Source organism: Alosa alosa, chromosome 24 (assembly GCF_017589495.1).
Source record: "Alosa alosa isolate M-15738 ecotype Scorff River chromosome 24, AALO_Geno_1.1, whole genome shotgun sequence".
NCBI classification, from domain to species: domain Eukaryota; kingdom Metazoa; phylum Chordata; class Actinopteri; order Clupeiformes; family Clupeidae; genus Alosa; species Alosa alosa.
The window spans coordinates 16,560,128-16,624,157 of record NC_063212.1 but is presented as its reverse complement, the minus strand read 5'-3'; the positions used below and the strand labels follow the sequence as shown (position 1 = coordinate 16,624,157).

At 40.8% G+C, this 64,030-nt stretch overlaps 1 protein-coding gene and 3 long non-coding RNA genes across 4 annotated transcripts in view; 2 read left to right on the top strand and 2 right to left on the bottom strand.

The window, feature by feature from the left end:
* LOC125289508 overlaps window positions 1–16,652 on the bottom strand; it is a 21,528-nt gene extending 4,876 nt beyond the window's left edge. Inside the window, exon 1 of the long non-coding RNA XR_007192642.1 lies at window positions 16,618–16,652. This is a non-coding gene — a long non-coding RNA (uncharacterized LOC125289508). The remainder of the gene's footprint in view (window positions 1–16,617) is intronic.
* On the bottom strand, window positions 65–10,812 carry LOC125289509. Its single transcript, XR_007192643.1, has 3 exons — window positions 10,431–10,812; window positions 10,093–10,125; window positions 65–161 (listed from the first exon to the last, which is right to left on the bottom strand). It is a non-coding gene; the product is annotated as an uncharacterized LOC125289509 (long non-coding RNA).
* Window positions 16,653–30,171: 13,519 nt separating the features above from the next.
* On the top strand, window positions 30,172–33,773 carry LOC125289680. Its single transcript, XR_007192670.1, has 3 exons — window positions 30,172–30,238; window positions 30,348–30,445; window positions 30,545–33,773. It is a non-coding gene; the product is annotated as an uncharacterized LOC125289680 (long non-coding RNA).
* Window positions 33,774–63,875: 30,102 nt separating this feature from the next.
* LOC125289102 (E3 ubiquitin-protein ligase TRIM39-like) overlaps window positions 63,876–64,030 on the top strand; it is a gene marked incomplete at its 5' end in the record, with an annotated part of 5,688 nt that continues 5,533 nt past the window's right edge. Inside the window, one exon of the mRNA XM_048235786.1 lies at window positions 63,876–64,030. This exon is cut by the window's right edge and continues 310 nt beyond it. Coding sequence (XP_048091743.1) covers window positions 63,876–64,030 — 155 coding nt within the window.

Genomic DNA, 64,030 nt, shown 5'->3' with positions numbered 1-64,030 from the left:
GCTTCAGGAAGTAGACAAATGAGTAGCCAAACAAGGACAAACAAGGCCTTATTTGCATGCTGGCTGTCTTGTAGTTTGACACCACTCTCCTTTCTGTGAGTGTTCTGTTGGAGTCATATAATGAAGTGCATCCCATACATCAGGATATCAGGAGCAAGGATCTGTGAAACATAAGTAGAGGGGAGAAAAAAAGACATAAAGATATGTCGAGAGAAAACATTGCAGGACCATCCCTAAACAACACATCAGGACACCTTTTCTTTCTTTTTTTCATTTGATCACCACTGCAATTCATAGACATATGTTGTATACAGGTGAGACAAGGGTAAAACCGATGTGGGTATTTATGCTATTATAGAATAGGCTACTAAAATATAACTCCACAACTTCAAGTGTCAACACTGTAGTTTTGGAGGAGTATTTGTAGTTCTTATGCAGGAAAATCAGTATAGGCTACTTTGAACATTAAAAGCTGCATGCACTACGTAGTACACACATGCATACAATGCATTATTTTGGAGATAGAAATGTTGTTGTACTGCTTTGTTTTTCAGAAAAACGGTAGTAGCCTATAACATTTTTTGTCACATGAATTACCCAGACCCAAAGAAACAAATAGCTTATTACGTGAAACTGACCTGCTTATAATTTAATGTCAAACACCATCTCAACTAATTGAAAAGCAGGATTGTATCACCATCACACTCATTCCGATAATTTAACCATAACGTGTCGTGAACAACGATTTATTTGGCTAATTATCATGTATTTGTACACATCTTTTACCATTATAAGACATTGAATTGAACTAAGATATTGCTAATTTCAATTACCCAGACCCAAAGAAACAAATAGCTTATTACATGAAACTGACCTCATTATAATTTAATGTCAAACACCATGTCAACTAATTGAAAAGCAGGATTGTATCACCATCGCATTCATTTCGATAATTTAACCATAACGTGTTGTGAACAATGATTTATTTAATTGTCAATCATGATTTAACAATGATGTGTCACATGACAGCAACCAGCCTATCACACTGGGGCTCTTATACGGGGCTCTTCGGCGTTTTTAAAGCGTTTACATAACTTATAAAATCTGCAGATGACACAGCAATAGTGGGGTTAAATACAGAATAGCGAGGAGACCAACTACAGGGCCTGGGTGGATCAATTTGCGAAATGGTGTAGGTCCAGCTGTCTTCTTCTAAATATACAGAAAACAAAGCAAATAATAATAGACTACAGTACAGAACTGGGAGCCAGTCCCCCCAGTGTATGGTTAAAAATGGTGAGGATGTTGTGATTGTAGTCGAGTACAAGTACTTAGGCACAATCAGAGGCGCACCTTGTCAACAGGCAAGGCAGGCAACTGTTTGGAGCCCCGAGCCACTAAGGGGCCCCCGACCTGGTCTCAGCGCGTTTGCCGGTGGGTCGAGCGAGAATTTCGTCCATAGAGATTGAATGATATATTTATTTTGCGTGCTCCTGTCCTGTTGTACAAACAGTAGGCTACATCTGTACATATGTAGGCCCTATGCTATGGCCTTATAAACAGCGGATCTGAGTTCAAAAGAGTTAAAAGAATCCGCACATATTTAGGCTACTGTGGTAGCCTAAACGTCAATCGAGGGTGCAGTGATGACGGATCAACATCGGAGTTTGGCATTTAGCCTACTCAATGAAGTTAGGCTAATGTTAATTGACAGAAAGATTGAACATGGTTTGCTACATCTATACGCCAGTAAACTTCAGCTAGCTAGTTACAGTAACAGTTACAACTAGTTAAGCAAGGAGACGGTTAACGTTATGTTTGTAATAGGGCTGTCAGCCATAACATGTTAATCACGATGCAGTAAGGACCAAGCATACGCGTTAATTTTTTAGAACCCGATTGACGCAAAGTGCTCCAAAAACACAACATTTATTCTTTGTTACATTGCTCCGGAACTGTTCATCGCAGCGAGATGAAACCTTTAATGCGTGACAGAGCAGAAGTGGGGCTTTCCAACGAGACTACGCACTTGCCTGTACGATCAAGTATGGGTATGGGGGAAAAAATCATGAAATTAAATCAAATTGCATCATATTTACATATTTCTTTGCGTTTACCTGCGCATCCATTACTCTCGTTTGAATTACTCGCGAACCCGTGATCGCATAGATATGGCAAGCATATCAGATGAAAGAGGAGACACAGGGCTATCCATTGGTACCATGTATATCCTTCTGGGTTATACAACAGACGAAGTGACAGCAAAATAATAACTTCATATAGCTGGACTTACCCCACGTTTTTGTCTGTTTTTGTGACAAAGCATGTTTATAATCCAACTTTATCGTGTGTTTCTCTATGGCAAAGCATGTTCATAATCCGGTTTTGAGATCCTAGCAAATTCTTGCGTGGCATCCAATTCAAGGCTCACATTGCATCCCAATTTGTTCAACAAAGAAACCCCGTTTTTGCCTCTACTTTGTTCATGGCAATGCAGTTAAAAAAGTTGTTGTAGAGAACCATTATGAGTGCATACAACATAGGCACACAGGCTAACACGCAAACTCGGGTCAAGTCAGGTCAGATCAGTTCGTGTCACAGATATAGAGCGCAGAGAGGTCATTTTTCATCACTAAATTTAAAAAATGCCATTTATTTCTGTAAGGCGCACACCACATATGTGTAAATTGCTCAGCCCCAGAGAATCCCTCCACCATGGCAATGATTTTGCCAGATTCAGGACAGTCTGATCTACACACGCATACTGTAAGGCAAGTCGAGCTGCCAGCTTGCAGTACATGTCAAAATATAAGAATTTTTATAATACGCTTTTGTATTTTTATTATTTAACATAATAACCTAATGGTGATATAACATAATGGTGATAACACTTGTCGGTAGGGCCCTCTTGGAATTTTTGCTTGGGGCCCCCACAGACTCTAGAATCGCCTCTGGGCACAATAATAGATAATATTTTTTTTATTTTTTTTTTTTTTTTATTTGCAAAACATCATTGACATTACAGAAAATGCAACACTACGACATGCACATGAATACTACATAACGACAAACAGACGACATTACATAAACACATACTGTAACTTAACAAGACATCACATTGACTTGGCTTCCACAAACATAACACAACATAACATTAATAACAGAAAGGCTAAGGATGATTTGCGTCCAGGATGATTACAGATATGATTATCAGGGATGAAATTGATGACCGGAATGAAAAGAAGGGGGGATGGGGGTGCGGATGGTAGCTCTAAGAGTGTGAATGAGGTGGTGTTGGGATGGGGGGGGGGGGAGGGGGGGTGAGGGGTAGTGAGTATGTGAGTGTGTGTGTGTGTGTGTGTGTGTGTGTGTGTGTGCGCATATGTATAAGGCTGGTTTGCTGTTGGGCCAGGAGGAGAGAAGCTGGAACATAGAGAGGGAGAGAGGGAGGGTTTCAGGAGAGGAGTTGTAATTATTCTATTAATGATAAGTATAATAATAGGAATAACTGATTGCCTGGTTGATTGCCTGACTGATTGCCAACCTGGGCACCCATTAATGGCCACAGTTCCACCCAGCCCCTGCAGTTATACTGCGACGAGCTGACAGAGGGGAGGACCTGCGTGCCACCCATCGCCTCAGGCCCCCAGCATATGCACACATCCCCCACTACCACGACCAACCACACCTCGCCCCCAGACCTTCACCCAACACGCCACTCTTGACCTAAATATGTACAGTATGTGAATGGCTAGGTTGAGGGGTCTATCTAGAATGTAGCATTAAAGAAGTGGGCATGCATGGTGAATATCTGTCAGGATTTCCCCATGCACACCACACTTACCCTGTGTAAGATGTATGCCTCAACAATGTGTGCATTAAAATAAGTGAGGCATGCAGATAGACACCTGATGAGGCATCTACCTGCACTCCACTCTTACCCTAGCCTGTTTTGTAGTTTTTGTTTATGTATGTCACCTAACATGTAGTGCGATTAAAAGAGAGTAAAGCGTGCTGTGTGCTTCCAGGACAAGGCGGTGCATGAGCTGCATGAGGAGGGTGCACACCGGGGCCCAGGGCCAATAGATAACCCACAGGACCCAACCAATGCCAAAACCACACAGCGACCCGCCAGGGACCGAGTCTCCCAAGCCATCCAATGGGGCCCCGCAGAATAACGATGGGAGAGGCAGAGAGAAAGAGTGAAATTAGTAAAGTTATCAGAGAATGTAAATAAAAGGGGGAGGGAAAGAAGGGGATGCTATTTATATTACTACTACTACTACTAATAATAATAATAATAATAATAATAATAATAATAACAATAATAGTTCCAGCTACCCTCCCCTGCCTAGTGTTCGATGATATGTGTATCTGTTGATGAAGTGTGTTATGATCGTGTGGAGATGGAACTCAGGCAAAGAGGGTCAGGACTGTAAGTAGGTGATAAAGGGGTACCAAGGAGAGGTTGTATCCTGAGTATTGATTAAGTTTGTAGTTGATAGGTTTTCTAATGATATATAGTCTGTTAACAAGTTTTTCCAATGAGTGATGTGAGCTTTTTTCTTAGATTTCCAGTTCATGAGGATTGTTTTCTTGGCGATAGTCAGCGCTACCAGTAGTGTTTTATTGCCGGAGTTGCTTAAATTGACTGTGGATGTATCACCAAGTATGCATAAGGAAGGGGATGCTGGGATGTGACAGCCAAAGATGGAAGAGAGAGATTTTGTGACACTCACCCAGAAGTGGTTGATTGGAGTGCAATGCCAAACCGCATGAATGTATGTATCTGGGTTATTTTGTGTGCAGTGAGTGCAAAGATCCGAGCCAAACCCCATTTTTGCCAATTTATGTGCAGTGAAGTGGAATCTGTGAAGAACCTTGTATTGTATTAGTTGTAGATTACTATTCTTTGTCATGAGGTAGATGTTTTTGCACATTTTGGTCCAGAAGTCGGCACCGGGAGTAATTGATAAGTCTGATTCCCATTTGTGATATGGCAGGCCAATTGTTTTTTCTGAACAAGATATAATTTTGTAAATTTGGGAGAGTATTTTTTTGGGAGAGGGAATATTAAGCAGCTCTGAGATTGGTGGGGGAATGTCAAGGTTAGCTGTCTGGATGTTAATTTTTCCTAGGATAGATGATTTAATTTGCAGGTATTGTAAGAAGTGTTTACTCTCGATGCCGTGCTTCTGGACCAAACAGGAAAATGAGGCCAGATTATTGTCTTGAAGAATGTGTTGAAGGTGAGTGATGCCCTTTCCCATCCATGTGTGAAAGTTAAGTGTTTTTTTTATTGACGGTGAAATCTGGGTTATTCCAAATCGGGGTGTGAATTGATGGTGCTATAGGTGAATCAGTGATGTGGTAGAATCTCCACCAGGCTGTCAGAGTAGCTGAAATTGTTGGGGCTTTGAAGGATGGATGTTTTTTGACCGACTGACTGCAGAAAGGGAGATCTGAGATTTTAATTTCTTTACAGATTGTTTGTTCTAGGTCTAACCAGGTGTTGTCTGAGGGGGTGGGGTGTAGCCATTTGTGGATGAAGTGGAGCTGGTTGGCCAGGGCATAGTGCTGGAAGTGTGGGGCCTCTAGTCCTCCCATTGCTTTTGGTTTTTGGAGAGTGGCGAGTTTGATCCTTGGGGTCTTATCTTTCCAGTAGAATTTAGTGATTAATGAATCGAGAGACTTAAACCAGAGGGTGGTGGGCTGGGTTGGAATCATAGAGAATAGATAGTTTATTTTGGGCAGTATTGTCATTTTGATTACTGAGATTCTGCCCATGATGGATAATGGGAGGTTCTTCCAGCGTTGAAGGTCATCATCTATTGAAGTGAGTAGAGGGGAATAATTTAGGCTAAATAAGTCTGACAGCCTGGGGAGACTTTTATCCCTAAGTAAGTGATATAGTTAGTGCAGAGTGGGATAGGTGAAGAGTTGGCTGTCACATCCCAGCTGTTGGGATGTAATGGGAGAACTGCAGATTTATTCCAATTGATTGAGTATTCAGAAATTTTAGAGAATGTGTCAATGAGTTTGATGGTTTCTTCTACTGATGTTGTGGGGTCTTGAAGAAAGAGAAGAATGTCGCCAGCATAAAGGCTGATTTTGTGATGCATATATGGAGTCTGGACACCTTTGATGAGGGGGTTCTGACGGATGGCAGCTGCTAGGGGTTCAATGAAGATTGTAAATAGTGAGGGGAGAGTGGGCACCCCTGTCTAGTTCCCCGTGAAGAGTGAAACTTTGTGATGTTAGTCCATTGGTGATTACTGTGGCTGAAGGAGAGGTATATAGAAGTTTAATCCAGTTAATGAACGACTCCTCGAAGCCAAACCTCCCTAATGTGGAAAACAGGAAATTCCAGTTCACCCTATCAAAAGCTTTTTCTGCGCCCAGAGTTGCTATGATGGTATTATCTTGAAAATTTGTAGAGTGATACATTATATTTAACAGTCTATGGTGTTGGTGGATGAAATTCTACCTTTAATGAAGCCTGTTTGGTCTGGGTGGATAATGGATGGGGTGACCTCTGCTAATCTGTGTGCTAGCATTTTTGCGATTATCTTATTGTCCACATTGAGGAGAGAAATTGGTCGGTAGCTGGATGGCAATGTTGGGTCCTTATTGGGCTTGAGGAGCAGTGAAATTGAGGCTGTGGTGGAACTAGTTGGAAGACCTCCTTTCTGTTTTGATTCATTAATCATTCTGATGAAAAGTGGAGCTAAGATGGTCCAAAATTGTTTGTAGAACTCAGCAGGAAAGCCATCCGGACCTGGTGCTTTATTATCGGGCATCTGTTTCAGAGCATCAAACAGTTCTTGTTGAGTTATAGGTGATTCTAGGTTTTTTTATTTCGGTCTCATTGAGTTGTGGTAATTCGATGCTGTTTAGGAAAGAGTCTATGAATTCCTGGTTGGGGTTTATTTCTGAAGAATATAGTTTATTGTAAAACTGGTAAAAAACATGATTTATTTCTTCAGGTGAGCTGGTTAGCTTCCCTGCTGAGTTCTTTATGACCGGGATTGTTGATTTTTCTTTGTTACGTTGGATTTGATTTGCTAAGTATTTACCTGATTTATTGCTATGGTGGAAGTTTTCCTGCCTTAGACGGTGAATCATAAATTGAGTGTGTTTATTGAGTATTTCATTGAGTTTGAATTTATGTTTCCTAAGTTTTGCCTGTGTTTCTTCAGTTGGGTTGCTTGCATTGGTTTCTTCTAACTGTTTAATTCTATTGTTGAGTTCTACTTCCTGTTGTTTTTTTCCTTTTTTTTTGTATACTGAATATGAGATGATTCTTCCTCTGAGTACTGCTTTTCCTGTTTCCCACAGAAGGGAAGGAGATGATTCAGGGAGCCGTTCATTTCTAGAAAGAATGCCCACTCTCTCCCAACAAAACTGATGAAATTTGGGTCTTGTAAGAGGGATGTATTAAAACGCCATTTGCTAATTGGTCGCTGTTGGTTCGTTATGTTCCATTTAATTGTAACTGGGGCATGATCGCTAATGACTATGGGATGAATAGTTGAATCAGAGATATTTTTCATTATAGAGTTGCTGGTTAGAAAATAATCAATACGGGAATAGGAGTGGTGGACCGAGAGAAAAAAAGAGTAGCATTTGGAGTCTGGGTGCTGAAGCCGCCAACAATCGCCAAGGCCAGAATCGCCATGAACTGTTTTATTGTTTTTGTGGATTGCCAGATTCGTTTGCTTTTAGAGTGATCAGATCTGTCAAATGTGGGGTCTAACACTGTATTAAAGTCGCCTGCAATTATGATGGGACAGCCCGATAGAGTTGAGATGGAGGTGAAGAGGTTCTGAAAGAAAACTGGGTTGTCTGTATTAGGGCCATAAACATTAACAATTGTTACAGGGTATTGTGAATTGAGATGTTTATGATGACAAAACGCCCTTCTGGGTCTGTGATGGTGGTATTATGGATGAATGAGATTCTTTTGTTAATCAGAATGCAAACTCCCCTTTGTTTTGTATTGTAATGAGATGAGAAAATGTGATTGAATTGTCTTGATTTGATGCGGTGTAGTCTAATTCTGAGAGATGAGTTTCTTGTAGGAGACATATGTCAGCTTTTAAACTATCCAAATGATTTAAGATTTTCAGCCTCTTTGCCTGAGATCCAATCCCACGGATGTTCCAGGTCAGGAATGTAAGTGTTACCATGTTGTGATTGTACAGTTATGAAAATGTTTGATAAGGTGGGTATTGTGTGTGTGAGAGTGTGTTCAGGTGTCAGTTAGATAGGAGAGGGGAAGGGGGTGGAGGAATAGGTGTGTAATGTGGTGTGCGAATGAGATGTAAAGGGTAGGGGCTGAGAATAATATAGAGCATAAAGAGGTAGGAATTTGGTTCTGGAGTGGTGACAGCATGAACATTTCCTGTTTAGCATTGAAAACATACAGATCATAATTTGACTTTAGCCTATAGACATAATAAACAAAACAGACAGGACACACAAGCAAACATGTATAGACAAAACACCATGAATAACATTAAACATTGAGAGAGCAAAAAAGAGAATGGGTGGGTAGGGGAGCAAAAGGAATGAAACATAAGAAGAGAGAAGAGAGAGGTGATCCAAGCATCAGTAGGCAGTGGGTTAGAGAGAGTTGAGGGTGACAATGTTATAATCAAGATGTATGTTGGCATGATGTATATGATGTGCTATAGCCAGGTGGTGATATTGGGGTTGCGATACAGAGTTCCATTGACATACAGTTTATCGACTGACAGTGCTGTGCGCTCGTTTGCCCTCTTGCCTGAGTTGTTTCATTATGGGCAAGAGGGCTCTTCTTCTTTCCTGTATTACTTGTGGGAATTGGTCGTTTAGTCTGAATGAAGTGCCTTTCAGTTCTTTTCCTTTGCTTTTGATGAGTTCTTTGTGTTTGAAGTGTTCGAACTTGGCGATAATTGGAGGAGGTTTTTTATTGTCTTTGGAAGTGAGACGGTGTACACGGTGGAAGGTAATCTTGTCAACTGTTTCTGGCGGTAGTTTGAGAGATGACTGCAAGAATTCTTTAACTGCTTTCTCTGGGTCGCCGGGTGTATCTTTAGAAGTTGGCAGGGGAATTCGAAAAAATGAGGTTATCAGCATGCTGCGGCACTGGAGGTCTAGGATTGTTTCTTTCATGATCCGATTTTCGCTGGTGAGTTGATTAACATGGTCGGATAAGTTTGTGATATTTCCTTTGAGTTCACGGTTTTCTAATGCGAGTGTGTCGATCTGTGATTGGGAAAATTCGAGGCTGGCTTTTAAGTCCTTAATATCTGCGTGCAGATGTTCCAGTATTGCAAGTTTGTTGTTTATGGATTGTAGTAAACTGACCTCGATGGATGTAGAAGTAGCGCAAGCGGTAGGTGATTCTGGTTCAGTCTCTGTTGAGTAGTCACGAGTGCGTTTCTTGCTGGGTTCAGATGACATAACGTCCAGAATGAAGAGGTTGCCGTTGGAAAAGGTGGAGAATATAATCCGGTTTTGATGAGAGTTGTAGAGAGGTAGTGGTTGTTTTTAGTAGAAGAAAAATAAAGTTTTGTATTTCTGTTTACAAGCGTCAGTGTTCAGTGCGCTGCCATTTTGGATCTCACCCAAAGTCTCGCGATGTTCAGTCTGATCTGCACTTCTGCACACATCCCATACACCAGGCATATGAGGTGTTGCCATCAGGGAGGTTCAGGCTACCTTCTTTCCAAACAAATTGAGCCAGTAGGTAATTCATTCCAACTAGCATTACATTGATGAAAAAGACGTTACCTGCAGGACTATGCACTTTCTTTCCAGCTGGACTATCACAGTATGCACAACTGCACTTTATCATTCTATAAATGTGTAGTGGGGTCTGTGCCTTCTGCCCTGATGTTGTGTATGTGTGGGAGTGTGGTAGGGTGGGGGCGATTGGGGTGAGGGAAATTCTGGTCTATATTCCATCTTGTCTAACTGTCTACTGTATGGCGCAGAACAATTTTCCGAAAGGACAAATAATAAATCTATCTATCTATCTATCTATCTATTATCTTTTACCTTTCTACGAAAATCAATCTTGGGATAAAGTAATTATACACTACTCACCCTGGGGCTCATATAGGGTTTTTCCTCTAGACCCTGCAAGTGGCAATAAAGACAATTTAGACCACCATGGCGTAAGTATGCATGCTTAAAATGCAACAAGTACAAAAAATCATATACAGACACAAACACAATCATACACAATCATATTTTTATGTCTGTTGGACAATTCAATCATCCACACTCATCCCTCTCCTCCCAAGGGACATATGCATCTCTTTGCATTCAACGTAGTTTTCAACAACAACAATAACAAACAGCAATAAAGCTTTTCTACATATGGGTGTAGAATTTTTGATAACATATGGCTCCTTTTATCCTAAAGAATGTCAAATACATACCGACTGGCTCATCAAAACAGGAAAGGCTATCCAGACCGAGTCCATGTAGATCCTTCACAGTTGAAAATGAAGAGGCCTTATCTGAAAAAGATCAATAGAAACCTTACTCTAAATCCCCATCCAAGAACAATTACTATGTGTTCTCCTTTTCTTCAGTAGCAAATACACTGCCCGTGAATCAGAAATATATTGGTGTCCCAATATAATGTTTACTCATAACAGCTGGCAATAGTGATTGCATGCAGATAAGTAACCGTGCAGCAAGATTGTGTCAGCTTAATGTTACAGTTTGTGTTAGGAAACAGTAGGTGAGTGGCGTGGGTCAGCATAGGAGACGGTAGACGAGTGGTGCTGGACAGTAGGCAAGAGGCAAAAGATAGTAGGCAAGTGGCGCAGGACAGTAAAGGAGACAGTAGGAGAGTGGCATGGAACAATAGGAAACGTAAGTTACGCATGTAACTATTGATCTGTGAGACCGAGGGATGACCGTCGCTACGGTCTAAAAAAGGAATGATCACCTTCGTTCTGCCTATCACCGAGACCATATGTCAACAAAGTCATGCCCATGACCTCCGGAAGCAGAACGACTCGAGCTTGTAAATAGCGGAGATTGTTCCCGGTTCAGTCTCCTACCTTGCGCCTCAGGATGGTCCGGCGAGCGACAGGATAGTGACGTCATCCCTCGGTCTCACAGATCCATAGTTACATGCGTAACTTACGATCTGTTTCGACCTCACTCTGACCGTCACTCACGGTCTAAAAAGGGATGACACATACCAAAAAGTTGCGAGGAGCTCTAAGCTAACCATTAAAACCTCGCCGGGTCACGGACATGAGGGCAGCGCCGCTAACCGGAGCTGGGCGAAAGTGACGCCCACCCTATAAAAACCTGGTAAAAGTGCAAGGCGTGCCCATGAAGCCGCTGCACAGATATCGCTTGCTGGTACCCCCTTAAGGGCAGCCCAAGACGTAGCCATACTCCTGGTGGAGTGAGCCCTTGTACCGAAGGGGACGGCATTCCCAGAGCCTGGTAGGCATGGGAAATAACCTCAACCAGCCAACGCGACAGCCGCTGTTTGGAAAGCGGTAGTCCCTGCTTTGCCGCCCCATAACAGACAAAAAGTTGAGTGTGTTCCCTCCTCAACGACTGCGTACGGGCCAGATAAGCTCTCAAAGCCCTGACTGGGCACAGAGTGAGCAACTTGTCGCGCTCTGCCTGTGAGGCAGCAGACGGCTGGAATTGGGTCAGCTCCAGAACCTGGTTGATAGACTGCTGACTTAGAACCTTAGGCAGGAAGGCTGGATTAGGCCAAAGTGACACGCCAGTGCCCCCTGCCTGCCACCTCAGGCAGTCTTCGCTGACGGAGAGGGCGCACAGCTCCCCGACGCGCCTGGCCGAACAAAGAGCCAGGAGAAAGCTAGTTTTCAGAGACAAAGATCGCAGATCTGCATCTAAAATGGGCTCATACGGGCCTTCAGTAAGAGACATTAAAACGGTGGGCAAATCCCAGTTTGGTGACCGCAGTGCTTAACTGGACGCAAACCCGGCGGGCCCCTTTTAAAAACTGACCAATCAGTGGATGCCTACCCAAGGGCCTGTTATCCGCACCCTGGTGAAAGGCTGAAATGGCCGAGGCATAAACCTTCACAGTACTGACCGCCTTGCCTTGATCCAAATAGGACTGCAAGAAGCGCAAAACTTGTGGCACAGGGCAAACCGCTGGCTCAAGACCCAAGCTGGCACACCAATCCGAAAAGATCCTCCACCTGAGTGCATAGCAAGCTCTAGTAGAAGGAGCCCTGGCGTTGTTCAGAGTCTCCTGCACAGACTCAGCTAGCTGTTCAATGACTGACTCTGCAGGGGCCAAACCCACAGGCGAGAGAGAGCACCTGGGTTTGATGCCAGATCTGCCCGCCTGCTTGTGACAGAAGATCCGCCCGGCAGGGTAACTGCCATGGCTGACCCCGCGGGAGCCGGAGAAGGTCTGGAAACCAAGGCCCGCCGCCACCGTGGAGCAACCAGCAGAACTGTGTGTTGGCCCTCCCTGATCCTCCGCAGGACCTGAGGTACAAGAGGGGATGCAGGCCCACACAGGTTGCAGTGACTGTGTGTGTGTGTGTGTAGTGTGTGTGTGGGTAGGTGGGGGCAGTGTGCTGTAAGTATGTAGAGGATGTGTGTTGGAGAAGATCCTGAAAACAATGTGCTGTGTGTGGGGGGGGCAGTGTGCAGCAAGTATGTAGAGGAGGCTTACTGTAGCAAGCAGTGTGCTGTATGTATGTGCAGTGATGACAGTGATGATGTAAGTGTGTGTGTTGGGGGGGGTAGATGGAGGAGAAATCAAAAATAATAAATGAGTCATGAGTGCTGAGGAGTGAATGAGTGCAAAGTCAGTATAGTGTGAGTTCAGAGTTCGGATGGCCTGGGGATAAAAACTTCTCCTGAGTCTCTCAGTTCTGGCTTTGTGACTACATAGGTGTCTTCTTGATTTCAGTGTAGGAATAATCCATTGTTAGGATGAGAAGAGTCCTTCAGAATCTTTTGGGCTCTTAGGAGTACTCTTCTGGAATAGATATCTTGTAGAGCAGGGAGTTGAGTTCTTATAGTACGTTCAGCTGAGCGCACTACTCTCTGCAGAGTACTACAATCTCTAACTGTGGAGTTCCCATACCAGGTGATGATGCTACCAGTTAGAACACTCTCAACCGCTGAAGTGTAGAAGGCCTTCATGATGGAAGATGGCCCCTTTCAGAAGCAACTCCTGGACCTCCTTGACAAGCACGGAATTTAAAAGGGGGTCTTTCACAGACGTCATCTTGACCCCTGAAAACGTAGGGGGCCGCCGTCGAAACTGTAGGCGGTAACCGTGAGTCACCCCCTGGGAGTCTGGATGGAACACATGCCCAGGCACCACGGGGAGACCTAACAGGTCTGTCCTGATGGCATCAGGGAGAGAGGTTTGGGCAAGCCACACCTGTCACGCACAGCACCGCAGAGGCCATAGCACTCCCCACATCACGCCAGCTGGGAGTGGGCTGACAGTGGCATCCACCAGGCCCTTGCATCATGGTCCTCCCGGCTCATCGCTGCAGAGCCGCCAGAGTGATGGCCAGGGCGCTGCCCATCTGGGCTGCCCGTGCTGATGCATCAAAGCAGTGACTGATGAGACGGCCCGTCTTGGCACACTCCTTACACGGGCAGCGTGGATTGGGAGATGCATTGGCAGGCCCCAGGGAAGTCCAGGCGGGCGATGGACTGCTCGACGGGTGGCATATCCCCTAGCCCTGAGTCGGCCGGATAGGCAGCCTTTGCCAGCTGGCGGCAACCTGGATTGAATTGGGGGCTGTAGCGACTTACCCCATGCCGCCTGCAGCACCTTGTAATCCACTGCCACGGGTATACAGGGTGGTGGGCTGCTGTGCGAGACGCCTTCCCAGACGCCCCCAAGGGAAGCCATGTCTGGCATAGGGCCTGAAGACCCAAGATCTTGGAGGCACTCAACACCCGTGACATCAAGGAGCCGACGGGGACCTCCCTGGCACCGTGGATTCATCAGTTGGCTGCACCATGTCTGAATGTAGCTCATCCAGGAGGCCGCCACCGCTACGTCATCGATCGTAGAACGAGGGGCATGGAGCGACAGCACATCCACATCACCCAGATCAACATCCGCACCATGGCTCTCAGGCCTGGATGGGGAGAGACCTTCCTGGCCAGGGGGCAGAGAAGGTGATGACGTGCCCTGGAGACCCTCCAGCCTGTCCATCCTCCTAGCCAGAGCCTGGAGAGCTGAGAGAATCTGGCGACTCACGTGCCATTACCCTCGGTCACGGCAGCTGGAGCCGAAGGCCAGCAGGTCCAGGGACCTCCACCTGATCATGCCTGGAAGGGGACTCATGTTGCCGTTACGCCAGCGTATGCTTACGGCCATACCTATGAGAGTGGGATGGTCGGTCGGGTGAGCGCCGCCTGTCCCGGTCCACGACGCGGGCCACATGCCTGGTCAGCCCGGCGGAGCCGTTCCTCCCTAGGAAGGTCACAGGCTGCGCTGCAGGGGCTGTCGACATCCTCCAGGTGGTGGGCGGCCCCAAGGCAAGCGGGACACTCTCTATGCCCGTCTTTGGGGGCCATCGTGGCCCTACAGACTCTGCAGTAGTGTGCCGCCATTGCCTACCACAGAAAAACACAATGCAATACAACACAATACAATACAATAAGGCACTTACCTTGGCCATACAACGTACTGGGTCTGCAAGCAGCAGCCCGTAAAGAGATACAGCAGTGGTGTAATACAGTACACGGTGGCCTGAAGCAGCGCGGCGGACACGCTTTAGCAGGCTCACACTGGCCCAGCTAGCCGCGGACAGCAGCGACGGGTACACAACAGATACACAAAGAAGGCGGCCACCAGTGCTGAACGCGCGCGCCGACATCGCACACCAGTGGACAACTGGAGAAAAGACACACAGCAGCCCGCACCTCGTGCAAGACTGCACCTAGCAGACACAAACAGCTAAACTTACCTTTTGCAAGTAGCCTAGCACACAACAACAAAGCTAACAAGAAGCACACAGTAACATTAGCGCCTAAGCGGCCGAGCACATACAGTACGCGCTGATCAGGCCCACACAGGTTCCGGCTGCCAGAGCAGTAAACAGAAATAATAACGGTGGCCCATGCCGGTCATAAACGCACCCAGCAGGCTCACACCAAGCCCAACTAGCGCTGAACAGCCAGATAAGGTACACAGTAGTTAACAAACAACAACCCGAAACCTGGCACACACAAAAGGAAAATAACACTGAAACGGCAGCCCGCAGCAGTGCGCGAACGCAGGCAGCAGGCTCACACTAGCCCCTCCGCCGTGCGGTATGGGGTGAACTCAGGAAAGGCGTCAACAAGTTAAACAAAGTTAAACAAAGTTAAACGAAGTTTCCTGAAAAAACACAGGTTACTGCCACATGCAGACTAACAAACACAGTCAAAGCAAGAAAGCAGTGAAAGTGCGTGACTCACGATCACAGGTCTCAGATGAGGCGATCAAGGTGAGAGACTGAACCGGGAGCAATCTCCGCTATTTACAAGCTCGAAAGTCGTTCTGCTTCCGGAGGTCATGGGCATGACTTTGTTGACATATGGTCTCGGTGATAGGCAGAACGAAGGTGATCATTCCTTTTTTAGACCGTAGTGACGGTCAGAGTGAGGTCGAAACAGATCAGACACGTCACCAACAACAGTGCGAGTGGCCTACTGTAATTACTGCTATAATTATCATTATTATGTATTATTATCAATTTGTTTTGTTATAGGCTAGACACACATTCCATATTCACTGTATAGGCTATTTCTGTCACTGTACACATGTCATCTGGAAAACTTGCCTATTTATCTAACTGTTGTACATAATTAAAGGGGTGGTTCAGGATTTTGGACATAGGACCTCATTTCCAAGTAAGCAAGTGTGATATTTATCAGTGGAGACCGTTTTCAACACGTTTCATCCAGTCGTTCTAATTGCAGAGTTCGCAGGTGCTAGGCTAGCGCAAGTCAACGGTATGTGCTAGCCTGCCACTAAAAACAGTCTTACCTACTCCAAAGGACACTCGAGGCAAATTCCAGACAATCGATGTAAATGTCTGTGTTGATAGAATAGTGTTAGAAATACAACTACCCTCGCATCGCGTTGCAATAGTTATACTTTGTTCCCTGAAGTTGGTAGTAGTCATTTTGCATCTCAGCGGCGGACTGATATTACCAAGGCTACTACTAGGTATCCCCAGAGCCATAGAGAGAATGATAGATATTCTCATAGATATTCTCTCTATGGCTCTGGGTATCCCCATTAGAGTGCGCTTTACTGTTTACTTTTTGGCGCAGTACTACTAACTGGAGCAAGTATAATTCCGCCGCTGCTAAGACACTAGTCCCTAAAAATGTAATGCGATCGTTGAAATGCAAGGATAGAATAATGTTAGAAATAAAACTATCAATACAGACATTTACATCGATACTCTGGCGTTATAATTTATTTGCCTTGGGTGTACTTTGGAGTGGGTAAGACTGTTTTAGTGGCAGGCTAGCGCATACCGTTGACTTGCGCTAGCCTAGCACCTGCGAACTCTGCAATTAGAAGGACTGGATGAAACATGTTGAAAACGGTCTCCACTGATAAATATCACACTTGCTTACTTGGAAATGAGGTCCTATGTCCAAAATCCTGAACCAACCCTTTAATCTTGATCGTCTACATAACTGCTTCTTTGCACTTCTGGTTGGATGTCAACTGCATTTCATTGGCTCTGTACCTGTAGCCTACTCTTTTAAATTACAATAAAGTTGAATCTAATCTAAATCTAGCCTAATCTAATCTCTAATATTATGGGCTACACACATTGCAATTCTCTATTGAATTAAACCCCTCTCTTAATCAGGTTAAAGAAATACAAAATTATATTATAATATAAGTGAATATCTAACATCTGAGAACTGCTGTATCAGAATACAATTGTTTTATAGCTGATATGTGGCCTAAAACAATGCGCGTTTTCGCAACGAAATCTATTCACGTTCATCATGATTATCGATTATACATGCCTGGTTGATAGGCTACCTCCCAGCTGTTAGCTGTAGCCCACACTAACAATATTAGGCTACAATGTTAATTTACATAGACAACAGCTGTTTTACAGATTAATGTAACATGACATCATGCACGTTAGCTAAATTATAAGTTGTGCAAGCCTACTCTGAATTCGCAGTATTGGCCATGCATAGGCTACTATTTCATGTTAAATCAACTTTAAAATGTTTTGCTCAATTGCTAGCAAAATGATCATGCTAGCGGCAGTAGCAAGGCTCACCTCATTTCCCATTTGGATTCTTCTTTTTTCTCCGTCCCTGCTCGGTTCTTGTTCCTGGATTCTGGGGTTCAGCCTTCTAAAACTGCTAGCTAGAAGGTGGCTCCTTCTAACCCAGAACTCAAAGCAGGCTTAAGAGTATGAAACTGCACGTCAAAAGCATCAAATAACATTCTCGCCATTTTGGGTCGGGCTTTTTTGACAGATGACGTGGTTCTGTTTGCTCATTGAATGCGAAATACAACGTGATAGTAACACGATAATTACGTCCTGCTCAACACGTTTTTTAACAAGGAAACGTGTTACACAACACGTCCCAATAGATTAATTAACGTGACAGTGACACGTTCAGACGTGAGACTGGGTTGCAAAAAATATGACTACCCTAGAAACCATAATAACTATAGCGCGGGAATGATGCCAAAAACCTCCCTTCCTACCATCCGGTGGATCCATCAAACGTCATGTCAAAGGCCTACCAGCACGTTCATTGCTTTATCATGCAACAACAAATGTGTAGCTACCTCTCCGGAGGTTTTGTTTTTGGTGCATTTTGTCTGTTTGTCTAAAATCTAAGACAGTAGAAAATTATGTTTAAAGACTTAATTAAATTAAAAACATAATTTTCTACTGTCTTAGATTTTAGTTTCACATGGCAAGTAACGCTTAACATGACCAATAGGGCAACAAATTGTGGTTAACTAGTGTCGAAGTTGTCGACAGCATATTCTTGAGTAGGCCTAGTTGTGAACTTTAATCGTAGCCTATAGCCAAATTGAAGTAAATGCGAATTTATGATAAGCCTGTCAGTTCGACTGGCGACCCACAGTTGGATAAGCAGGTCCCCCGAACAGTCTGCATTGCTACACTGAGGGCTTCTCTGTCTGCTGATGTTTTGCTCAAAGGTCCAGGCGGTCCACATATAACCTTCATGCCATTTCAGCTGAAAACACTTTTCATTTGTTAGCCTATTATAAACGTATTTATTAGTGTCAACATTACAGTATTTAGGCTATGTTAATCTCAAGCCACTCTAAGAAATGGCCGTAGGTCTACTTTTAGAGTAAAGCACAGCAAAATCTATTCAAATTGCAGTCCGAGGGATGTTGTCCATAAAACGTTGTTAAACTTAGCCTATAGGCTAGGATACATAATCACATATTTGGAGATTTGAAGTGGCTCATATGCTTCCATAACGTATTGATGTAAGAAAGAGAAAATGTGGTAAGGCCAGCCTATGGCATTTCTCATATCTCGCAGATAATTGGTTGTCCTGTTTTGCCGATGGTTATAACGCATAATAGTTTGAGTAACAATAGCAATAGCTTGTCACTAATAACGACACAAATAGACGAATGAATGTTCATTTAATGAAGTTTCAACATTGTGCAGTGTTCCTACATGTATTCATGTTCCAACACAAGCCTACATGTATCCATCATGTTCCAACAGAATAAGTACATGTTGCAACAATTCTGGGCACATGTTGGATACGTGTAAGTTCATGTAGGCTGCTTATAAAAAGGAAATTATTCTGATACATGTAAGTAAGGCGGGTGGTATGACGTTGGTCGATCCGTTGGTTGATCAGATGGACGGTCGGAAGGTTTTAGGCACGATTCCCGCGCCATAAGTAACCACTATGAATCGTCGTGAATGAAGGCGAGGAGAGTAGCCGACTCTCCTCTAACAAGTCGATTACGAATGCAACGCAAACCACAGTCAATGAACGTGAAAGGAGTATAGCTGACTCTGAGAAAACATGGCTTGTGTGCGTGTGTATGTGTGTTTATGTTTGTTTGTGTTCGTTAATGTGTCTGTGCATCTCTCTCACTCTCTCTCCCTCGCTCCACAGAGTTGTTATGTTATGTCATGACAAGAAACATATCTTGACCATAATGTTTGCTTACTTGTCCCTATATTATCCTTCATCTTAATGATAAAGGAGTCAATATTTCCATATTGGGTTGCTGTGTAAAGTTGCCCTTTGCAGGAGAACAAGCATAAATACAGTATTGACATAAAGTATGCAAAAGCATTTCACCCTGAAGAGTAGGAGCGACATGTACAATCAGACCAGGGACAGTGGCCTATTTGCACATTGTCTCTGAAGCAGAAGCATTCACGTCAGGTATGTTTTCATCTTGCTGTACTAAATTCTTTACATATTTCCTTGAAAGTCTCCTTTGTTGAAGTGGGAAATTAATTGAAATCATTCAACAATAAGGTTTCATGTTCTGCCTCTTATTTTAAACAGATGAAAAGGGCAAAGAAAACATGATTACCACCATTAATGTTTTAGAGTGTTTTTTTTTTTTATTTAGTATCTAAGAGATTGTAGATAACATGGTACAAATATAAGATGCTGAAAGTGAAAAGGAAGAATTTAACTTCAGGCTGCCGTGAATGAGAAAGACAGAGAGAGAGAGAGAGAGAGAGAGGTGGGGGTGGGTATACTATTAACCTGTACAGTATCACTTTTGGTACAGTTTGAACTGAGTGTAATTTAAATCTTGTAGCCATGAAGTGGTGCATCATTTGTCTGCTGCCTCTGGGTGAGTTCACACACATCTCATGTGTGTTTATCTCTATGAGTTTGTGTGTATGCGTATGCTTATGCATGGAGTGTGTTTGTGTGCCTGTCTGTTTTATGTGTGTGTTTAACTTGAAGAACTGATTGATGAATTTCCTCGATGATTTGTCCCTTTATCAGAAATTTAAATCTAACATTTGCATTATCTTCATACAATCTCCTACATTTTATTGTAATTGCATGTTTAAGAATCACGTTCATATCACTGATATTGTCTGGGTTACTGATTACATGTTTTTAATGAAAAGCATGTTAATGTTAGCCTGGCCACGCCCAACTAGATCTCCTTTCAGGGATATACTATAGTTCACTAGTGTTTCAGTATAGTTCACTAGTGTTTCGCAATTGTGAGTGTCCTGACTCTATTTTCAAAGTGATTGAGTTTGGGTTTGACCAGGCTATGTTATTGTATCCCCCGTAGCTCCTGTTCTAAGGATCCCTCTCTTTCCTATCCTGCAGCTTTAGCACTGGCCTCTCGTGAGTACCACTATATCGCTGACCCCAAGACATGGACCGAAGCCCAGACCTACTGCAGAGAGAAGTACACTGACCTGGCCACCATCAGGGACAAAGAAGAGATGCAGATCTTAAATGAGCTCAGCCTTTTCAGTGGAGGTGCCTGGATAGGCCTGTTCAACAAACTGCAGAACTGGCCGAGTAAATTCACCGCCGATAAGGACAAAAACAGCTGTTTGTACTTCTGGATACACGGGGGTATTTGGACACCATGCCCTTGCAATTTGACGGTTGCCTTCGTCTGTCATGATGGTAAGAACTGTTTCACATATCACCTTGATATGTTGTAATGCAGGTGCAGCTATTTCACAAAATGCAAGGGAATTAGCACAGCATTTGACAAACCACACCAGTCATCGGACTGTCATCCAAGTGCCACAGAGTGCTCTGATCAAAGTCAAAGTCAGCTTTAATGTCAATTTCTCCACATGACAATAAGGCTGACGTTGACTTTGACTCAAGGTCTGATGAACGACCGAAACTGATAAACTGGACGCCATTTGTCAAGTGTACAGTGATGCACTATTTTTTCCCTTTTGCATACCTGATGGTGGAAACTGATTGCATAAATGCCTGAAACCCCAAATTACACAACTATTGTTGTCTTGGTAGGATACAAAAATGTAGACCACTACACATGTAACATGTGTATTGTATGTAATTGCAGACAATTGTGTACTCTAATTGTAATGAGGGTTTATCACTTCACTACATTTCTGACTGGGGCACTGTGGGGCATTGGCAAGAAAGCCCAGATTGTATTCAAAGAATGTATTATTCCAGAATTGACTCTTAATAGGGGGGGGGTGTGGTTCTACAAATAAAAACAGAAATAACCACTTCTTAGCATAAAGGCACAATGACATTAACGTTATGAAGTATACTGAAAGTCCTAGTGCTACAGTACCAATACTAGCATAATGATAACAGGATTTAGCTAATACTGCTAAACAGCCAAGGCACATGTAGCATTAGTAAATTACATGTAGCATTACTAAATTACATTACAACCTAAATTACATTACAACCTAAATTACATTACAAATTGCTAAATTAAATTACATTACTAAATTACATTACAACCTAAATCTTTACATATAAATATACTCTGAAAACTAAAAAATTATAATGTATACATCATACAAGTTTACTTACTTATTTATGAATGCTCACAGAATAGGATTAAGGATGGATGCCAACTTATTATACATATATAAAGCGGATGCAATCCTCATCCATCCTCCACTATGAACTACATCAAAGATGGCTACCATACCATTATGTGTCACACTAACATCTAACACAGGGGGCGCTAATAGGCCACATTTCACAACCTACTAAATTGCTCATATTAATCTACTATAACCCCAACCCCAAGTCCTTCATCACAGTAATGTTGAAACCTATTGATAAAAAACTTCCCATTGGTGAAAAACTGCCCATTTTAATGGGCACTAAAACTATAGCCGCAAGCAGCAAAGCCTGGCCCGAGCACCTGTGTTCTGCAACCCATGACATTTCAGAATCCAACAATGGACTAACATGTAGTCCATGCATTAAATGCACATATCTGATTTACTCACTTCCTCTTGGATGTGACGATTTACACTGATGATATTCACTAGGTGGCGCTACACCACAAATACACCTATAATAATATAAACACTCTTGTGTGTGTGGGTCCGTTTTTAAATCAAGTAACACAGTTACAATTACTGAAATTTAAATGAGTTTGTTACTAGCGTTGTTTACCCTGTTTATCTTGTGTGAAAAATGATGACGGATACATATTTGCTGCTTCCTCTAACGTCGCCCGACCTTATCAGTGTTTCCCGCGATTGTGTTTTGTGCTTCCATTGCTGATACATTTTACAGTTAATAGCAGTCTCCTCACATTTCTACTTATTTCATATGTAAAACACTAAAGAGTCCTTTAAATGGACATCTTAAACACCTTTCCCTTTCGTTTCGTAAACTCCAAGAGGTGGCCTGAATAATAACAGGTTGAACACCGCAACATTCTGCATGTGTGCAACAATATCCTCAAATTCTCGGATGCGCATTAGAACTTATTTTGGTAGGTTAGTCACTTATGCAGCGCAGGGTTTTCCAAACTCCGCAACACAACCATGTTCAAAGCAGGATGAGGACAACCTGAGGTGTGTGTGTGTATGTGTGTACAAAATTGAGCAGACAACTTTGATAATAGGCTATTTAACATTGTTTCACATAACATTGAACTCATTCCAAGTAGCCTACCGAAGGATGGCAATAAAAATGATAATAATAACATATTACTACAGTATATTGCAGAATTGTGGGGAAACTGAAGAGGAGTCAGTGTACCACTACGCTTAATATTAGACCTAGTGGTACTGTACTAGCCTACTACTAGTAGTAGGCTGGTAGTAGGCAATACATATTTATCAAACCACCACCTAGATATGGTGAAGGTGGCTTAAAACGAGGTCAGACAGGGCTTCATATAGAATGTTTTGAGGTTGGAAAAGTTTGAGAATTCATGTAAGGCTGTTGGATTTAATGGGTTGAGACTACAATAAATAGGTCTAAATCTTCATTGTGTGTGTGACTGTTCCGTACTGTTCACATTGACATTTTAAAAGCACTAGACGTAACTCAAAAGTTACTTTCTCTAGTAACTAATTACTTTTGATATACAGTAATTGGTAAAGTAATTCAATTACTTTTGAAAGAAGTAACTAGTAACGATAACTAATTACTAATTTCCAGTAACTTTCCCAACACTGGTGTGGATGAAACTATTTGATGACCACAAGACTCAATGACATAAGGGGACGCTATGAAGTCCCTGGGCCACACTTGGGGCCAAGTCTCTATCCCAGAGTAGAGACTTTGAGAGATGATATGGTTGCCATGATTTGTCACCCATGGGAACCACTGATTTCAGCCCATTTTGTTTGTGTGTTTTTGTTATTACAAAAAAAATATGGGGACCACACAGGCTGGTCAGGGATGTTCTGGTGAAAGCTTGTGTGATCCCCTGTCACTGATCAATTGTGTAGTATGAACCCAAATGACTATGATGACAGTCATGTCATTTAAACTAGCTGTAAAGTTATGGGTTCTTAAATAAAACGACTTTTGTGCTTTCTCAGTTGGTGTCTTTATTTACCTCCTTGCATGCTCATCACATTACACTTGTTCTGCTGTTCCAAGGTAAAGCTTCATCTAATCTAGTAACCAAACATCGCCAACTAGTGGTCATAATTTAAATATCATTACACTAGCCTTAAGATGGTATTTTTCAACCTAAGGTCTTTATTTTGAGAATAATGAGTCATAATGTTTGTTGGAGACGGAAATTAGTCTATTTTAATTAAACTACATTATACCATAACATTTATTAGTGTTTTCGCTATGTCAAAGTAAATTGCTTTTTTATGTCAGTAACATTGAATTGTAAGTTATTTTTGCCCCAAAGGCTATGCTATTACACAAAACTGCTCCGAATCACGTTGTTTTGGTCCCAAAGAAAATCAAAAATATAGCCTGGCCCTGCCTGCCTGCTCACTTTTTGACTTCAATCAGTTACCAGAAACAATGATGGTAGATTAGAAATCATAAGTGGCAGTATTCCATGGTAGTAGCAAACATGAAAGAATGAGGTTTATGCTGACAGTGATTCAGCGATCACCAAATTGATAATACTGTTAACCTGCTTTTTAAATTCAGTGTTATTGTCTGTATTGTCTGATATCCCTCGACAAGCAGATGTGATTAGATCTGTTTTCTAGTGTAGCCTTCTGACACTGAGCATAAACCTCATTACAGCAGGAGGAATGTGTAAATGTATACAACATAAGTCTATGCCCATTGATCTCCCAAAGAGTGCCCATACCTTTCATGAAGTGAATGGTCTGCTGATACCATGCTGCTCTATAGACTCTAGGTTGAAAAAGGGGGATGCATATCTGTTTATCATCACTATGGGTTCCTCCTAAACTTTCTGATAGATTTAACATCATTAATATTTGTATTTGGCAGTGAATCAATATGCCCCCCATGGCTTCAACCTGACTTTGGATAAAAAAAATTGGACAGAAGCTCAGAGGGAGTGCCGACAGAAACACACCCGCCTGGCCACTCTCAGGAATCAAGAAGAGAAAGATTACCTGAAGAGCATCATACCATCTGGTCACTATGGCGTGCATATGGACCCATATGGGGATGGCTGGACATGGTCTGATGACAGCACGCCCTTCTTTGTCAACTGGTTGGACCCAGCGCAGAAGCACTTGAACTCCAGCAAGAGGTGTGTTGCGTCCCTGCAGACTCCTGGCAGTCAGGGTAGATGGGAGACACAGAGCTGCACTGAGAGACTCCCTTTCATCTGCTATGGATCAGAGAGCCTGACTACCACCAGCACCCCAAAGCCTCAAGGTAAAAACTGTGGAAACTGCACAAAGCATTTTAGTGCTAAATGTAGTACATAAGTCTGGGACAGGTAAATGCACATGCAGAATCACTTGCAGCAGATCTAAATCGAGAGGGAATGTGCATTGTAAATGGATGTCAATTTAAATCAGGTTTCTCAGCAAAGTATACTTGAGCATACAAGGAATTTGCTCTCTTCATTTACCCTATCCGTGAATTAGTGAACACACTGTGAGGTGAAGCACACACTAAGCCGGACCAGTGAGCTGCCTTGCTACAGTGGCGCTCGGGGAGCAGTGAGGCGTACATAGTCAAGTCAATGAAATGTGCAAATGTGTCTTTATACAGTCACCCACACACCCTTACACCTACATCACCCCACACACACAAAAGAGTACAAATCAAGTATTTATGGTATATGGATTTGATGAGGTATAGTTTGTGTAGTTTTGTTAATCTGAATTATCTCCTCCATTTTCAGTTCCTCAATATTTATTTAATCCAAAATGTCTCCTACATTCTGCAATCTAAATGCATATATCTGTATTGGTGTGATCATCAAACATTCTGTGTTCCTGAATAACCTCCGCCCCTCCCTCCCATCAGAGGAAACTTCTACGTAGTTAAAAAGTTTTAGTGTGATAAAAAGGCTTTGTGACTACAGGCCCTGGTACACAAAGCGAAGAGAGACAGAGAGATGGTGTGCATTTGTCTGATGTGCCTATGCCAGTTTACAGGTCTACAGTCAGTACTCTTAAATGTTTTAGTGCCAGTGAAGAGAACACAGATCGTGAGAGTGGAGCTCCAAGTTAACTCCTCCCTGAACTTGAACATCCCTGAGGTTCAGGAAGTCCTCCTACATCAGGTGAGTCTCCTCCCCCACAAATTTCAGCCACTGCACACAATAGACACACGGATAACCATGACCTTCTAATTCATGAAAAAACACATAATTTTATGAAGATTTTATGAATACTTCAAAACTCTGATTTCATTATGTGAAAGCAGAGGGCTTTGGTGGTGGCGGGAAATATGGTTGTGCTCCTCTCCTCAGATCAAAGTGAAACTGCAGGAGAACGGGCTGCCAGCAGATGTCAAACTCAGCTGGATCGAGCAGGCAGATGGACAGATTTTCCACAAGAAGAAGGATGAAAAGAGAAAGAAAGAAGAGGAGAAGGGCAAAGATGAGTTTTGAATTTCAGTAAACAAACTGTAAAGGGCAGGAGAGTGGGAGAGAGGAGAGAAAAACATATACTGTGTAATGTTGCATTTTGCATGACCTTCATCTGATTTATTTAGTTGTGTATGGATCAGCATATGATTTACTGTAGAAGAGTTTTTTTAATGACCATAAGGTAGAGAGGCAAGCTTGGCTAACACCAGATCAATTCTCAATGGATAACTGGTCTAGACACCAGTGGTTCATTTTCGATTTCCAAAGGCTGTAACCAGCGGTGTAGTTAAACTTTTTGGAAGGAACACATCTCTATAAGTCAACAACGTTTTTAAATGCTGTTGTTTACTGATTATTAGAGAAAATACTCATACTGTATGTGCCATGAAATACTGATGATGGAGTGTTCAGATGGATCTGGCTGGGCAAATGGCTGTCTGTGCTGTCAGATTAGTCAGTATACCAGGCTGAGGAGATCACATTGGAAACTAGATGTACCGCATAGCGGTACAAAATATGACCGCCGCTCAATCCTGTACATCCGTTCCGCGAAAATAAATCACACTTCAATTTGTCTCCATCTTTTACTCCATCCCCCACTCTTGAAACTTTTGTTTATGCTTGTTTGGCATGCCAGAGTGTGTGTGTGCGGCTGCACAGAAAGTAGCCTACTGGTGCTGAAAAGGTGAGTAGATTGTAGAATAGCCAAAGAAGATGTAGCATTGTTATAAAACCTTTAAAATCTCTAAACAATCACAAGTAGGGCAGTTCATCACAGTTCATCCATTGCTACTGGATTCATGAAAGGTCACTTATACCTGTAGGCTACATTGTATTTGGAAAATGCAAAAGGTATCAGCATAATGGTATTTATTTATTTATTTATTTATTTATTTATTTATCAACAAAAACATCTCTGTCAGTTCCATGCCGTTTTCAACAGCTATCAAAAACAAAGGTCATTTTTGGATGGATGGATTTTTTGTGAATGTTTCTTCTTCTACATAAGATTTGTCATCTTTAGTTCATGTGATACTTTATTGTCAATGCACAAATTAAGTAACAGTAGTCTGAAACGTTATTGTTAATGCACAAATTAAGTAACAGTAGTCTGAAACTAAAATGCTGTTTTACATCTAACCAGTGGTGCAAATAACTGACATGTCCAAATGGGCCTTGATGAAATGCGTCGCTAGACTGTTCATACACATTTTAACGGGCCAAAGTTGAAGAGCTGTTGTCCGTTATTGTTCGTGCAAATATAGGCTGATTCATGTTCCCTTGCATTGTGTAACTGAGGTCCATGGCTAGTCTGGCTTTCACCAGACCAAGCTCAATCTTTTAAGAAATCAAAAAATAAATAGCGGGCAGATCAGGCTGGGTTCACCCAGCCTAGTCCATAGGCACCCGATATTGTTTAATTTTCCGATTGAGATATCCACGCTCTGGGCCCACTTCCCCGAAAGCATCTTTAGCCTAAGAGCGTCGTAAAGTCCCTCTTACGAACGTCTTAAGATTTGCCGACTGTTTCCCGAAACCATCGTATCTTAAGAGCGTCCGTGAAAACACTCCCAGATCTACGAGTGCTCCAGAGTACTCGTTACCGGCTAAGAGCGTCTTAACAGTACTTCTCACTGAGGTCACCAACAGGACATACAGAGGAATTACAACTTAGAATACATAATCCATTTTACGTTCCCATTCTTTATTGTGTTTACCTGTGGTGAATCAGATTTTAGCGTGCAAAATAGCCTACATTTAATGGGCATAATAATGCGATGAAAAGCGGACAAAAATGCAATCAAGTTATGAAACGAGACGTTGCCAGAATAGTTTGACATTATCTTTGCTACGTGAATATTTTATTAGGCCTATGAGGTAAAAAGCAGAGAAAGCAACATGTGGTTTAGTCTGTAGCCTACTGCATCAAAATCTAAGCCTACACATTTCCTCTCTTTCTTACTCGACTTCTTTCTTATCGTCAAACGTGTTCTTAAGTGGCACCGCGAAAAATTATTGCATGGTGCAACAATCTAATCTTAAAATAATTACAATTATTTATGTCTCTGTGTGGTATATAACCTACTTGGGATGCTTACATGCAGATGTCAAAGTGTTTCTATTTTCGTATTGATGTGAATTAATGTGTAGATCCGAAGTTTAAATGGTAGGCCTATAGCTGTGACGTGCAGTCACCTGACATCACCGTCAAATCAGAGGATATTTCAGAACTATTAACGTGGACAGCTCCCCTTAAGAGCATCTTAAGAGCAGTGCATGCGCGTTCACGATACGAGCATGTTCGGGAAACAGTCGGAAAAACAAAACGAACGATCGAAAGATGAATCGTAGAAAACCCTCTTAAGAGCGTGTCTCCGTCGTTATCGGGGAAGTGGGCCCTGGCTATTCTAAATGCAAAAATGCATCAGGGAGTTATGACAAAACTGTAACTAACAAACTAGATCCTAATAGAAAGCTGTTAGCTTCCCTAAGCTACAGGTAGGCTTATAAGGTAGGCCTATTTACAACATAAATTGTCAATAGGCTATGCTGGCGACACAAATAAAATCTCCTTTGGAAACCAATGGCTTACGCCTTGCAGTATCAAGCGGACTTAAACTGCCATATCGTGGCGAAAAGTTGTAATAAAATTCACGCAGCTCCATGAGTCAAGGAAAGCACGAATGAAGTAGCCACTTCTTAATGGGACCCACTACACAGTATCTTAAGGTGTGTTGCTAAAGCAGCCATAATGAAATGAAGGTGTCATTGTTTGGATACTTCACACACACATGCTTTTTAATTTCACAGACTACAACTACCAAGCTGGAATCAAAGCAAATCGATTCCCCTCTCACACCCTGCACGCACTTAAAACAAATAAACAGGCGTCTCAGTTTCACACATGTATAGGCAAAACTGTATCAGACCCGTGGAATGTTGGTAAATCTTCCATTGCACAGAATGATTTTTGTAGCACGTGCAACAAATGACAGTCGAAAGATACAATTAGCCTACAGTGCTGCTATCAATTTGCTTGGTACACTGTACAAAATAAAACTACATCTTACTGCAGTAACACAAGTATACTTTACTTACTATAGGCTGACCTAGTGTTCTTCCTAGAGTAACATTAGTAATGTGCCGAACTTGCAACAATGGGGGTCTAAAACTTGAGATACACTAGAGTAAGCTTCACAACTCAGACCTGAGTAAACTGGACTCACGCAGTGCACACGCCCCACAGTTAGCAGAGGGAGCATTCTGGATTCCACAGCCAACGGTCGGCAGTGTTACGTGTGGCTGACTTTGGGATGGGAGTGTAATGCAGCTTCACCAGTGACTTGCTCTGTCCGGTAAGTTTACAGTATGTATTAATGTGTCAAATGTTTACAGTATAGGTTGAACTAACAGCATTTGTGCAAAACTGTACATTCGGGTTTCATTAACAACTGGGGTAATGTTAAGTTCAACTTGCTAAGTGGTCGATATATGCGCTAGCTGCTAACAGTTTGCAGCTAACTGATAGCAGCTATGCGAGTTAACACCAAAGATCTTTGTTAACACTGCCTCAGACCATGCAGAGCAGAAAACAAATATTCTAGGTATTCAAGCCCTTTGATATTTTTTGTTATCGAAGTCATGAGGAAGTGGTGGCGCCTGGGGTCTAGAACTAGGCTGTATAAATTTGCCAATAGCAGTTGTCTTCATGAGCTCTCTTAAACATTTCAGTCCTGTTTTCAAAACGGTGCATAACCAACATACAAAACACTCACTATTGTAGCAAAAGAGGGGGAATCTCTCGGTGCAGTCCTGTGACTCCCACTCACCCGGGCTGCCAGGGTCCTGCTGAGACACGCGGCGCACGTCATAGACGTCACTGCATGAAAAGTGTGATTTCCGTCAGTATGCGGCACTGTAGATTGTCGTGGAAGTTCAGTTTAATGGCTGTTCAGAGCAGTTCGCAGGCAACGCCGAAAAACTGCCATGAATTGTCAGAAATTGACGGGCCTTGCTTGGCAGTCGCCCGCCCCATGATCCCCCCCCTCCTAATTCTAGGGAGGAGCTTTTAACATGTAAATGAAAACGCTGTGAGCTATACAAATGCAAATCAGGGTAGCAGGGAGAGTGAACTGTGCATGCTGGCATGACTGTGGCCTTTGGTCTTGCTTAAACAACTCCCAGTAATACGCTCAACAGGCAGAAATGATGCTGGATATGACATGTCTGCAGACGCTACGAACCGGAGCGAGGGTAAGATTAAAAGAATATGCTTTCATTCTGCGGTAGGCTATAAGGAAATGGATACGTATAGAGACCATAGGATAGATCCCGATCATAACTGTACATTTTGTTTTCACAGACTAATCTCGCCTCATAATGAGGCGGTGACCTCTTATTTGCTCGGAGCAATATCTGGAAGTCCAGATTTACACGATGTTGATAAAGACGACATTGTGTGTAAGTGACTTGTTTTTACTGTTTCTCCTTCCTTGTTTAATGTTACTGTGACTTGCGTTTGATTTTTATTCATACCACTCTCATTTAATTGTTTTCCAGCCACCTGTAAGACATATTACGAGACGGTACGCAGGAGCTTTAGATATACCCAGCCAGAAAACTCATTGCGGGCGGAAGCTGCGAAGAGTTCAGCTCGGGAGTCGAGCGAGAAGAAAGAGGGTACCCAGCTAACACACGACCAAATGGCAACGTTGCCTATAAGTTGCCATTTGGTCATGGCGACATTACTTTCTGGCAACGTTGTGGCAACATTGCCACAACGTTGCCTGCAGGAAGTTTCCATTAAGTAAACAAATTACGTTGCCACGACGTAGTGGTTTGGTAATTTTGATAACGTTGCCTCTTGGTAGTGTAAGTGACATTGCCACAACGTTGCCTACAGGAAGTTGCCATTAAGTAAACAAATTACGTTGCCGCAACGTAGTGGTTTGGTAATTTTGATAACGTTGCCTCTTGGTAGTGTAAGTGACGTTGCCACAACGTTGCCTACAGGAAGTTGCCAATTAAGTAAAGAAATTACGTTGCCACAACGTAGTGGCTTGGTAATTTTGCTAACTTTGCCACTTGGTAACGCAAGTAATGTTGTGGCGACGTAGTGTTGTGGTCATTTACTTACCGTGAGACAGAATTACACCATACGAATATTAAAGGTTGTTTCCATGTCCAGCACAAAGATTAGGTTTGAATGCTATGCTGGATATGTATGACAATTTCTAGTTTAGAATTTGTATTTCCATTTTATAGTGACAATAAAGGGCTCACCTTCAGACAGCAAAGCAAAACCCATAGGCTAACATGCTATAAAATAACAGATTTTTTTCTAAATCAAACTATCTTCGAGCCGGAAAAATTAACCACTGGTTTGTATTGTTTATTCACTACCTAGGGATGACTCAATTCCCACAGAAACTATTTGTGCTCAACTAGGATTAATCCAGAACTACATAACAATTCTCAGTTCCACAAACTCTGACCCAGTTGAAAAAATAGCAATGACATATATTCAGATACTGAATTGATGAAGCATTTATTTTAAATGCATATACAGGGACCACATAAATAAATCACAACGACAATTATTTCTATTAAAACAACATTTGAAGTCAAATTCATGCGTTTCACAGATTGAAGTGATGTACTAACAAACCACATTGCAGGGTAGGCATTAGTCAACCAGTACAGAGCATGAAGGCCTTGGAGCGGCTGAGGTGGAGAGTAGCTAAAACAGTGACTGCTAATCAGAATCCAATTCTAATGTTAATGCTGTCTAGTGCAATTTTGACCAAGATCTCCCTCTTGTTATCCAATTACTGGCCACAATAACAGTCTTTTCTCCCAAAAACTCCACAATACTCATTTTGTAATCAAACACAGAGAAATTACAGTAAACAATATTGTGTCTGTATGAAAAATTGCAATGATAATACTCTTATGAGAGCACAAATGACAACATACTGCAATGTCATGAAGAATGGCCATTAAGATTATTTTTCCCTAACAGGAATCTTGATTGTACTTTGTTTCAGTCACCTCAAAACAGTCATTGATCTTGAATTTTAGTACTCCGACTAATGTACTAATGTTATATAGCCATGGGTATATCATTTACTAATCACACTCTCACGCAGGACATTTTGCCCAATTAACAGAACTATATAAGATGCTATTTCAAAATACTATCGGAAACAACAAACAAAGACTGTGGTCGGCATCTCCGATTTAAAACAGTGATTCACAAGGCATATAAGGGACAGGGAAACACTAGACCCCAAAGGTAACTGCCCCCCAGTTTTCTATCAAGCTGATGTTGTCCTTAAGCCGCAGAGGGGCTGGTTCTGCTGTTGCAGCTGAGGGTTGTCAAGATGTCCTTTTACCTCAAGTCGTCTTAAAAATGGTGGATCCCAGCATCTTCAGTTCGGTTCCTGGAAAAGGAAAAAAAAAGGTAAGAATGTCTTACTTTCTGTTCACATGCATACATTATGCTGAGAAACAGTTGAATAAAATATCCAGCGAAATGAAAAGTGTGCGAGGGCAGCTATAAAAGAACAATTGTGTCTAACTAGCTGGGTTTGACAAATTGGTCTTGTTTTTATGCCTGTAGCTCACAGATAAGTGTGACCAAGTAATCTCCATGCTTGGTCACAACTGAATGGTTCAAAATAGAATAATAAACAGACTAAATTAACATACAAATTAATATATAGTAATAAATATATAAGACATTTCTTAATAAATACACTTGTTACCAAAAGCCTTCAACTTTAATAATTTATATGATCACCACTTTTAAATTAATGTTACTACCCCTTTAAGACGCCTTCCTAGCCACGAGCTAGTATGAGTTAGACGCGAGCAAGTTCACCAAAGATCCTTGATTAACCCTCTCTGAGTTCACCTAACGGAAAAAACGAAAAGACGCAAAATCATTCATCATGGGACAACATACAGCACCGAACTATATAGGAATTAGAACACGTCTTTTCTATCACCAAACCGAGTCTGTTCTATCACATCTAAACGACAATTTCGTGGTGCTTTCAATAGTATGACTGTTTTGGTGAGTTTCACTCTATTTCCTAAAGTGTAGGCTATATCCATCACCATCCACCATCCGCATCTCCAGTCCACAGCTCCGTTATTCCCGCGACTTGGTAGCCTACCGTCGGCGCCGGCATCCTGACACATCTAGGCTACAAGTGCAAGGGCGAAGGAATGACCCAGCAGCAGCAAAAAAGTCTAGCGTAACCAGCTATCAGCATATCCTATTTTAGTTTTGACTGAATGTAAAATTAATATAAATGCACTCACCTGTTCTCTTTTATTTGTTCTTCACAGGGTCGGATGGAACAGGAGGTGGAAGACCATCCGCAAAATTGAATTTCCACATTATTTTAAATAAAATATAATCCACGCTCTGTTGCTGTTGTGGGTTAAGCTGAGTTTGTTTAATCTCTGCATCTCTTCTTTGTCCCTGATGGTGGCCAGATCAGTGTACTTCTCTCTGCAGTTGGTCTGGGCTTCGGTCCATGTCTTGGGGTCAATGATATAGTGGTACTCACGAGAGGCCAACACTAAAGCTCCAAAGTGGGAAAGAAAGGGATCTTTAGAACAAAAGCTGTAGTCGTTTTGATTGATGAAGTTTATCGACCTAATGAGTTAGATGACCTTGAGTACCTAATCAGTGCATCTAGGCTTTGTAGTGATTGTTGTGTATTGGATCTCTATACTCCATAACCTTAATTCTGGCCCTGCCGGGCCACCGTTGTGAGGCGACCCTACTGTATTAGGCATGTTGCTCTATGTGCTTTGTCTATGAGTTAATCTTTTAAACAGAGTTGTCTGCATACTGCCACCGGTCAATTCATTCTTTAATGGTTAGATTGTTATTCAACACATAACAGTGACAAACTACGCAAGATAAGATTAGTCAAGCCACTTGGGAGATATCGCACACTATACAGTAACTCTATATTACAGTTTTTCTTGATTGCTTTGATGCAGCAGTCAACTCAAACTCATTTTCAAAACAGTTAACACACAAGCCGAAACAGTGGCACTCATGGTCAAAATGATACATTTTGCCTGCAAAAGGCTCTAACACTCTCAAAACATTTAAAACACAGCAAAAGCAGATTTTGTCATCAAACAACTTGTAGTCAAATCACTTTCAATCAATCATTACACACTGCCCAACAAAATGCAAAGCCTTCATTTTTGCTATGTCTGTGGCATTTCTTCTAATTTTTCTGGTATCAGAAAAACTATGGAAAGACAAAATGTATTGAACAAAAATAAATGTTATTCATTCCTCCCAAGATGTAACTACTATTGACATGTAGGACCTACAGTAAGCACCTGGACAAGACACATTTCATACACTGAACTACAACTTGTCATTTGTCATTGAAATAGACCTACAGGAAACACCTGGACCTATCAGCTTTTGGCCATACAGTTCCTTAGATTCATACTTGTAAATAGCAACACAGAACAGACATTGTATCTCTTATGGATAATGAATGATTGCTGATTTGAAGTTTGCAAGCAATATCTATTAGCTGTGTATAAATGTTTTCTATTTGTTACAGACAATTAATCCAATGGAGTTTAGAGTCTTTGTATGAGAACTGTGTTACTGTAAATGTTTTGAAAAAGGATGTGAAACATGAGTTAAACCAATGAAAATGTGTTAAATAATTTGCTGTGCTAAGAAGGTCAAGTGGATCCCAGTCTCATTACGTGCATCAAAGCAATCGAGAAAAACTGTATGTAGGACCCCGTGTGACCGTGACCCCAAATAATAACATCAAGTTGCCTATGTATTACCCTAGCTGTACTGTACTGCTATTTTCCCACCAGTTTGCTGTACATGCTTTTGAATAAATGTAAATACCAGTAGTAATGCATATTATACTACTTCTGTCCTTTCTTCTTGATCCATGAGTTGAAGTGGCTTTAGACAGACCAGCACGAAAGTCTATGGGGTTTGCCATTCTGAGTAGGCTACAGTTTCGGTCATACAGTCTTGTTTCGGTGGTGAGCGACGCAGACACAGGCGACACCGAGCGTTATGGTGGTGAAATGCACCGCGATGCAAAGCAAGCCGACGCAGAACCATAAAAGGGTCACAACGCCGTAGGAGTGCCGGCGTAGCTACGCCATGGAGTTGACGCAGAAGCATGTTGAACCCTTAACCACTGACCTTGTTGCCTTGAACTGGAACTGTCACGGATGCCTGGCATTACATCGATTATAAGTCTCAGGATTTGTCAAGGAGCCACCAAACAAAAGCATGATGCTTCTCCCCCAAATTAAATTAAAAATGGCTGGTGTATAGTACTTCAACTTCAATAGTACTTCACTTTGGTGAACTGGTAAAAATAGCTGATTTACGTTTCCCCAGACCATGGGGGAAAACATAGCACTCTCACTCTTATGTTCTATATCTCTCTCTCTCTCACACACACACACACCCACCCTTCCTTCTCTAAACTATTTATTGAGCAATGTTTGGACAGAAAACCGAATTGAACACCACTTGCAATGACAGAAAACTATAACAACTATATGCAATATAATATATCAACTATATGCATATGCACCATTCCTGAACTATTTGTGACAACAGCAAGGGTATCAGTTTGATGCCTTCGGAGGACATAGTGAAAAAGGAGCCTATATTTGGCTTTGAATTAAACGGTTCGCTTACTGGTTCCATGTAAACATCAGCACATACATACATACAGAGTGAGACCAAGACCAAGGACAGGCAGTAAGTCCACTTCCGCATGGCCACAGTATCCCCTAAAACAGTGAAAATAAGGATGTATGACATGTCACAGCTAACACCAGATCAATCTCTCTCTCTCTCTCTTTCGATAGGTGCAAATAGATTAAGCATCTGCATAACACAACCAAACAAACAGTTGTACTCTTTTTCAATTTCATTTTTATAATCATCTGAGCTTTGTACTGCAGTAAAACCTACAGTGTATAGTGTCTAACATAAACTTAGCAAACTCTAAAGACTTAAAAATGTATCACTGCATTTCCAAAATCAACACAAACAAACCTGTAAGTTATTATTGAGTAAAAAGTCTCTGCCAAATGAATAAACATGAATCATAACATGGACACATACCTGTGCACGAAAGTGTTCACTGTGTGGGAAAGGTCTCTGTGACTAGACAGTAATATCCCCTCACTACTGCTTTCATCGTTTGCATTATTATTTGCATAATTCATAAAACATGAAGCATACCTCATGCTTTTCCCAGAGAGACTGCCCAATATTGATGTTCATGGAAAGAGACATGACTAGTGTTTTAAATACATTTTCGTTAGCTCCCACACCATAAGTGTATCTAAATGAGCTATGTACCAAAAATTAAATTTTACCGTGACTCAAAGAGCTGTAAACAATGTTAAATCCGCTTGGAGCTCCAGTGGAATTTTGATTTGTAAAAAGTATTCTCTGTCTAACCATTGATGTGCCGTGTGAAAGGACGGAAATAGGCACCCACTAGCCCAGTACTAAACTCTGAGCGTGGTAACAAAATCGGATATTTCAGGCAGTAAAATCTACACACCTATGGCTACTGAAAAATGTAAGGTTAATTTATCAAATGTTATTTTGAAGTATTTAAAAACGTTGTTGTTTTAGAATTTTCGAACGAAAGGGTAATTGGTGCTTTTATGATAAAACTTTTACGGATAAAAACAGTGCTTGTAGTGGCACTGAAACCATTCAAGTAGAAAACGGACTGTGATAAGCAAATTCATACTGAAGCCTTTCATGCCTTTCACTGTATGTATATTACAACTCCTCATGACAACAGATGACTGGGGCTGATCACTGGTGCTGAGCCTAAGCCCCATGACCTAGTTCTTAATGGGAACAAGCCAAAAGAAAGGAAGTGTAAAATGCAAACTGTTACTGCTACTTTCCATATTCCACTGTAGCCTCTCTAGTTCCTGAAAAATATCCATCAATCATACAACATAGCTATAAACCAGGACCAAACAGTGAGGCTGTGCCAAATAAAAGAAATTGAAAGATATTGTGGCTACTTTATGGCAAATGACACTATAACACCAACCATTAAACTCTATTACAGGCCTATAACAGAGCTGTGTTCATTCAGCTCTGAAATAGTTGCAGTTTGCAGGATGATGATGTAACGGGTGCGGTGTCGGCCAATTCAGCGTATATGCCTATAGGGTGGATGTAATTCAAAGTGGGGCATGTCAGGACAGGGAACAGTAGGTGGTCTGCCTAGGAGATGGTTCTGGAAAGGGGAACAGCATGGAGTGTGTCTCAAAGTGTGTCTCAAAAGTGTGACAGAGAGAGACCATAAAAGCTGAAACAGGAAGGCTTGTGTAACACACTTTTTTAAAACATTCATCATTTTAAAGACTTTTAAAAGTGTTGTCCTGTGTCAACACTAGATGAGTGTTTTCAACTGATGTTGAGGGTGTCAAAGTTGCCAGATATGGTGTATGGATACATAAAAAAATGTTTAACTAATTCAGAATCACAACATGTTCCATACAATGGCCAAACAAGTTAGGCACTGTAAAAAAGTGTTTCTAGTTCCTTTAGGCAAACCATTCTAAATCAAACAAATGATTCAGAAATAATGGGAGCAAACAGGAAGTGAGGTCATTTACAGTAAACAGAAAGACTGATAAAATCTTTCAGTAGCTCTTTCACTAACAAAATTATGTCACTGGGTCATTACCATGAAGTCAGCTCACAGGGTGGGCAGCCGTGGTTGCCGGTTCGACTCCTGAAGTAGGAAAAATGCGGGCATTCAGGGGAAGTTGTTGAGCACTGTTCTCCCATGCCCAAATCCACAGCTAATGGCCTTAAGCAAGGTAAATGAGTAAAATGGAATAAGGGCTCTCCACTTAATAAAATATAATAAAATAAAATATAATAAAATTATAATAAAATAAAATCAGCAGCCTATTTTGATACTTCAGAAACAAGTAACCATGATTTAATCATGATTTGCAGGTTAATGAAAACGTTGTCATTGAATGATTTCAATTAAATTCCCACTTCAAGAATTCAAAATTTAAGAAAATATGTAAAAATTAAGTACAACAAGATGAAAACATACCTGACATGGATGCTTCTGTTTGAGTGACAATGTGTAAATAGATACTGGCCCTGGTCTGACTGATATTGCTCCAATGCTTTAGGGTGATAAGCTTTTGCATATGTTATGTTGATATTTACACTTGTTTTGCTGGAGAGGATGGCTACACAGCAATCCAATATGGAAAAAATTGACTCCATTACCATTAAGATGAAGGATGATATAAGAACAATAAGCAAACACTATTGTCAAGATATGTTTCTTAGAATGACAACTCTGTACTCATTATAGGCCTATTTGCTCTGTATTCATAATAAATGTTATCACTCTGTCTGTTCTTGCTTTTCAATTTTATATTGTTCCAGTTTCATATTTTTGTCATTGTTGTATTTTTCAATGTTGTCATTTTGTAATAGATAGATAGATACAGCGGGAAAAATAAGTATTGAACACGTCAACATTATTTTCAGTAAACATACTTCCAGTGAGGCTATTTGCATGAAATTTTCACCGGAAATTTTAATCCACACATATATAAATTTTAATCCACACATATATAAAAATCCAAATATTAATGTCTAAAAGTAGAGTTATTAAGTTAGTAAAAAAGTGAAATGGCACAGGGAAAAAGTATTGAACATGCTAAGAAAAAGGAGTACACAAAGGCAAGGAATGGCAAGGAACAAACTGGAATATATAAGTAGTTAGAAAAATTATCCCTCCTATCTGTGCAAATTGATATAAGCTGGGTTAATATATACTGATAGGCTATAAAAAGGTTTTTTGTTACCAAGGTGTCACACAAGAAACATTTCATGATGAGTAAAAGCAAAGAGCTCTCCCAAGACCTTTGCAACCTTATTATTGCAAAACATATCAATGGGACTGGTTACAGATGTACATCAAAACTTCAGAATCATCCAGCAAGCAGTATTGTAGCCATTATCTGCAAGTGGAAGGAACATCACTGCATCATCAACTGGCCATGCACAGGATCTCCTTGCAAGATTTCGCACCAGGAAGTCAGAAGGATAGTCAAAAGAGTAGCCCAAGAGGCAAGGACCACTCAGAGAAAGCTCCAGAAAGACTTGGAGGCAACAGGTACAATTGTTAAAGAGAAAATCATAGGTAATGCACTCCACCGCCATGTCCTCTATGCACGCTCATCCCGCATGACTCTATTGCTGAAGAAAAAAAAACAAGTCAAAGCTCGTTGAAAGTTTGCTACACAACATTTGGACAATCCTATGAAATACTGAGAGAATGTATTCTGGTCAGGCAAGAGCAAAATTGAACTTTTCGGATGTCATACTACACACCATATTTGGAGGAGAAATGACACTGTACATCATCCTAAAAATACCGGTTTGGAGGTGGTGGCATCATGGTGTGGGCTGTTTTTCCTCTCATGATACTGGCAGACTTCATACAGTTGAAGGAATGATGAATGGAGTCATTTTGTTCCAGGAGAATCTTTACATCCACCAGGATGATGAGGATGAGACATGGCTAGACCTTCCAGCAGGACAATGATCCAAACCATTCAGCAAAGGAAGCTCTTAATTGGTTTCAGAGAAAGGAAATCAAGGCCCTGACTTCAATCCAATTGAACAGTTTTGGAAGTTAACTAAAGATCAGGATTCACAAGATGGACCCCTGGGCCCACTTCCCCGAAAGCATCTTAAGCCTAAGAGCGTCGTAAAGTCCCTCTTACGAACGTCTTAAGATTTGCCGACTGTTTCCCGAAACCATCGTAGCTTAAGAGCATTGTGAAAACACTCATAGATCTACGAGTGCTCCAGAGTACTCATTACCGGCTAAGAGCGTTTTAACAGTACTTCTCACTGAGGTCACCAACAGGACATAGCCTACAGAGGAATTACAACTTAGAATACATAATCCAATTTACGTTCCCATTCTTTATTGTGTTTACCTGTGATGAATCAGATTTTAGCGTGCAAAACATACATTTAATGGTCATAATAATGTGATGAAAAGCGGACAAAAATGCAAGTTATGAAACGAGACGTTGCCAGAATAGTTTGACATTATCTTTGCTAAGTGAATATTTTAATAGGCCTATGAGGTAAAAAGCAGAGAAAGCAACATGTGGTTTAGTCTGTAGCCTACTGCATCAAAATCTAAGCCTACACATTTCCTCTCTTTCTTACTCGACTTCTTTCTTATCTTCAAACGTGTTCTTAAGTGGCACCGCGAAAAATTATTGCATGGTGCAACAATCTAATCTTAAAATAATTACAATTACTTATGTCTCTGTGTGGTATATAACCTACTTGGGATGCTTACATGCAGATGTCAAAGTGTTTCTATTTTCGTATTGATGTGAATTAATGTGTAGATCCGAAGTTTAAATGGTAGGCCTATAGCTGTGACGTGCAGTCACCTGACATCACCGTCAAATCAGAGGATATTTCAGAACTATTAACGTGGACAGCTCCCCTTAAGAGCATCTTAAGAGCAGTGCATGCGCGTTCACGCTACGAGCATGTTCGGGAAACAGTCGGAAAAACCAAACGAACGATCGTAAGATGAATCGTAGAAAACCCTCTTAAGAGCGTGTCTCCGTCGTTATCGGGGAAGTGGGCCCTGGAATCTTCAATATTAAAGGACTATCTGTTTAGATGAATGGGCCAAACTCACACTAGAATACAGTGATTGATTCGTTTCGTCATACAGGAAATGCCTTGAAGCTGTCATTACAAATAAAGGCTTTTCCACAAAGTATTTAAGACATTTCAACAGGTGTGTTCAATACTTTTTTCCTGTGTCATTCCACTTTATTAAACATAACTCTACCCATGTACTTTAATGTTTGGATTTCTTTATATGGGTGGATTATCTGAGTTAATTCTAATGTCTGGTGAACATTTCATGGAAATAGCCTCATTGGAAGTATACTTACTGAAAAAAATTTTGACGTGTTCAATACTTATTTTTCCCGCTGTATCTATCTATCTATTACAAAATGACAACATTGAAAAATACAACAATGACAAAAATATGAAACTGGAACAATATAAAATTGAAAAGCAAGAACAGACAGAGTGATAACATTTATTATGAATACAGAGCAATAGTAGATATATGGATAGATAGTAAGTATTCCCTAGTTAAATAAGGGAAAACAAACCAATACATCTTTATCATTATTGAGAGATAGAGAGATGCATAGACACATTAACAATTACACAAATAATCATGAACACATACAGTATACACACACACACACTCAGGCACACGCACACACACACACACACACACACACACACACACACACACACACACACTAATAGATTATTCACTGAAGCCTTGTCACTGAACCATTGGATACAGATACAAATGTGTGCCTTAAACCCTGTGCCTTGCATTTGTAATCTGAAGCAACCTGCTCCGATTCAAGATGTATTTGTTTGCTGCACTTCTGATAAGACTTGCCAATTTGGTTAGAATTTAATGCACAAATTTAGGTTTAATTTCACCGCTTATTATGCCCCTGGAAGTCATAAAATGGGATCCTTTCCAGACGGACCTGTAGAGAAAATTGAGATTTTCCAACAGGCTCCTCCAGGTTCATCGAGGCTACGTTTGACAAGCAGTCATACAAGATAATGTATCAAACAAGTAAAACAGCATGAAAGTATATCTGCTTGTGCGGATAAGACCATAAGTGTGGAACGGTTTCAGGTCTGACTGATTAATATGAAACTGGTGTTGTGTGAGGTGATAATGTTTTGCACATTTTCTTATAGTGTATAATTTATGCTCTTTTTTCACTGGAAAGGGTAGCGTGGCACAATGGCATGCTAAGTATACACTAAATGGGTCCTTCCAACATCCAACTGATTTTGAGAGTCTCAAATAATTTGCAGATACAGTACATTTTGAGGACAAGGGGTGACCCCTTGTGGTCATTTCGGGTGGGGGGCACACAGCTGAAAATGACCTACACTCATGAAGCAATGCACATATTTTGTATTGCTTTATTTTTGTAACCTCTTTGATCATGAGGTTACTTCAAGATAAACACACTTAGAATGTTCCTTTCAACCTTCCTTTGCCTCTTTCAACACAATTAAGATGGTTCAACATTCAACAATTCATTAGTCACATGGATCTTGAACAGCTGTGAAACAGTGTTGCAACAACTTCTGACTGTGCAAATAATAACTAGATGTACCGCATAGCGGTACAAAATATGACCGCCGCTCAGTCCTGTACATCTGTTCCGCGAAAATAAATCACACTTCAATTTGTCTCCATCTTTTACTCCATCCCCCACTCTTGAAACTTTTGTGTATGCTTGTTTGGCATGCCTGTGTGTGTGAGCGGCTGCACAGAAAGTAGCCTACTGGTGCTGAAAAGGTGAATAGATTGTAGAAACTAGAAAGCCAAAGAAGATGTAGCATTGTTATGAAACCTTTAAAATCTCTAAACAATCACAAGTAGGGCAGTTCATCACAGTTCATCCATTGCAACTGGATTGATGAAAGGTCACTTACACCTGTAGGCTACAGTACATTGTATTTGGGAAAAACAAAAGGTATCAGCATAATGTTATTTATTTATTTATTTATAAACAAAAACATCTCTTTCAGTTCCATGCTGTTTTCAACAGCTATCAAAAACAAAGGTCATTTTTGGATGGATGGATTTTTTGTGAATGTTTCTTCGATCTTATACATAAGATTTTAGTCATCTTTAGTTCATGTGACTTTTTTTTGTCAATGCACAAATTAAGTAACAGTAGTCTGAAACGTTATTGTTAATGCACAAATTAAGTAACAGTAGCCTAGTCTGAAACGAAATGCTGTTTTACATCTAACCAGTGGTGCAAATGGACGGACATGTCCAAATGGGCCTTGATGAAATGCGTCCCTAGACTGTTGGAATGTGTAGACACATTTTAACGGGCCAAAGTTGAAGAGCTGTTGTCCGTTATTGTTCGTGCAAATATAGGCTGATTCATGTTCCCTTGCATTGTGTAACTGAGGTCCATGGCTAGTCTGGCTTTCACCAGACCAAACTCAATCTTTTAAGAAATCAAAAAATAACTAGAAAAGCATTTCCTGAAGGAAATACAGTGCATGAAAATGCAAAAATATGATTTAAAATATCATACAGAGTAAAAACAAACTATATTGGTTGCTAAGTAGATGAGGTTTAATATAGTTGGAATGACTGAACAGTTAAATAGGTGGATACTTTAAATGGTTAAATTATTTAGGTAGATAGTTGACGATAATTGACAGTTGGAATGGCTCTAATGTTTGCAAATATGTTTACAAAGATAATAATGCTAACCAAGTTACTATGCTAACTAACATGTTAACAATGTTAAAATGTTAACTATGCTAACCATGTGACTTAGCTAACCTAGCTAATCATTTTTAGTAGTTATGTTAACTATTCTAACTAGCATGCTAACTATGCTAACCATGTGACTTAGCTATCTTAGCTAATCATTTTTAGCAGTTATGTTAACTATGCTAACTAGCATGCTAACAATGCTAACATGCTAACTATGCTAACCATGTGACTTAGCTAACGTAGGTAATCATTTTTAGCAGTTATGCTAACTAGCATGCTAACAATGCTAACATGTTAACTATGCTAACCATGTGACTTAGCTAACCTAGCTAATCATTTTTAGCAGTTATGCTAACTATGCTAACTAGTTCCATGTTCCATATGTGTTGTGCATGCATTACTTGAAAAGAACTAGCTCCAGTTATGTAACAGTGAAGGTAACGATTTCTTGTGAAAAACGTGAACTTGAAGAAGTGAAAATTGAACAATATGAACTATGAATATTGAACAACTTGAAGCTAAAGTGTGAACATGCTTAACAAAATATGGGAACAAAACATGGGAACTAAACGTGCATTACGAATATAATCAGTGTGAGCCCTGCTTGTTTCCCTGCAACAAGAAGCTTCCATCTGGGGGTGATGGAAGACAGTGACACCCTCAGTGTGTTTGAAATGTCCAGTCGATTGCGCAATTTAGTAAGTAACGCTCAAACTCATTTGAAAGCGCAACAAGGTGATCGCGCACCAGCTGCGAGAGAAAGGGCCCTGCCTCAGTCTCTCCCAAAACCCCCACTACTGTTTGGAACATATCAAATACACCCCGGTCCACTCGTCGTCCCCACAAATCAAGCTTGCTTTAAATGCAGCGACTTTATCTGCCAATTTAAAGACAGTCGTCATTCTCCCCTGGAGTGACAGGTTGAGGTCATTAAGCAACCCGAATATGTCACACAGGTAAGCAAGTTTTGACACCCAGTCCTCATCACTAAAATGTGCAGATAACGGTGACTTTTTTTCTGTAAGAAATCTCTGCAGCGGCTCTCAATATAACAGAAAAACGGCCGTTGGCTGGAACATGGAAAATCATTCCATTTGCCATTAAAAGGCATCCAGGTATTGCCACAGTTCTCCTCTCGATTCCCATAATTATTTGGCTCATTATCTTTCCAATATCTGTATGATGAGTTATTTCCATCTGACCACTTCCAGACATCTCTGAACAGGCCAATCCATGCATCGGTTCCTGAAGGTACCAAGTTCTGAACCCTTTGGTTCTCACGAAGGTTCCTCACACTGGCCAGGTCTGTGTGGTGCTCTCTGCAGTAATGTTGAGCGTTACTCCAAGTTGTTTCATTGCTGATAAACTTAAAATCAGCTCTCCCTGTTAAAACAGCATTTAGTAAGTCAGTGTCAGGTCACATGTTAAAATACAGTACAGGCACTCTTTTAACAGTGCTCTAAGCGATGCCATATTTTTTAGGCTAAAATATTTTATGTCACTTACTGCAAACATTACCTAACCAACCACTAGCTGTCGGTGTCCTGAATATCACTGTAAAAACGCAATCTCTGTGGACAGCCCAGGCTCCAAAAACGGCAACAAACACAACCTGGGCAAATCTAGCCAATAAAAACATAACAAACTGTTCCAGCATATCACAGAAGAGATGCGCGTTTAGGAGAGTTTCAATTGCACAGGAGCAGCATGGGAGGGAGGGGGAGGAAGTAACAAGCTAGCTCTCTGTTTTGTTTGAAAGTCAACAGAAGTAACGTTACCCAGCATCGCTTAGAGCCATGTCAAAATAACATTATTGACTGTTCCATCTCGAACTATATACTGCATGGTTGCCAGTTGCTTCATGATGTTTTTAGATCATAATTTTGTATCCGTACAGATTACTGTGATTCAAATTTAGGGTAACACCTTACGGTAAGGGTGCATGAATTATCATGAATTCATGCATGAATGAATGAATTAATGATTTATGCATTACTTCATTCTATTATATTTTATGAATCACCAGGAATTGAGTTCATAGGCTCTCATTCCTGACATGCATTAACAACACATCAACTAAGGCATTAAGTATGATGGGTACATCATTATGATATATGATTTCTTAAGCATGTCATAATGATTACATGAATTTAAGGTTAATTGCTCATAAGTTCATCATGTCTCGTGCATGAACGCGTTCATTGAATGATAGTTCATGAACTCGTTCATATTTTGGGCGAACGTGAACTGAATGTAGGCTACCTACTGTATAACTACCTGATAAACGTTGCAGTGAACTTGTTCATTAATCTGGTGTCTGTGAACTTCGTTCAATACGGTGCCAGATTTCTATAGAGCCTTCCAGGTGAAAACCTTGGCTTAAGTACCGGTCAGGGCTGTATTAAGGTCGAGCACCACTACAAGTTGAAACAACATATTGCTCGATGTCGGCAGTAGGCCTAGTTCTAAATACATGTAGGCTACACAGAACGTTACCAATTAACATTACAGAATCAAATTTGATGCTTAATATGCTGATACAGCTTCATGTTTTCCCCCATTATACATGGCATATTTCCAGACATTACCTTATCCATGAGACTACATTATTAAATAGTGAAAACCCCGTTATAATCACCCACTCTGGATATTGAAGCTTACCAAGTGTGCATCTTCAATTTTAACTTGACATGAAGTCATAATCGCCTACTTTGTTCGAATCTATCCATTTCTTTCCAATTTGACCAAAGTCATCCGTACATTTGCACAGACGTCTGGACTATAGGCAGAGTTTATATTCACCTGTCTCTTGATTTGTTTGTAATAGAGACTGGTATTGTTATCCCAGTCTCTCTACTGTAGGCCTATTCGAAACTGCAGGACTACTTTGTTAGCATAGATAAATTGATATTATGAGAAGCAGCTGCCATTGAAACTTTCTTTCTCAACAGTGAGTTTTTAAATTATGGATCTACACACCTCAAGCATGTCTCGACTCTTTATAAACAAACCTCAAAGCAAAAGTGAAATGTCGTGAAGTCAATTTTTTGTTAGGCTATGTGATGACACACCAATGCCATTTTCGCTATTCAGTTCACCATGCTTATGTTTTCAAAATCAAAGACTGGTTTGTGTTAGCCTGGGTGTTCCCATGCTGCCTTGCGCGCGATTTGATTCACGCTGCTAAGGCAGCCTGGAGACCATGGAGCAAATGTTCGCCTGAGATAGGGAACCAATCACAGAACAGGGGGGAAAGCAAGACGATGATGAGCTATGCACAGACGCATTTGATAGACATCCGTGGCATCCAATAAACAGATCTGGGCATTGAAATGAACGTTTGGTTCTCAGACCACGTCTCATTGAGAAGTGGTGGCGCTAGCCAGGCTAGGTTTGTGTTCTTTCTGGATTTATTTCCACGTTTTCATATCAACCTTAATTAAGAAAGTGGTGGATCAGTCTAGTTCTATTTTAAACAAATCACTCTTTCTATATATATATTAAGTATACTCTTTTGATCCCGTGAGGGAAATTTGGTCTCTGCATTTATCCCAATACGTAAATTAGTGAAACACACTGCACACAGTGAACACACAGTGAGGTGAAGCACACACTAATCCCGGCGCAGTGAGCTGCCTGCAACAACAGCGGCGCTCGGGGAGCAGTGAGGGGTTAGGTGCCTTGCTCAAGGGCACTTCAGCCATGGCCTACTGGTCGGGGTTGAACCGGCAACCCTCCGGTTACAAGTCCGAAGCGCTGTCACGAATGACAGACTAGAAATTCATGTCAATTCCTGATGATTCATGAGACATTAAGGAATGAAGTAATACATAAATCATGAATTAATTCATACATGAATTCATGATAATTCATGTACCCTTGATTGAAAAAATATAATGTCCGCAACACTGCTTTTGACTCCAAATTATTTAATGCAACGTTTCGACCCTGCTGGGTCTTCTTCAGGTAAATGGTGACCATTTAACAGAATCATTTCGGACATTATATTTTTTCAATTGAGTATAGTTTTCTTTTGTACTGCACCTGCCAGAAGGTGGGATGTGCACACTATAACGCAAACATGTTATTTCAATTAAATTAAATGACACTCAACCCTATTATTATAATTAGTGATGTAATTGTCATATTTTTTCATAGGTTTAATTTACATGTACTTACTCTGATCATAGCAGATAAAGGCCCTCAAAAGTCCACAGTTAATGTCGTCCCATAGCCCAATGCTGTTTATTTTAGCACAAGTCTGTTTGCCCTGATAATTATTTGGTTGCCCACTATCCCACATGTTAAACATTAGTTCTCCCTGATCATGTGAATCAGTGTCCCTCATAGATACATAGTCCTATCCAGGCCTCTTTATTGTAACTATTATTTTCTGCAATGCTAATGATCTGGTTAATTTCCTCCATGTTTGTAACAGTGGCCAGGTCTTTATAGTTGCCCCTACAGTACTTCTGTGCATCCTCCCAGGTCTTGAGTTAATTCACAAAGTGATACTGGTGCAAAAGGGCAGACGATAATGTCCACAGTTCTACAAACACAAGCAATAAAAAAAGAAAGGGAGAGAGAAAAATTGTTGAAAAATATTATGGTATAAAAAACAGAATTTTATCACAGTGCCTTATTACTGTAGTTCATTGTTTGAATGTACAGATCACCGAACAGACACTGACCTGCTAGTATGATAAGGTGATTTCCAACTGAAGCCATGATAGAGAATAGTAACTTCAGTTAAGAGTCCTCTACCAACCCTCTACAAGAGTGTGTGGCCCAGGTAGCCTATTGGTTTGCTGTGAGAAAGTGTTATGACAGGCCGAAAAGCATCGGCAAACATCTCATAAGCAATTGGATGTCTGACACACAAACATGAATAAAAAAAAGAAGCGTTGGCGGCATTGGATCCTTATACCATATAATTATCCAAAACATACAGCCAAACAAGGCAAGAAATGGTTAACAGAGAATATTCAACATTTTAGAGTGGCCAGATTGCTGCTAAAAAGGTGCTGTCATTGTGGAAACATCAACATGGCAAGACTGTGAATACAAATAAAGATGTTTATTTAAAAAGGGTATGAATAATTTTGGGCATGCCATTCGTCATAAAAATGTAAAAAATTACATGTTTTACATGTAAATTATTACATGTTTCTACCACATTGTCTTACAACCTTTAGCCATGGCAGTGTCATTTTCAATGAGAATAAACATATTGGTCAATAGAAAATCAAAATTAAATCAATATTTGCCAGGGGTATGAATAATTTATAACACCACATTTTGAAAAGTTCAAAGCATAATTTCCTTAAGAACAACCACACTTCATATATTCCTTCTAGCAGACACCACTTCCAAAATGATCACCCTTGCATAGCAGCAGTGGTCATAATAAGTAGCACAACTTGAAATTTACTGTAAAAACAATGGCTCCTACTTCTTACACAGTTGAAAAGGTTTAATTTCATCAATTTAAATGCATTACCCAATTATATACATATACATATATCAAGCCATCCAATAACAACAAACCTCTGGTGAGGACTTCTGCCTGTGTTGCTAAACTCAAATAGACGTTTCTAGTCTGACTAACATACCTCCAGTCCCTCCAGTACTGTCAAGATAGCATGCAAAACCTGCTGCTTTCAATTTTCCTTTGGAAACAGCCTCCCCCAGTGAGATGGGGGTGTGATGTAATTTACAGTAAATAAGAAGGCTATTCAACTTGAACTATTTCCCTGATGGAATAATGACAATTCGTTATCAACATGGTTATGCCTGATAGGGATTGACTGTCTTGAATTATCACTGGTTTCGACTGGTCACATTGTAGATGACACACCAACTCCATATGAGCATAGAATTTAAACTGGGCCTTAGGCAGGGATCACACTGAGCTGTGGCAGTGTTAAAGGTGCGATTTGTAGTATTGTTACAGAACGTTCTGCAGGCCAAAATCAAAACACTGGTGAATGTTCTTAAGACTACCAGAAGCGAGTCTCTTCTGGGTTGCCAGATGTAATGAAGACTTAGCTAACCGATTCTAGAATTAATCGTTCAAAACATAAACAAAAATTCCAAGAGATTCCGCCCCGTAACTTATTTTTTTCATGGGTTTTACGGGGTTTTACGGGTTAGAGTAATGTTGTCAAATAAGCCATTACTTCAATTCATTGTGTTTCCTTACTCTCTGACAACATATGGTGATCATTTTTGGAATGGTTACAGTTTATTTTCCATTATTTCCTACATACTGGACCTTTAAGATAGCGTCAAACAATCATAGTATGCATAGAACGTTCATGTAACTTAGGAACGAGATAACTTATTTTTAAATAATACTCGCCTGAACGTTGTGTTACGCTTTAATGCCACCGTTTCATTATTATGACCGCCGCTAGCGAAGCGGTCATATAATATTACATATTTTCCCTTCCCCCCCACTCATTTGTGATTTGCACCCCCCCGGTAAAAAATGAAAATGGAATATTATTCTGCTTTAATCGCCCCTATCTTCAGTTAAGATGTTCAGAACTGCACCAAATTGTATGTGTATGATTGACCTGGCATTCTCTGGGGGTAGCCTATGCCAAGTTTCGTAGAATTTCATCCATGGGGGGGTCTAAAAAAAATTAGGTTATGTGTACATTTAGTGACTGTACACTCATTGGCTTGTAGATGGCGGTGCACACATATACACGCACACACACACAGGCACCCACATACTATCGGTATTAGAACGGCCGATACATAATTACAAATTCAGTAGGATTGAAAGAAAGCCAAATATCGGGCATGCTTGTTTTTTACTGCAGGTACGTTAATCTTATAATATCAATAAGGACCTAGGTAATGTTACCGTTAGCGTTGGTTGAGTGATGGAGGCCAATTTGATTGATTGCATTTGTAGAAAACTATAAATGCGGTTATACACTGTAAAAAATAATAAGTAATGGTTACTTGAAAAAAGGGTGGAAACTCGTTGCCTTAAATAAGTTAAGTAAACAAAACTTTTCTCTTCCAAGTTATGTTTACTTGATGTCTACAAGTAATGCTTACTTAGAAGAAGTTATCCTTACTTAAGACTTTAAAGTTCTGGTTACTTACTTCCAACTAGTAAAGTTTACTTCATGCCCTCAAGTAAAGCTTACTTGAAACAAAGTTGTATTTACTACTGTTAAATGAGTTACCGTTACTTTGAGTTGTAAAGGGTACTTTATGTTGGATAGTAAAGTTTACTTGCAGAATATACACAAATAGTTGGCACTATTAGATTAGATAACTTTATTGTCATTTTGCAGAGTACAAGTACAAAGACAACAAAATGCAGTTTGCATCTAACTAGAAGTGCAAAAAAAGCAGAAAAATGCAATGTGATACACAAAGACAGGTGGTGCATATACAGGATAAGAAATATGCGGTGTAAACAGTAGTATACAGTTGGTTTACAGAAGGTGGTTTAGAGTAATATAAATTAGGTATAAATATGTGCAGTGTATTAGCAGAATAAATATGGATATTCGGTATGAACCATATAGACATATATGTACAGTATACAGCTATGTGCAGTGTGGTAACAGTACTGTAGTGCAGAAACAGTAACATAACAGTAGTAAGAATATGTGTATGTGCAGGATGAATAGTATGAAGAGCAGTAGAAAATGCCATGTAAAAGGGTAATTACAGTATGTACATTTGTAAATAAATAGAACACTATTGGTGGGATAGGATAGTGCAATTGTCCACGGGGGGTGGGTGTCCCCCGTCAAGGTTTCCATGGTCATGGTGGACACCTCAACAGGCACAGGCAAGGAGGCATCGGGCGGGGCTTAGTTGGTTGGTTGTCACGGGATGCACAGCTAGAGTTCAGTAGGGTGACAGCCGCGGGGAAGAAGCTTCCTCTGAACCTGCTGGTTTGGGTGCAGAGAGACCTGTAACGCCTCCCAGAGGGGTGGGGGTGAACAGTCTGTGGTTGAGGGAGAACAGTCTTTGATGATGCTGCGCTGCGCCACGCATAGCATCACTTGCCCTGGATGGCCTTGATGAAGGGGAGTGAGGAACCCGGTGATCGTTGGCCAGTTTTCACCACCCTCTGCAGTTTTTTTTCGGTCGTATTCTGGTGTAACCTCCATGTTTCAATCAGTAGTGTTTGAGCAACTGACCTCTGACTTCACATCCAAACAAGCACAACTTACATGTCCAGTTCATTGCTCTGCATTTTCAGTTTTCCAACTGCAAAAAGAAAAAGAGGGCAAAATTATTATCAATATGCATCTATTGGCCATGTTTTAAAACAGCTGATTAAGTTTATTACATTAAATGTTAATTTAAATTATTTCTCCAGAGACCTAATTAATACTGTTAAGCTAAAAATATTATGATTTGGCAACTTAATTTTTCTCTATTGCTTCAGGCCTAGTACATTTATCACAATAGAATTTAAAATGTCAATCATATCGTTGGAATTATATGCGCCATTTTGCACCTCAATAACGGCACATTCCTTCAAATTCCACACACTGCAACCTAAGTCCTCTTGCTAAATCACAACGAAAGATTTTAGATAAAAGACCATGGCTTTCTCAGTCAGTAAGGTTATGAGTCCAATTATCCTAATTGTTTTATCAATACAGTAGGAATATCGACGTAAACCATACACAGTTTAATCTTTACACGTTTTGAATCAACTTAGCATGCTAGCAAGCGTTTCTCATGTGAAATGGCTAACGTTAGAACTAAACTTCATTAAGCTGAATTTTTTTTTTTCCCAGGTTTTAGTAAAATTTCTAGCACATTTTCAGCTTTTTTGACAGATTAATGACGTGTGTGTGTGCGTGTATGTGTGTGTGCGTGTGTGTGTGTGTGTGTGTGTGTGTGTGTGTGCTTGCGTGTGTGTGTGTGTGTGTGTGTGTGTGTGTTTGTGTGTGTGTGTGTGTGCACGCTCGTGTTGTCTCTTAGTGACAGTGAAGAGGCTGATGGTGAGGGTGGAGATTCAGATGGACTCTTCACTGGACCCGAGTGATACAAAGTTCCAGACGATATTCCTCAATCAGGTGACGCTCATCATCAACTGGATCACACAAAACACTCAAGGACAGAGACAACTTCAATGTGCAAAACTCATTACAACACAAAATACAACACACACACACACACACACACACACACACACACACACACACACACACACACACACACACAGTACATACATGCATTGCCTACATTCCTACACAGGCCCGGCGTGGGTAACCATGGAGAATCAGGAGAGATCCAGGTGTGCTGCTTCACTTTCACTAAAAAAACATTGACATTGGTCATGTTAGTAATAGCTATCTTCTCTTAAAGTAGGCTACGAACATTCCGCATTGACACCACAACCTCTGCATGGGTACATACATATACATATATATACATACATACAAAGATGGACGTGTCCACACAAACCAAACATACATACATACATACAAACATACAAACATGCATACATGCATTACAATGTTCAGCCTTTTATATCACACAGACACTGCAAAAAACACTAAAAAAAACAACTTGATATATGACTTCTGAGTAGCAGAGTAGTTGTCATATTGGTTTGTTAATGCAGACTTTAGAATTATGTGAGGTTTGAATTTCAATTTACATTTACATTCATTCATTCAGCAGACACATTTCATCCTAAGTGACTTACATATGTCCATTCTATTAAGGTACTACATTGTCCTCAGAGCAAATTGGGGTTAAGACTGCCTTGCTCAAGGGCACAACGGTGGAAGCCGGGAATTGAACCCACAACTTTTCAGGATACTGCATGTTAGCCCAGCTCCTTAACCACTATTCTTCCATTATTGTCCTCTACTCAGATCAGAGAGAAACTGCCGGCACACACCAAACTGACCTGGATCAAGCTGCCTGACGGACAGATTTTCCACAAGAAGAATGAGAAGGGAGGAAATCAGATGAAGAGGAAAAGATGAGTTTTGAACAGCGCAGGAAATGAGTGAGTGCTAGGGGGAGAGAGAGAGAGGAGAAATCACACTTAGCTGGTGTCTCTCTTTAAGCTGTACATTATCTTTATATGGCATTCGATTAGATTGATTTTGGTTTGTGTGTGGACACGTCCATCTTTGCTGGTTATTTTATTTATTTATTCTATTTATCCTTTATTTTACCAGGAGAGTCCCACTGAGATCTTAATCTCTTTTTCAAGGGAGCCCTGGGAGTGTCAAAGGTGCTTTGAATAGACGTTTTTGCACAAAAGGCACTATATGTATAATTTCTGTATGTTGATTGATTGATTGATTGATTGATTGATTGATTGATTGAATGCATTGGTCTTAATTGGGTTACAATGGTAAGTGTCAGCAGATGTTAGGGAGAGATCAAGAGAAAAGCAGATAAAGAGTATTGAGACCTACCTTTTTTTGTTGAATGTGTTCAGAGTGTTAGCTGTACTGATACTGATACCTGTTGTTGGCACTTTGAATAGATGTTTTTGCACAAAAGGCACTATATGTATAATTTCTGTATGTTGATTGATTGATTGTAGGGTTGCAAAGGGGCGGAAAAATTCCGGTAAATTTCCGGAAACTTACCGGAAACTTTCCATGGGAAGTTAAGCTGGGGAATTTTGGAAATATTCCAAATTAGAAACTTTCATGGAATTAAAGGAAATTATGGGAATTAATGGGAATTTACGGGAATTAACTGGGAATTTTTGGCAACTCCTACTGTTTCATATACAGACATTAACATTTTGTTTCGTAATAAGCAATATGATTTATTTGTTCATATTTTCGCTTAGCATACAAAGATAGCTAACATGCTAGCGGGAATCCCATTCTCTGCCTATGGTTTACTAGCGTGCTAAGCTAGCAACACTGAAACCATTGAACTGCCCAAGATACACCACGCCACTCAACAACAAAATCCAATTGGTTGGAACATTGACTGACAATCAGTTTGTTCAGTTAGAATCCCAGAAAATGATAAAACAAATAAAAATATAATGACAACATACCACCCCAACCAAACCTTATAGATTATGTAAATTATATATAAATTGTCAAGCTTAATCAGACAGATTAATCAGATTACAGTTTATGCAAAATTACGTACACCCATTTGAATGAAGACTCTGTTTGCAAACTTCCACTAGTTATTCCCACATGAGATGACATTTTCACTGGGAATTTATTTTCCCCATGCACATGAACGCATCATAGGTTTCCTTTATGTCTAGTAGCCTATGCTGATTGCTGTGTGCATGGGATTGTATATGTGCAGGGTAGAAATTTGACTGAAATTGCATTAAATCAGGTTGTTTTAACTAATATTATGCTGCAAGATGGGGTTTTGTCCACTACATTTAAGTTCCCTGTTATAGACTAACTTGCCATTTTAAAAATTCCCAGTTTATTCCCATTAATTCCCGTTTATTCCTGTTAATTTCCGTATATTCCCGTTAATTGCCATGGAAAGTTTCCAACTTTGAAAATTCCCGAAATTTTGCAACCCTAATTGATTGATTGATTGATTGATTGAATTTAAATAATAAAAAAGATAATATAAGGGACGTATTGAATAGAAAGCACGAAGATTGTGTTTAGATTGAAGGGCTTTGACATGCAATGAATTAACCACAGTATACCTATATATGTTCTTTTCACGAAGGTGTGAATAAAACAACTGAAATTATTGATATTTGCTTATTTATTTTTTAGATATGAATACGGCAATAATCTATTTTCAATTTCACCAAGCACTTCATAGACACTTTTCCAACGCTGATAGCCAACTCATAAATTGCATCAGACATTATTGTACTGTAGGTTATAATAATGGTATGGTACTCCACTGTGAAAATTAAGACTTGATGAAGACCTCTTCATCGAAACATGATGATTTTTTATGGAGTAGCCAGTTACAATAAAGGCTTTTTAAATGTATCCATATCGCTTCCTCGCTGTCACCGTATTTGGATTGCCTGGATTAATATCTTTCTTATATAATAATGGTTTTGTTGGATAGTATGATGGACTATAGGCCACACAGAAGAAAAAAAAACAGACATGTCAAAAGTAAAGTAAACCCAGCCCAGGAGGGCATAGACTGCATCACATGTCATACAATGTAGGCCTATGTTAATAAATTTCTTCTCCACAAGAGTTTGTCCCATTCTTTCAGAGTCCTTATGCTTATGACAATATGGTGCTGAGGTGCCAAAAGATTAAGTATTTATTTTTTTGTGAAGCCTATATGAAAGTATAACTTTACTAATCACTAGGTGTCCCACCTCCTTCATTTTAACACAGGAATCCCTTCCAACAAATGGCATAAAAGCCTGTATCTTAAGATGACTTTTGTCATGTATTATGACTTAATTCTCATAACATTTAGACTTTTTTTTTCTCTTAAAGGTTTAACTTATTATCTCATAACAGCATGACTTTATTCCCTAAATCCCTGAATTTATTTTCTTGAGTGTGGCCCTCACCACCAGAAATTGTAATCTTCGATCATGTAGGCAAATCGTGTATGATATTCCCTGAACGCGAACTGTCTTTGGTGAAAGTGCCTTTTCTGTTTTTGCACCCTCATCCTGGTTTAAATTGCAGAATCATTTTAAATTAGACTGCCTAATGACACAGTTTAAAACTAGGATAAAGGACTATTTGAGTACTAAATGCACATGTGCTGTTACTGAGCGCTGGTGCTCACGTTGAGATGCTGTTAAATTGCATACTGTATTTGTCTGTTTTATGTTGTCTGTTTTACACTGTATATTTTAATAAGGAACTATTATGCTGATGTCTTGGCCAGGACTCCCTTCAATGGGATTATTCCTGGTAAAATAAAGGTTAAATAATAAAAAATAAAAAAATAGGATAATACTGTCTCTTAAGTAAAATTAAATGTATACACCAAACAATGTTCTGACACAATTGGCCTGGCATTTTTTATTGTTTTGCATCTTGCAACTTCCATCTAATTCTCTGTTCAGTCAATGCAATTTAAATTGAATTGTATAATTTAAACAGATGAGACATGAAAGACTCACAGAAACAGGAAAACCATTTAGCAAAACTGTTTTTTATACCAGGCTGTAAACATACTTATTTCTGCTCTAAAGTTGGACACACTGTTAAGAAAAAATATCTGTTAAAGAAAGGAATGTATACTGGCAGAAACTTACCAGAACAAAATCCTTGACCACCATGGACAAATTCTGTCAAACATATATTCAATTCACAGGATTCACTGACACACTGTTAGAGAAAGGACAATGTACCAATGTGCCATATTGTATTTCCAATATTGTACCATACTGTACTGTATTTCCAAGAATACCATAGCCCCAGTCCACATACACTTAAAGTGATCACATATTAATCCTTACTGAAATGTAACAATTTAAATCAATAAAATTACAATACAGTATGTAACCAGTTGACAGTGATAAAAGCCTATACTGTCACTGTCATGTTATTACATCATTTATGTTAAAACCTCACTCCATCAAGCTCAGTAAGCCTTAAGGAGCAGTCAGCGATTGTACGCTATGTCTAGCAGTCTTCACATTCACGTCACATTCAGCAATTATCTCCTCACCGCCCATTCCAAGAGGCAGCCTGTCCCCCAAACGAAAACAAAACCATACAGTTTCCCTGGGAATACTGAGGGGAGAGGTGAGATACCTTTCTGGTGTGTTTCGTTTGGTCATTGGTATTAAACAAATACTTTAAGTAAGATGGGTAATTAAAGAAAATGCTTTTTTTTTTAAAAACAAACTGTAGCCAATGGAACTGCCTTCTAGATGGAAGTCGTAGCAAATGTTGTAGCACGTAACAATGAAATCTGATGTATTCTGATAGACAATGTCAGCAAGCATAATTTAATATAGGAAATAATAACTTGAGAGACAATACTCAGTCTAACCTGGAGAGTAAAGCAATTAATTGAGGGGAATAATGTCCTCAAGCTGCAATTTATCTGAGGCTTAAAAGGGAGTTGAGAGTCAAGCCAAAGGCCCAAGTATTTGAATAAGTCCACTTTCTCAGGTGGTGTGTCATCAAGACAATTAACTGATATATTATTAAGTTGGTGCCAAAGTGCAGACCTATTGGTAAAAAGCATACTGAATTACTTTTTCTTATTTAATAAAAGTTTGTTGGAAGAGAACCACTTTTGAATGCCATCAAGTCTGATAGTAGTGCATACTTAATCTGTGGCACTAACTGGCTTAGAGGTGTAGATCACAGTGTCATCTACATATAACTGAATGTGACAGCCTGAGCATATTTATGGGAGGATATTAATAAAAATGGAAAATAGAAGAGGCCCTAAAGATGAACGTTGCACATGAGTGGATGGAGTGTAAGTGCAGTCGCTCTGGGCCCACGGCTGCCACGAACGGAAAGGGGGTCCACCTTTGGCCAAATCTATCTTGCTGAATTGTTGTATTTAACAATGTTTATTTGTACTAATTGCTGGGGGGGGGGGTGCTACTTATGATGCCGCTGGTCCATAGACTGCACTCACAATGGGAGCTTGTCAGTCATGCCCTATACGCTGCAAATGAAATAGCCGGCAACAGGGACTCTCACGCTACGCTGTGTCTGGGTTTGCTGAAGTAGCCTAAGCTACTATGTCAAGAGACATAGTAAGTATGCCTAGTCTACACTGTGCTTATTTAGAGACAGGAGCATAAGCTTACCGCGACAACAGCTGTCACTAGTTTGCATTGTCGGACTAGAAGCCTCAACCCTATACAGTATATCCGCACACAGGGACCTGTCAATGTTGTGAACACACAAAACACAACTTCAATAGAGACAGGAAGATAGGCTTTACGACCCACGACAGAACAAAAACCTAAAAAGGCAAAAGCGCAGTGTCCTTTTGGATGTATTACTGTAATAGAGCTGTGGTTGCACTTAGTTGTTAGCGATTGACCAGGTGGCTTTTTCAAATGAAATGCGTTGCTTATAGGCCTAGGCCAGCCGATTGTCAAAATAGGGAAATTAAGTCATATTAGTCAAGTCATATTTATTTATATAGCACACTTAAACGCTATGTAATTGACCCAAGGTGCTCAAATTAACTGGGTGCGGCCTATATATTTCCAGCCTGTATAGCAAACACAAACAATCTTAAATCGACATGAAAGAAAACAAAATGCCTCAGCCTCTAATTAGTACAATATGAAGTGGACTAAATAAAAATGATGTTGGGATGAACACTGACAATAGCTATGTAGGGGCCCACTACAGGTCGCCGCCCCCTCCATAGTGAACCATTAGCTCCGCCCCTGCAGGACACATTTTACCCAATCACAATTAATTATTATATGAACTCTAGATTATTAATTATTACAGTTTTTTCTGATTGCTTAAGCACATTTTTTGTAACTATGGCTTTTTTTGCAAAACTCTACACACAAGTAGGAAAACCCTTCACCCAATCAGCAAAACATTGTAGTTCTTTTGCAAAAGCTAACACACCTTGCTTAACTCTTCACACCTTCGTAAAAATTATGTTTTCGTATCAGTAAACACAAGCCATCACAATAGTAAGCACACAATGTGCCAACTACACACTGATGGTATGAATAAAAAACACATCTGGCTTTTGCTTTCTCTGTGCACAAGGTAGACTATGTCAGTTTGAGGTCATACTTTTCTCATAGTTCTGTAAACATACAGGGATCCAAACTTCAAGTATTGGTGTTTATTTACACACATCAAAACAAACATAAGTGTGAAGTCCGTGTGCATTATTCGCTGGCGCTACCCGAACTGGCTATGTACTCCGGTAAGAGAGTCGCTGCAACCTTTGGTTTCGTTCAACAGATTTATTGAAATCCAGTTCCAGCAGGTGAATAAAGTGCTTGTTGCTTGCAATGGTATGTGTTCTTTGTGTGTTTAAGTGGGGGTGTGTTTGTATGTGTGTGTGTGGTTTTCTGTAAATAAAGAAATACAAAATGTATAAATATAAATTGTACATAAAGAATATAACATCCATAAATATACATAAATATATACATATGTATGCACACAATATACAGACTAATGAGCACTCGACAATATTCACTCTGCAATATACATAATTGCTATGCAATAAATAATTGCTGTGCAAACAACCAAAATGCTGAACGGCAATGGGAATCAACAGAAACCAATGCAGTAGAAATCTGGAGTTGCACCATGTCTTTATAAACATTAGCCACTAGATGGCACTCTAAGACCACGTATGGAGCATAACAGTAGCCTTCAGATCCAATAGTCATGTGACCGACTAGTGGCGCGAATATCACGAATATACACAAATTGGCAACACTATCGCGAGTGCAACAGTTGGACTAATACTCAGCAGAATCGTAATTCACAAGTGTACTACAACATTGTATGAACATTCATCCATGAATAAAGATATTACTATTACTACTGAATGTTATATTTGTGCAACAGGTTACTAGCATTACAACAGACATGAGCATGCTATACTGCAACTGTAGGCTACTAAAGTAAAATACCGTCATGTTGACTACACAAAACAAGATACATCTAACACCAGTATGGAAAATAGTTGTACACTTACGTTTTCAATAACGCACACGGCAACACAACAGAACGTTTATATGATTAACGTGCAACATTAAGAGCAGCTGTACTCGTGTTTGGCAACGAACTACAAAGGAAAAAGGAGTATTTGCGCATGTGCACAATACGTGAGTCCAAGGAGTGACGAGGGCTTATCTGTCCAGCAGGGAGTTTTCCACAATAAGTGTGTTTTTCCAAGTCAAAACACAATGTAGCAATTTCACTAAGACAAAACAAATCAGTCTACATCGGGTCGTCCCTCTCAAAATTTCGTCTACATCACATGCAATGTCCTAGTCCAAGGCACCGGGGAAAATATATTCTGGAATGCCTCATCCAGGCCTGACATGACAATATCCCCACATGTAGACTGATTGTTTTACCTGTAAAAGGGCTATTTCTTTCTCTTCTTACCCTTCCTCTTCCCCCTCCTCGTCCTCCTCTTGCTCCTCCTTGTCCTCTTCCTCTAACTTCACCTCCTTGTCCTTGTCATTTTCTCCCTCTCACTTCTTCACCTCCACATCCTCTTCCTCCTCCTCCTCTTCTTCCTCCTACTTCTTCAACTACACGTCCTATTCTTCAGCCTCCTCTAATTCATACTCTTCTCACTCTTCCTGTTCCCTCTATTGTACCCACTGTACATTACCTGTGGCTTATTTATAGTGCTTAGGCTGATTGCAAAGTGAACTAATTATCTTAAACAGTTTTCACATGAGAAAGTGTGCCAGAGAGTTGGCAAAATAGTGAAAATAATAGCCATACATGTGTATAGATTTGTGTGTTGATCGTTGGAAATTGAATGTAAAGAGTTGTGTTTACAGTTCCGCAAAAAGAGTGCTGTGCAGTGAATTGTGTCTACAGTTGTGCAAAGTGTGTGTTACAAAATTGCAAACTGAGTGCAAAGCAGTGTTTGTGCTTTTAGTTTTGCGAACTCAGTGAGTGGTTTTGCTATAAGAATGAATAGTTTTAGAAATGGTGCTATAAGAATCACGGTTGTGTTTAAGCATTCAGAAAAAACTGTACAGTATATGAATTGTGATTGAGCACCATGAAAAGACCAATAGCTTGCAGTGGAAAGTTATGATCAACCATGTACAAGGCCTTAGGAAAATCTATGAATATTGCAGTCGGGGGTGAGGGCTCTCGACTGCCAGCGTTTTGCAGATCTGTCTGAACATGATGCTTGTTTGTATTGTAAGATTCAGCGAGATCTGTGCAGCGCTGCATGAAATTGAACAAGCACGTGAGGAGATGTCAGCCAAATTTGTCCCAAAGTGTATTGGAAAAGTGTATTGGATTACAATTGCGAACTTTGATACACGCACCTAGCATGACTGCTGAGTTTGCACTGGATCAGGGTGTCTTTAACTGGATTGTCTTTAACTTGCACTGGATCAGGGTGTCTTTAAGCCACTCTGTTTTCCCACCACCAAGGACAGAGATTGAGGCTTTTAGTTCTTGCCATATATACATACAGTATATTGATTGTTTATTGCGTTCCGATTCCAGGTGTGTGTGTGTGTGCACATTCATGGGCATATCTGTGTGCCCATAACCAGTAGTTCTGCATTCTGGTCAGGTGATTGTGCACCTGTCCAGGTGTGTCATTATCTGACAGCGATGCACCTTGTACCTTCAGACACACCTGTGGGCTGTGCTGATTGGCTGTCTTCCTCCGTCCAAACCACACTCACCTGAAAGCCATGATCACCTGCGTGCTTGACTGTGTGTGTATTTTTTATGATGCGTAACAGTTCCCGTGCCCATTCAATTCTGCTGTTTTTTCCATGACAAATAGGAAAGTACTACCTGAGAGTCGCTAGAAAGCCTCTTCATTGGCTTTGTCAGCCAGAACTGTCGTTGCAGCGAGAACCCCAAGAAGTCACTCAGGTAAAGAAATAATGCCGCAAAAATGCCTCAATTCTCATTTGAATGTCCTTCTGGATAGTAAGGCATAACGAGACATTGTAGTGTTTGGTGTTGTTCATGTTTCTCTTTGCAATATGTGTAATGTTCATGACGTTTGTATTGTTTGTTATGTTTGTATTGTTTGTTATGTTTATAATGTTTGTAACCTGCTATTTACATCTGCGTGTTGAAAGTAAAGCGTTTTCAACGGAACAGTGTTTACTGATGTATTGATGTGCACAACTATGTCCACTGAGATGAATACTATTGCACTCTTACAATGAGGGTAGTTTGTTGTAGTATCTGTGTAGATCAGCGTTTGGGTATGTGCTCACTGCTGGGTGAAGGGTGTGTTACAGTTGCCTTTGAGGGTGTGGATCTCACTGTGTGCTATTTGGGTGGTGGTTTAGTAAGGCTTGGCTCATTCAGGCTAAATGTAAGGCCTACCATAAGCTGGACAAAGCTCCCTAACTAAATCCTTTACATCAGTGGTGCATGTGCAGCTGAGATCCGCCGGGCAACTTTTAGGCAAGCTTGCCGTAGTTAACTGCCTATAGTCATGTTTTAAAGATATGTTGCAACTGCTAGATTTAGCAACTTTTTCACCTGCCTGCCCTAGCAACAAAACATTCATGCCTAGCGGCCAATCTGAGGACTCTCACAACATGGGCAGCACCGGTTTTCCCTTGTTGAGCAACATAATTAAGTCACCTTTCCAAATCTGTGGATAATGCCACATAGCCTGCCTTTCTTTTGCGCCCAGCTCAGAAACACCCTTGGTAATGGCCTATTCTGATGTGCATGTCATTCATCATGACATTCATTATAATCACCGTGTGGCATGGTGTTTTGGTTTGACCTTTGGTGTGCCTTAGGCCCAAAAAAGGTTGAGAAGCTCTCTAGAGGGATACCTATTTCACCTATTCCCATTTTCATGCTACAGAGGGACTCCTGTGTCAGTAGCAGCTACAATGAGTTAAGGTCTGATCTGGCCTGAGGACAGCTGGTTTTCATGACAACAGTACATTGCTCATATCCTGTATCTCTCTCTTTCTATCTGCTTTTCCTGATCTCTCTCTCAATCTCTCCCTCTCTCTCCCTTCCATCATTCCCTCTCTCTCTTCCTCTCTCTCCCTCTCATCCCTCCCTCTCTCTCTTCCTCTCTTTCCCTCTCTCTCCCTTCCATCCCTCCATCTCTCTCTCTTCCTCTCTCTCCCTCTCATCCCTCCCTCTCTCTCTTCCTCTCTCTCCCTCTCTCTTCCATCCCTCCCTCTCTCTCTTCCTCTCTCTCCCTCTCATCCCTCCCTCTCTCTTCCTCTCTTTCCCTCTCTCTCCCTTCCATCCCTCCCTCTCTCTCTTTCCTCTCTCTCCCTCTCATCCCTCCCTCTCTCTTCCTCTCTCTCCCTCTCTCTCCCTTCCATCTCTCCCTTCCATCCCTCCCTCTCTCTCTCTTCCTCTCTCTCCCTCTCATCCCTCCCCTCTCTCTTCCTCTCTCTTCCTCTCTCTCCCTCTCATCCCTCCCTCTCTCTCTTCCTCTCTCTCCCTCTCATCCCTCCCTCTCTCTCTTCCTCTCTTTCCCTTACTCTTCCATTTTCCTTTCCCCGTTCCCCCCCCCCCACCTCTCTCTCTCTCTCTCTCTCTCTCTCTCTCTCTCTCCTCCTCCTTCAGTAATGGCCTCTTCCTGCAGTGCCCTCCTCCCCCAAGGGGACAGCTCCTGTGCTCCCTGTGTGGCGACGTCTTCACAGACCCCATCACTCTGCCCTGCGGACACAACTTCTGCCACTCCTGTCTCCTGGGCCTCTGGGACTCCTCATCGTCCTCCACCTCCTCTTCCTCTTCCTCCTCCTCCTCCTCCTGCTGCCCCACTGCCGTCTTCCCTCCCGGCCGAACTCCAGCGTCAACATTCGGCTCCGCTGAGATAAGCCCGGCTTCAAAGGCGGAGCGCCCCTGGGTCTCGATTGGCGACAAGCGTCGCCGTCGGCCTCCGAACCTCAGCAACACCAGTCCCAGTTCGCCGCCACCATCACCAGCACCACCACCACCTCCGGCTCCGCCTCGGCTCCCTCTCGCCC